Below are 72,089 nucleotides of genomic sequence, written 5' to 3' on the forward strand. Positions count from 1 at the left end.
AGGCTCTCTGCACCTCATGTATGGAGACCAGGGGTGCTGCTAAGCTTCGGAGTATACTCAGGTCAGCGCCCTCAGCAAAGAATGATGGGGCCCAAGAAGTGGGTCATGCCAAGGTTGTGTAAGCCTGTTCTGGAGACAGGTGTTGACGTAGCCATGGGTTCAATGATAGGATGAAGTTAGTTGTTTCAAAATGTTATGGGGGCTGTGGGGATGGGCTGTGAGCTGAGAATTATTTAAGATAGTGATGGGAGTTCCTTATACCATTCTCTCTATTTGGGTGTGTGTATATGTATCTATCTGTATGTTTATATCATGTGTGTGTGCAGTATGTGTGTATATTATATGCAATTGTATATTTCCATAACAAAAGCTCCCAAGCTTGCTAGGGGTGATGTAGAGTCTGTGTTCACGTGGCATCTGGTGCCAGCACGTGGGGAGGGTGGACAAGCTGAGACAGGATTTCGCAGGAGCGGCAGCAGTGGCGTCCTTAGCAGGCTTGGTCTGCAGTGGAATGTTGGTGGTGTCTGGCTGTCGAGCTTCCCTTTATCCCTGTTGTTTTTTTCATTTATTTGTATTGTTCTTTGGCCTTCCTAATAGCCTTCCAATAAATTCTTTTTCTGTTAAATTTAGTCAGAACCAGTTTCTGTGAAACAAGAATTCTGACTTACACAAAAAAAGGGTGAAGCTGATGTATAGAGAATAGGTGATCTGACAGACTGTGGGAGAAGAGAGAGGAATTAGGAGAAACAGATATATAAAAATGTATGTCATTTATATATCTAACAACTAAAATTTACAGAGTATATATATATATATATATATATATATATATATATATGTAGATAGATAGATTTATCTATATGCACATACATATGTATATAATATTTGAGAGAAAGAGAATCTCATGGTTTCTGTTTTTCTTGTTCTTAACTTCTATCCCTCTCAAGACCACAGTTTAATTCTAATCCAGGGATATTATGAGATAGCCCCATTTTTTTAATATAAGAAACTCTCATTTCTACTTCAATAAATGCAAGTGATCTTCTGTCACCTACAACCCACAGAAGCTCAGCATAGTTTAGATGGTGATGTGCTCACCTAACCACCTTGTTGCTATACTTGCTTTTGCTCACTGCTGTGCAGAGGTTCCACAAATGTCTGTTTCATGGGCACACGATTGTCATTTGGCTCCAGACAAGGAATGAATGTGCTGTTCATGGCAGCAGAGGCACTCTGGTCTTCTTGGCCTTTCCAATAATCATTGTAAGTGGACACACTTATTGAGACTTTATTCTGTCAATTGTGCCTGTCTTTCATAAGTTTTGCCAGTAAGCCTCAGTGTCTTTGAACACCCCTGACTGTAGGGTCCTCAATCCTGGGGTTTGTGAGGCACAAGGAATGAATGAATCCAGCGGGGTCCCTTGAGAGACAGCCTGCCGGCCTCTCCTGGTGGGTCCTATACCGACAGACAAAGGCCATTGCAACTTCATTGAGGAAGGTGGCATATAATGTGAAAGAGTGTACAGGGAGGATAGCCTGCGTTTTCCGAGAACAGGCTTTGAGTCAAATAGCCTTAGACTATCACCCTATTTCTACCCTGTGCTCCTGTGCTTCCTTAGGCATGTTTTTTGACCTCTCTATCCTCGGTTTTCTCGTCTGTAAAATGGACTGTTTTATGGATTAAATGAAAAAAAAATGTATACATATGTAAATTCACAGAGAAGATGGCCTATGGGGAGCCGTGTAGAAATGGTATTTTTATTATTACTCAACATTGTGGTTAATATTATCATAGGAAAGTTCTTCCGCTATAAAGAGCATGAAGCACAAGATGCTCCATTTGGCCCCTTCTAGGCCCTGTGTTTTTCATGATGCCACTTATTCATGAGCTTCGTGATCTCATGCGTGGGTGACCCCTTCTGGGCCAGCACATTCATTATGTTGCCTTGGTAGCTCCCAGGGGCCAGGTCTTGTGGGGAGGGTTTTTCTGTTGGAGTTGTTGGGTCCTGGCTACCTGGACTCCATCACCTTCTACCTGTGTGACACTCGGGACCTAATAACCCTGTGACAGGCAAGAAATTCGGGCTGTTCCTTAGGGTTGTTGATGATGATTAGATGGAATGATACATATAAAATGCCTGGAACATGTCAAGAAATGTTTGACCTCATTCCATTTTCTTACTCTTTTTTACTAGCTCCCAGAACAACCCACTTCTACCCATTTCTGTTTCAGAGAGGTGAGGTAATTCTGCGAAGGCCATAGTGTTAGGCGAATAAGGTGAGGAAAAGACATTGCAGGTGTTGTGAAGAGCATGAGTAAAAACTGGGGAGTAAGAACCCGCTGTGAAGCTGCAGGTAACCAGGCATGCCTGGAGAGCCAGAAGTGGGCGAGGGAAGGGTGAGGGATGAGTTTAGGAAGGACTTTGGATGTTGTGCTGAAAGACAGTGGGTCCCTGAGGGACTTTTAAGTTGGAGTGACCTCGTTTAATTTGCATTGTCATAGCATTCCAGAAGAGAGGTTGGAGGAGGAGCCAGTAGAGACAGAGAGACTCCAGAGGAGGAGGATCTTCTCTGAGGGATCATGGCAGCCAGTGCAGAGGGTTTGAAGCAGGAGTGAAAGGATCTGGGTCCTTAAGAAGGCACAGCCCACTGGGGAAGAAGACGCCTGCATGGGAGGGAAAATGATGTAGTACAGTGCCCAGCATGGATGCCAAGAGCATGCAGCCTGGAACTGCCAGTCACACACTTATATGGTGCCAGGTCCCATATTCACAGAGCAGTGCATTCAGATCAGATGGGATCAGAGCAATAGATTCTGCCAGTTCTGCTTTGGTCAGTAAAACTCAGGATTTAGCTTCCTAAAGTCCTGCTTTGTTAGGATTGATCTCTCTTTTCAAGGGGTATATGTGTGTATTGGAATAAGGGACCAACATCCTAGTTACAAAATCAGGAGAGAAGCCTTATTTTTGTCTGTGAAATTCTAACTGCCTCCAGCCCTCAAATGAGAGTGCAGCATTTTTTGTCATCAGGCAGATGTGATTCCAAATTCACACTCTGCTACGTCACTGTATGACCTTGAGAAGAAAACCTCATTTCTGGGTCCTCGGTTTTCTTATATAGACAGTGGGAGTTATTATGCTGTCTTCTTCCTAGAGTTGCTGTAAAGAAGAGATCGTGCATGTGTGTTTGTTATCTCAGAACATAGCGTGAAGTGCTAAATGGACATTAAGCATTGTTTCTTGCCTTGTCATTTGTGGCCTTGTGCCCAGGTCAGATAGTGTGGGTTCCCATTCTGACATCAAGTTGTGAGAGCCATTTTGTTTCTATACAGATTTCAGTGACTACAAGAGAGTCTGAATACATGACCAAACAGACTTGAATTGTCCTCAGTGGTCCAGAGCCTCCGATTTCCAGGAATGGTTGAAGGATCCCCCTGGGGGCATAGCTCACGTGGAACTCACTCAGAAGCTTTCTGGGACTTGGTGATCCTTCTCACTGTGATAATGGCACAGCTGAATTTCCCAGAAGGGATCATTAATCGCAGAAGCCACTGATCCCACAAAGGACAGAGCTGAGCTCTTTGCCAGGCATCTAGGACAAAAAGGATTCTTGCTTATGACTCTTGGTTTCAGTCCACCAAGGAGAGAAGGAGAAGCAGACTCCCCCTTTCCATGGAGTAGGTCATGGTTAGATATAGACCATGGATTAGCTTTCAACTTCCCTTACCTCTAAACTCAGCCCTTCCTTCCTTCTACCCTGTCTATCCCCAAATCAGAACAAATGCTGACCTGCTGGGATATATGATGGGCCTGAGGAGGAGGAATGCGAAAAAGTAGAGCAAGGATATATCCCATATCTTCTTGCATATTCACTGTATATCCACTCCAGGGTTTTGATCCTGTGATGAATAAGAAAAAGAAATAATAAATGGAACTTCATGAGTCTAAGCTTTTCTTCACAGCATCCTTCCTTTCAAATAAAATCCAGAAGCCATATGCAACCATGCCAAAGTATCTGTGTCACTCAAATGTAGAGCCCGTCTCCTGCAGTGAAACATGCAGATCAAATGTGAATGCTTTTCTGTTGCTGTCTAAAGCTGCTTTCCACCAGGATGGCACTGCAGAACTCATTGCTTTGAGGAAAGGACAAACATGGAAAAATTAGTCCTCAATTTCAGTTCAAAAAAGGGAAACTTAAGATCTCTTGCACGCAGAATAGAACCAGGACCTATAGACTCTGCAGAAGAATTGATGATCTTGAGTATATCATTGACATTGGCCCCAGTTTTTTTGTCTATAAAATGGGGAGGTGAAGTTAGATCAAGTGTCCCAGTAGGTATAGTCTTGGCTCTTGGCATTCTGGGTTGGATAATTCTCATTGTGGAAGCTGTTCTGTGCATCGCAGAATGTCTAGAAGCATCCCTGGCCTCGACTCAGTAGACGTCAATAGGATTTCCCTTACGGTGACCAATGGTGTCTCTAGACGTTGCCAGATATCCTTTGGACATAAAACCACCCTGGTTGAGAACCACTGAATTAGATCTGTTAGATAATAAGCAATTTAAAATTTTCCAAGCTGGAGTGAGAGTCGGGGCTCTGCTATCTCCTGGTACCTAGCCCCGTGGGTGGCATTGTGGCAAGCATTCAGTACAAGCTGAACGAGTGAGATGAAATAGACAGTTCCTTCCAGTTCTAGATCAGTTCTTTGGCAGCAAGAGAATCACTAGATGGTGATGATCTTATCACCCATGTGACTGCCTCTATTTGGGTACTGTTTAACATTCCTGGATAGAAGTAGACTAAAAATACCACCTGGTGATATGAAACAAATAGGTCTGTCTGGCAGTTTAGCAACAAATAGTGACAATAATTATCAAGGAGGGTCCACTCAATTTCGACAGCGATCTTAGATTGTGTACCCTGAAAATTAACTCTGAATTTTATGAATATGACAAAAAATTTAGTTGAGAAAAATGAGTCCAGATCTTGGAATATCATGATCTGAACCAACGTCAGACAATTATCCTGGTGAGCCACCCAGGTGCCCTCAGCCTGTTTTTTAAAATGGGATTTTACTGGAATACTGCCATACTCATTCATTAACAGATGGTTTAGGGCTTCTTTGATAACACTAATGGCAAAGTGGAATCCTTGGGACAGAGAATCTTTAGCAAGTAAAGTCCAAAGTATTGACCATGTGGTCCCCTTTTAAAGAAGCTTACTGGCCCCTGTTGTAGAGCACAAGTTTTCTCAGGGATGCCCTGTTGCACAGTAGGAAATATGCTTATATTTAATGAGCGTGTGTTAGGTTGTGCCATATTAAATTGTCATCATTGTAGGACAAAATGGTCAGGTATTGGCACTTATGTATATGATCCACATAATGTAACTTTCCAAGCATAGATACATGGAGTGCAGTCTGTGCCCTTAAGGACACGCACATAGGTACACACATGCACACATGCTACTGCTGTCAGTGAATGTAGGAATCGTTATACTAGAGGCACAAACTCAGTATTTCAGGAGCACAGAGTAGCGTGTGCACGGTTCTTACCAGTAAGGGTGAGGGAAAGGGATTAGAAGCTTGAGAGGCGTCCAGAGAAGTGGCTGTGTTTCTGGCTGCTGTGCATTGGAGCTGCACTTCATGGCACCTGTAGGATTTGTTTCAGGTCAAAAGAAGCATTTTCTACAGGGGTGGGGGTGGGATTGACATTGAGCTATAAGAAACATGCTGCATTCTTTCGTTCAAGCACAATTGCCGTTCATCCTGGAAAACAGTTGCTTAGAATTAGAGGACATTAAAGATCGAGTGAGCATGACTCCCTAATTTTTAGATGAAGGTTGGCGGCAAAGGGATAAGTTCAAGATCCCCCTGTTGTTGACCAGTTGTTTTATTGGCAGGACTAGAGCCTATGTCTTCTACGCCCCAACTCAAGTTGATGTCCATCAGGCCACTCGGAAGTCAGAGAAATCAACTACTAGAGACAGTGGTAGCAGACAGGCCTGGGCTTGCATTCTGGCTCTTGTACTTACTGTCTCTGTTACTCATCACAAGGTTTGTGAGCCAGAATTGCCTCCAACACAGACGCCCTCAGAGTAGAGGTTTAGAAAGCTCAGAGTCTGAAACCAGACTCTCTGAGTTTCATCCCCGCACCACTATGTGCTAGCTCTGTCACCCTGGGCACATTACTTACCTTATCTGGACCAGTAATATAGAGATAGTACTACTACTTACCTCACTGAGCTATAGGACTGAGTGATTTTAGGATTAAATGCAGGCATAAGGCACACAGAAAAATACCTGGGACATGCTGAGTTCTATATGCTAACCTTATTAGAAGAAAAACAGTGGATTGGGACATCTCAGTGGCTCAGTTGGTTAATAAGTGTGTGCCTATGGTGCAACTCATGATCCATGAGTCCTGGGATGCAGCCCTGCCATGGGCTCCTTGCTCAGCAGGGGGCCAGCTTCTCCCTCTACTAGTGTTCTCTTTGCTTATGCTCTCCCATTCTCTCTCTGACAAATAAGTAAATAAATAATAAAATCTTTCAAAAAAGAAAGAAAAAACAGTGTATCCTAGGAGTGTTCTAAGAACCAAGGAGAGTAATTTAGGGGAAGCCTTTTTCCATACATGTAGAACAATAAAAGTAGAAATGTATTTTTCTTCTCTTTGTGAATTGAAAGACTAGAATCCTGGAGATTGATGGTGATGATTTTCATTTCTTACAGCCTTACTATTTGCCAGGGACGTGACTTCTGTTAGTTAAGCGTCACAAGATCCAGAGATGGTTCTTAGTTTTGGCTGACAATTGTGACTGCATAGCAGAGTGTAGGAGGACAGTGTGCTGCAGACTCTGGGGCCAGGCTGCCTAGGTCTGAATCCTTGCTCAGCCTCTTACTGCCCGTGTAAACCCAGCTGTGTTGCATACACCCTGTGCCTTGGGTTTCTAGTCTATAAATGAGAATGATGATTATAGTGGTTTTGAGGATTAAAGGAGATAATTTTGTGAAGTGCTTAGGACAGTGTCTGATGTATAGTATTTGTTTAAGGAAGAATGAAAGCGAGAAGCAGACTCCTTGCTGAGCAGGGAGATGGATACAGGGCCCAGTCTCAGGATTCTGAGATCATGATGTGAGTTAAAGGCAGATGCTTAACTGACTGAGCCACCCACGTACGCCTGTCATCACCATTTTCACTATTACTGTAGATAGAGTTCTGTGGGCATTCAATATATGCTGGGGATTAACTCTGATGATATTATTGGTATCACCAGTAGAGCACAGGGCCTGTACACAGTAAGCACTCAGCACACAGGGAATCAATGAATGCATACTCTAGAGCCAGTCTGCTCAGATTCCCATTCCGGCTCTATCACATTAGAGCTTTGTGATCAGGCAACTTATTTAATCTCCTTATGCTTGATCTGTCTCTGTAAACGAGGGTCTCAGATTCCTAAATTAATGGGGTTGCTGTGAGCAGGAGGTAAGCCAGCCCATTCGCGTGCACGCAGACACACACACACACACATACACACACACACACACACACACACACACACACACGTGAGGCCACACTGCCTTCTGCTGACCACACCGTGTAAATGCATATGTAAGTCCCCTGGGCCTCCTTCCACCCTAGGTCCAAGGCATCCCTGTACCTGCCTTAATGCGCACAGACACAAGGATGGACCTCTGTGTCCTCCTTACCTCCCTTCATGTCGGGTCCGGGCTGCTCCGCACAGCTGATTCAGCCACCTCATGATGTTCGCTCAGGTTGTTCTCCCCCTCCATGGGCCCGATGCGGTTCCTGCAGGATCGATGGCTCTTGCTTCGTTTCTGAGCAGCTGCCCAGGCCAGGAAACCCAGGCCCTCAGGGCTCGGGTTTTGAAGGCTCCCATCTACCTGTGGCCTGCAGGAAAACTGTCGCAGGGAGCCAGATACCTGGGACCTGGCTCTGTCATGGGCCCCAGACATGAAGAATGCGCACTCCATGATGAGGAATACAACACTCGCACCCTCCCCAGAGTTTCTCACCTCACTGCCTCCGCTCAGAGAGGTGGGTGAATATTTAATCCTCCACAAGCTCTAGGTCTTGACTCTAGCAGCTTCCCTTGGCCTGAAACATAATGGAACTCTCAACCTTTAACTTAAATATTGATGCAAATTCTGCATACTCTTCCCCATTACTTTAGCATGTTTCCATCTGAACCCTGCTTTTAGCCCATCCATGTCTGAGCCTTTCGGGGACTCCTACGGTGTCAATCTGCACTATTGGTCAGAGGGAGGGTCTTGCCACACTTGCCAGCCAGTCCTGCAAAGTGGTTGCAGGACCACGTGAGGGTTCACGTGGTTTAGAGCAGAATGCTGACACCAAGACCGCTGCTCTCATCCAGGAAAGAGGATGCATGACACGCCATTAGAATTTTCATAGGAATTGCACTGAATCTATAGATTGTTTTGGGTAGTATGGGCATTTCAATCATGGTAATTCTTCCAACGCATGAGCATGAAGTATGTTTCCATTTGTTTGCATCTTCTTCGATTTCTTTCAGCAGTTTCTGGTACTTTTCAGTATACAGGTCTTTGCCTCCTTGATTAATTAGACTCTAGGTATTTTATTTTTTTGATCCATTTATAAATGGGATTGCTTTCTTACTTTCTCTTTCCTATAGTTAATTTGCCTTTACCGCTAACTGGTCTTAAGTTTTACCTTTATCTCTCTTGCCATCAGTAACCATTATTCTGACTTCTAAAACCATAAATCAATTTTGCCTTCTCACTTATACAAATGAAGTCATACAGTCTGTGCATCTTTGTATCTCACTTCTCTTCAAATAATGCCTGTGAGATTTATACATGTCATTGTCTGTATCTGTACCAATAGTTCATTCTTCATCATTTTGTAGAATCCCATTCTTTGAACATACCTAAAATGTACTTCACTCTATTTTGGTGAGAGAATGGAATTGTTTCCAATCTGGGATAACATGAATAAAGTTGCTATACATATTATAGTACATGTCTGTTGCTGAATACTTGCAGAGATTTTATGATTGGTATATATTCAGGAGTAGAGATGCAGAATCGTAATGGTGTACATAGTTTTGGTTTGTATAAGTTATTACCACACAGTTTTTTAATGCCTAACATATACTCCTACCACAATGGTAGCTGAATAAAATTGAATAAAAGTTCCAATTGCATAATTATCCTGAGCAAAGTAAGTCAGAGAACGACAAATATCATATGATTTCACTCATGAGAAATCATTGATGAGCACTGGATTTTGTACTGTGTGCTGAATCACTTGAAACTAATATTATACTTTATGTTAACTAACCAGAATTTAAAATAAAATTTAATTAATTAAAAAGTTCTATTCGCTCCATACCCTCAACAACACTTGTAATTATGAATCTTTCAAACTTTAGTTATCCCTATAAGCATGCAGTATTATTTCATCAGAGTTTTCGTATAATTTTAAGGGCCATGTCGTAGTTCCTTCTGTCAAGATGATAAAGTTTTTTAGTTTACTAATCTTTAATTGTTGGAGGCTTATTTTTGTTTTCTTTTTAATTCTTTACAAAACACCTGGATGATCATCCTTTAATATAAAATTTTTGTGTGCCAATATCAGAAATGAAAAGAGAGTTATCAATACAGAGGAAACTGGGTGGCTCAGTGGGTTGAAGACTCTGCCTTCGGCTCGGGTCATGAATCCAGGGTCCTGGGATTGAGCCCTGCATTGGACTCTCTGCTCAGCGGGGAGCCTGCTTTCTCCTCTCTCTCTCACCCTGCCTCTCTGCCTACTTGTGATCTCTGCCTGTCAAATAAATAAATAAAATTAAAAAAAAAAAGAGTTATCACTACATATCTTACACTTAAAAAAGTTAGGGGCACCTGGGTGGCTCAGTTGATTAAGTGTTTGCCTCAGCAGTTTTGGCTTAGGTCATGGTCTCAGGGTCATGGAATCGGGCCCCAAGTTGGGCTCTGTGCTCAGGAAGGAACCTGCTTGAGATTCTCTCTCTCCCTCTATGCCTGTACCAATCTCTCACAATCTCTCTCTAACATACATAAATCAAACTTCTTTAAAAAAAAAAAAGATAACAAGACAATACTATGAGCAGTTTTATGTCAACAGATTCAACAATGTAGAAGAAAATGGAAAGATGCCTTGAAAAATATACCTTAGTGGCACCCACGTGCCCCAGTGGGTTAATCCTCTGCCTTCGGCTTTGGTCATGATTTCAGGGTCCTGGGATTGAGTCCAGATTGGGATCCCTGCTTCCCCCTCCTCCTCTGCCTGCCTGTCGACTTGTGATCTCTCTCTCTCTCTGTATCAAATAAGTAAAATCTTTAAGAAATATATATAACACCACAAAATAAAACAAAAATATGAATGATTCTATATCTATTATAATAATTGAAATAATTATTAACAACTTTACCAGAAAGAAAGTCATAGATCCAAGTAGTTTTACTGGCAAATCCTATCAAACATTTATGGAAGAAATAACACCAAAATTACAAAAACCCTTTCAGACAGTAAAGGAGCAAGTAATACTGGGTGTTATGAGGTTTTAAGCCTTTGCCAATGTGAAAAGTGAAATCACTTTAATCTTATTTGTCCTTTCATTACTAATAAGATTGGATATTTTTTTAAAGATTTTTGTTTGTTTTTTTCAGAGAGAGACAGTGAGAGTGGGAACACAAGCAGGGGCAGTGGGAAAGGGAGAAGCAGGCTTCTCACTGAGCAGGGAGCCTGATGTGGGGTGTGATCTGAGCCATGACCTGAGCCAAAGGGAGATGCTTAACAACTGAACCACCCAGGCGCCCAAAAATGTTTCTTTTTTTAAAAGAAAATGTATTTATTTGAGAGAGAGAGAGATACCACAAGTAGGCAGAGGGCCTGGCAGAGAGAGAGCAGGGGAAGCAGGCTCCCTGTTGAGCAAAGAGCCTGATGTGGGTCTCGATCCCAGGACTCTGAGATCATGACCCAAGCTGAAGGCAGAGGCTTAACCCACTGAGCCATCCAGTTGCCCCAGATTGAAGTTTTCTGTATATTTGCTGTTTTTTTCCCATTTTAAAATCTTTGAGAGAGGGAGAGAGAACATGAGTTTGGAGGGGAAGGCAGAGGAAGAGAAAGAGTCAGAGAAGAGAGAATCTCAAGCAGGCTCCCCACTACATGGGGAGCCTCGCACTGACATGGCACTCAGTCTGACAACTTAAAGTTCATGAACTGAGCCAAAATACATCAAGGGTTGGACCCCTAACTGAGTGAGACTGAGCAGAGTGTGGTGTGCTCATTATGAAAGTAAAAGTCCTCAGTTCACAGTCCCTCTACCTCCACACTATGGTCTAAAATACCTGCTTGTCATTAGAGCACTTTTGACCTAAGGTATCATTCAAAGACTGCAACTGTGGGAGAGACGGATCATGAATCCAGTCACTCCTCATTTACTAGATTTTCAGTAGTGCACTAAGGCACAAGGAGACAAGGTAGTTCGGTTTTGATTGAGAAAGGAGACAGGTCGTGAAAAACCAGAATATAAAAACCATAATTCTCCGTCCTGAAGGAGGCCCCATGCAGCTTGATAAGTGGAGTTAAAGAAGCAAAACGAGCCCTCTGGCAAAATATTTCATTACAGACCAGGGCCTGTACAATATTTGTCTGGGGGATAATCTGTTCAGGGAACCAGAAATGTAATAAGACAAAGAAAAGTGCAGGATTATAATTCTTGGAGAGACGGAGAGTGTGTGGCTGGAAGTAATTTGGAATATTGTCTAAGAAACCCATAAAGGACACAGGAGTCAAAGGAGGACGTTGCTAACCACCTACCTGAGCAAAGTAGATCAGACCAACTGCAGGGCTTTGCTTCTGACTGAGAGGGGCATGCGAGTTTAGGGCCAGAGGTGCTTTGCTTGGCACTCTAGGGATGAGGCTGCACACTGTCACCTCTTTCTTTTTAATCCTTCCCCACTCAGCAAGCAGCTTTTTCTCCAAACAGATGTTGAACAAGTGTCTAAAGGATGTTGGTTAAATTTTCGTTATGAAGAATATTGGGCTGCCCAATATTGGGCTGCTGAAGGGCTGCCCATCTCAGTCTCACCCTGGCTGCAAGAAGGTGGAGAGAAGAGAAGTGGAGAGATGCCGCACTTTTCCTGGTACTCACTTGAATCCTCAAACTCTCCAGCTTGCTCCCTCCTCCCTTCCTGACAAAACAAAGAGAAAAAGAAGAAAAGGGTAAAACTCGGAGGATGTATTTGGTTATAAAACACCAGAACTCCTTTCCCCTGCCTATAATGTAAGAGTGATAGAGCTCCGACATCTCCTATCCCTCATTCCAAAATTGGAGAAGCTCTGAAAAATAAAACTGCTTCTCATATTTCATTTGATGCAAAACCTGACCTATCAGGAAGTGAAACTCTGTGTAGTCTTTATCCTAATCAGTAGACATATTCATATATTTCAATGCAGAAATATTTACTGGTATGATTTCAAGATGCAGCTCCATGGTTTTATGTACCATATCACCTTTATAAAAGCTGAGAAACAATGAAATCTATAACATGTTAGCCCTATAGTTTTCAGGTAAGAAATAATATTGAAAGATATTTCAGAAGCGATAAGTGAGAGAATGTTCACAAAGCACCCAGAACGTGCCTGACACCCAAGAAACAAGAATTCAGTTTCCTTCTGCCCATGTTTGGCTTATTTGGAGAAGGAGCTCTTCTTCAGAAATTAGCTTCAGGCTGGCTAACGGGGATCAGATATTACCAATGAGGTACAGAGTGAAAATATTTGCAACTTCTACAACAGAGAGCTAATATATGTCTAACATATCCAGAACTCTTAAAGAAGAAAAAGACCAAACTTGGTAGGAAAATAGGAAAAATAAACGAATAGATAGTTTATAGGAAATGATAAGCAAATATTCCTTAAACATTTAAAAAAAAAAAAAGCCCACAGAGTGTTACAAGAGGGAAGGGATGGTGTGAAAGTGTAATTGGGTGATCAGTCCTGAGGAGGGCAGGTGTGGTGATAAACACTGGGTGTTACATGCAACTAATGAATCTTTGAACACTACGTCAGAAACTAATGATGTAGTATATGTTGGTTAATGGGACATAATAACAATAATGATGATAATAATAATAATAATAATAAATAAGCCACCCTTGGAAGACTTCTTGTTTTCTGCTCCCTTCAACCCAGGTCCCTGTTCCCTCTTCTGGGTGCTCTCTCCTTCCGTTCCAAACTCCTGTCCGAGAACCACGAGGTGAACAATGTAGAAAGCAAAGCAGGACCAAACTGCAACAACAAGCAATTACACAACCAGGGTAGGAGGCTCCAGCCCTCTCTCAGCAACTCAATGCAGTCTACAGAGCATCCACGAAATACAGGTCTTGATGGCAAACCATCTGAATCCCACAGCTGTCTCCATACATCTGTCCACATCCACATCCACATCCACTGAGGAGGACACATTGATTTTAGGCACAGAGACCATTACAAAAATGCTCCCGATTTACTCTGGCCATAAGGGAAATTTCAATCTGTTTTAGAGGCATGAAATCACACAGAGCATGTTGTGGTAACGTAATGTGCTAGAAATCACTGATAAAAAACTATCCAGAAATTCCCATATGTTTAGACAGAGAGAAGTACCTATAACAATGAAATAGGAGTAAAGAAATAGAAAAAAAGAGCTACATTGGAACTGAATGATATGAGCATGATACAATTGTAATCAAGTATGTCTTTGGCTGAGAATATCCTGGAAATGTGGTGCGAACACTATATGGTCTCAAAATCATGCCTAATAGACTATGTGATGAAGGAGAACACAAACCCACCCTGACATAGGACTCCATTCATTTGCTACCAATATCCCACATCCCTCCTCCAAACCTGCACAGTCTCCCAGATGGACTGGCAACATGTGGTGGCCCCAAGTGGCTCCAGCACGGATGTCAAGCTGTCCTCTGACTCAGGAAGTTGGATGAAGTCCTGTAGACATGCTCTGACCAATAAGACGTGTGAGGCAGTGAGACGTGCCATCTCGAACAGAACACCTGGGACTGAGTCTGGCTCCTGCTCTGTCCATCTCATATAGCACCTGGCAATTATCTATGGTGGGTGCTCTTTTATCCTGGCCCCATGAAGAGCGTGTGGACATGTGGCAGGTGCTAGAAACATACTTCCCTAATAGAAGCTGCTAAGGCACAGGGTTACAGGTTACTCACAGTAACATCTGGCCCTTCCTAACTGGCACGCATCCTCCAGTCTTCTCTCTGTGAGGCAGCACAGCCTTAAAGGCAAACCATGAACTCTGTTGTCTGAGACACAGGGTTTGACTCCCACCTCTGCCCATGTCTTTACTCCAACCTCAGGCAATTTACTGTGAGTCTCTGAGCCTCCATTTCTACTCTAGAAGGTGGTTGGTTATACCATCTCAGGTTTGGGGGGATTAAGGAAATAATAATACATGTAAAGTTTGAGTCAGCAACTGGCACAGACAGCAAATGCTCAATAAATTTTTGCTGTATACCCTTATGTCTCAATTATAAACATCCTGAAAGCTCAGAAATGTATTGTGACAAAAGAAGGACTTGTTCAATTTTTGGCTTGTGCATCCTTTTGATCCGTGTTTTTCAACAAACAGTGTAATATTTACATTCATTGACAGTATTTTTCCTCTTAACAAGGTACTGTGCTCTTTTTAAGTTACAAATTATAGCTTGCTTCAGGTTTTTAAATTATTTAATGTTAAGTATTGCCAATAATTTAATTGTTTTTCTATCGTGGGGCATTTTCATGGGCTGCACATGGCATCAAAAACAAATGAAGTAGATTAAAGTATACCATGTATTACAGGCTAGAATAAACACTTTGTTCACTTTTGTTTGTCATGTATCTATATATGTCTACATATATGTATATATGTATACAATTTAAGATGTACTCCCAGAGACTCTAAGATGGTGGAGAAATAGGAGACCTTCATTTCATCAGGTCACAGGAATTCAGTTAGGCAGTTATCAAATCATTCTGAACGCCTGTGAACTCACCCAGAGATGTAAGAAAAGAGTAGCTGCAACTCTAGAAATATAAAAGCGACCTCTTTCTCCAAGATAGGACATGTGGAGAAGTGAATTCGCGGTGATATATGGGAAGAAAAACTGCAGGGAGGTGCCAGAAAATGATATAGTAGAGGACTGCAAAGTAAGGACTTTTAGAAGTTTGCTCTGATGAGGGTCATTCCTGCCTGAATGGTACCCAGGTGGTGAAGCAGGGCAGAATCCTAGGTGGGACAGTGACATCTCGAGATGCCCAAGGTCACAGAAATAAGAGGGTTGCCGAGTGTGGCAGAGTTCCCAAGCATTGAAGCGGGGACTCTTGCTGGAATCATCAAGCCCCAGTGTGCACTCTCAGCTCCAGGCTGCCAGAAGCCATGGGACCCAGCAACAGCACACAGTGCCAGCAGGGACCCAGCAACAGCACACAGGCAAGATCCCCTCTCCTCCCAGAAGGAGCCCCTTGGGTGTGCCCTCAGGAGTCTCTAGGGTTTGGAGACTCAAACAGGGTTCCGCCCTGAGATACAAATGCTTAGTCATAGGCTGGGTTAGCACACAGAGCAGACAGAGACCAGGGAGCCAGGAACGATTCACTGCTTTTCCCTGAGGGTGCACTGAGGAATGGGGCCTCAGACTCTTGGATCCCGGCCTGGACTTTGCGAGGCTGCCTTTTTCATTCTCCTCCTCTAAGGAGGTACAGAGAACCTTCAGGGAACAAAAGCTGGAGCAAACTGGAGTAGATTACTGAGCTTGACACCTAAGCAAGTGTAGTGCAATTCTGCCCTGGGGCAAAAATGCCACAGAATCAAGGCAACAGGCTCCTTCCCCAGAGGATCAGCAAGAACACACAGCCAAGTTTACTGATCACTGAGAATGCCCAAACCCCAGTGCTAGGGGAATATAGCATATAGAATTCATGGGGGTTTTTCCCCACGATTTTGTCCTTGGCTTTAAAAATAAAAATATTTTTCATTGTGTTGTTAGTCACCATCAAATATATCATTAGTTTTTGAGGCAGTCTTCCATTATTCATTGTTTATGTACAACAGCCAGTGCTCTGTGCAATACATGCCCTCCTTAATACCTACCACCAGATTCACGCACCCCCCCCCACGCCCTTCCCTCTAAATCCCTCAGTTTGTTTCTCAGTCTTTCATGGTTCATCTACCCTTCTGATTTCCCCCAATTCACTTTTCTTTTCCTCTGCTGATGTATTCCATGTTATTCCTTATGTTCCACAAATAAGTGAAACCATATGATAATTGACTTTCTCTGCTTGACTTAGTTCATTCAGCATAATCTCCTCCAGTCCCATCCACACTGATGCAAAAGTTGAGTATTCATCCTTTCTGATGGCTGAGTAATATTCCATTGTATATTATGGACCACATCTTTATTATCCATTCACAGTTTTGTCTTTCAGTTTTAATTTTTTGGTCTCTTTCTTCTTGTCAACCAATTTATTTTATCCACACTTCTTTAATCTTAACTTTCACTTTTGTATTTAACTTTCTATCCTTCTGTTATATTTAATTTTTTTAAAGATTTTATTTATTTATTCGAGAGAGAGAGATCACAAGTAGGAAGAGAGGCAGGCAGGGAGAGAGAGAGAGGAGGAAGCAGGCTCCCTGCTGAGCACAGAGCCCAATGCAGGACTCGATCCCAGGACCCTGAGATCATGACCTGAGCTGAAGGCAGCGGCTTAACCCTCTGAGCCACCCAGGCACCCCTTAATTTTGTTTTTGTAAATAATTTAAGTTTCTCTTTCTTTATAAGTTTAGGGTGCAGTTTATTCTAACAGACCAAAATACACCTAGAATCTAGGGTATTATTCTCTTTGCTTTAACTGCCTAATCATACTCTCTTTTCTTCCTCTCCCTTTCTCTTCCACTTCTTGTTTTTGTATGTTAAGTTTTTTAGTTGTTTTTTGTTTTGTTTTGTTTTGTTTTCTTCAAGTCTTTTTAAATTTACATCTTCATGGATACATTCTATCCTTTCCATATATTTAGTTTTATTTTTGTGTATATATGTGTGTACATATATATAAATATATATATATATATGTATACATATATATGTTACAAGATTATATATATGGAAATCTGTAATTTGTAAAATATAGAAGTGCCAGCAGGGACCATATTATTTCATAATATGTATTATATAATACTGCATATTGTATGTATTATTTATTTATATATATTTTATATGTATATTTATGAAAGATTTTCCTTCTATACAATTTTGAGGTGGAGTTTTTTCTAACAAACCAAAGGATACACTCAGGATATGTAGTGTATTGCTCTGTTTTACCTACATGTCCCATGATATTCTCTCTGTTCTGTTCACCTGACTGAGTAACTTCCCTTTTTCTTTTTCTTTTTTTTTTTGTTTTTGGAGTTTTAGGTTTCATTTATAGGTGGGTATTATAGAGGGCACAGATTGCATGGAGCACTGGGTGTGGTGAAAAAATAATGATACTGTTATGCTGAAAATAAATAAATGAAAAAATTTGAAAAGTAAAAAGGCCTCATGTGATACAGGAATCCATCAGAATCCTAGAGGAGAACATAGGCAGTAATCTATTCGATATCAGCCACAGGAACTTCTTTCAACATATGTCTCCAAAGGCAAAGAAAACAAATGTGAAGATGAACTTTTGGGACTTCATCAAAATCAAAAGCTCCTGCACAGCAGAGAATATGGAGCTTGAAATCATATATGGAAAGTGTTGGGGGATAAATAAAAGTCACACAAACACACAAAAAAATATAATGGCACTAACTTCCTATCTTTTCATAGTTACTCTGAATGTAAATGAAATAAATGGACAATCAAAAGGCACAGGGTATAGGATTGGATGAAAAGGCCAAGACCCATCCATAATGTTATCTAAAGAGAATCAGTTTAGACCTAAAGATACCCCCAGACAGAAAGTGAGGGTTTTGGGAAAATATTTATCATGCTAATGGACATCAAAAGAAAACTGGCATAGCAAACCTTATCAGACAAATTAGATTTTATGGGCACCTGGGTGGCTCAGTGGGTTAAAACCTTTGCCTTCGGCTCAGGTCATGATCCCAAGGTCCTGCGCTCGAGCCCCACATCGGGCTCTCTGCTCAGCAGTGAGCCTGCTTACCCCTCTCTCTCTCCTGCCTCTCTGTCTTCTTCTGATCTCTGTCAAATAATTAAATAAAATATTTTTAAAAAATTAGATTTTAAACCAAAGACTGTTATAAGAGATGAAGAAGGCTACTATATCATATTAAAGGCTCTATCAAACAAGAAGATCTAATAATGATAAATATTTGTGTTGCTAACACAGGAGCAGCCAATTATATGAGCAAATTATAACAAAATTAAAGAAACACAGCAACAGTAATACAATAGTAGTCGGGGACTTGAACACCCCACTTACAGGAATGGACCTATCATTTAAGCAGAAAATCAACCAGGAAACAAGTGTTTTGAATGACACAGGGCACCAAGTGGACTTCACATATATATTCAGAACATTCCATCCTCAAGCAAAAAAAAAAAAAAAAAAAGACATTTTTCTTGAGTACATATAGAACATTCTCCACAATAGATTACATACTCGGTCACAATCACATTTCAACCAGTACCAAAGAATGGTATTATTCCTCACGTATCCTTAGACCCCAGTGCTGTGTGAATTTTTAACTTAATCATGAAAGGGTCTCACATACATGGAAAGAACTACATACATGGAGGCTAAAGAGCATCCTACTAAAGAATGAATGGGTCAACCAGGAAATTAAACAAGAACTGAAAAAAATCATGTAAACAAATGAAAATTAAAAAAAAAACAAACCAGCTCTACAAAAAATATTGAAAGTGGTCCTCTAATCAAAGAGAGAGCCTAAATGTTGTAGATCAGAAAAAAAAACAGAGACAACATACAGTAACATTCATCTTACAGGCAATACAAGGGCACTAAATTCATATCTCTCAAAAGTTACCCTGAATGTAAATGGGTTAAATGCCCCCAATCAAAAGACACAGGGTATCATAATGGATAAAAAAAACAATACCCAACCATATGCTGCCTACAAGAAACTCATTTTAGACCCTAAGACACCTCCAGATTTAAAGTGAGGGTGTGGAAAACAATTTACCATGCTAATGAAAATCAGAAGAAAGCTGGGGTGGCAATCCTCCTAACAGATCAATTAGATTTTAAGCCAAAGACTATAATAAAAGAGATGAGGAAGGACACTATATCATACTCAAAGGGTCTCTCCAACAAGAATATCTAACAATTTTAAATGTCTATGCCCCTAACATGGGAGCAGCCAACTATATAAACCAATTAATAACAAAATCAAAGAAACACATCAACAATAATACAAGAAGAGTAGGAGACTTTAACCCTCTCCTCACTGAAATGGACAGATCATGCAAGCAAAAGAGGAACAAGGAAATAAAGGCCTTAAATGACACACTGGACCATCACAGATGTATTCAGGACATTCTATCCCAAAGCAACAATACATATTCTTCTCTAATGCACATGGAACATTCTCCAAAATAGATCACATCCTGGGTCACAAATCAAGTCTCAACCGGTGTCAAAAGATTGGGATCATCCCCTGCATATTTTCAGAAGACAATGCTCTAAAGCTAGAACTCAATCACAAGAGGAAAGTTGGAAGGAACTCAAATGACAGAGAAAGGAAGCTAAAGAGCATCCTAATAAAGAATGGGTGGGTCAACCAGAAAAATAAAGAAGAATTGAAAAAAAATTCATGCAAACAAATGATAATTAAAACACAATGGTTCAAAATCTGTGGGACACAGCAAAGGCAGTGCTGAGAGGAAAATATATAGCGATACAAGCCTTTCTCAAGAAACAAGAAAGGTCTCAAATACACAACCTAACCCTACACCTAAAGGAGCTGGAGAAAGAACACCAAAGAAAACCTAAACTCAGCAGGAGAAGAGAAATCATGAAGATCAGAGCAGAAATCAATGAAATAGAAACAAACAAACAGGGGCGCCTGGGTGGGTCAGTGGGTTGGGCCTCTGCCTTCGGCTCAGGTCATGATCCCTGGGTCTCGGGATCGAGCCCCGCATCGGGCTCTCTGCTCAGCGAGAAGCCTGCTTCCTCCTCCCTCTCTTTGCCTGCTTCTCTGCCTACTGCCTACTTGTGATTTCTCTCTCTGTCAAATAACTACTTAAAATCTTTAAAAACAAACAAACAGACAAAGCAATAGAACAAATCAATGAAACTAGGAGCTGGTTCTCTGAAATAATTAATAAGATTGATAAACCCCTGGCCACACCTATCAAAGGAAAAGAAAAAGGACCCAAATTAATAAAATCACAAACGAAAGAGGAGAGATCAAACCAACACCAAAGAAATACAAACAATTATAAGAACATATTATGAGCAACTCTTCACCAACAAATTTGACAATCTGGAAGAAGTGGGTGCACTATTAGAGACAATATTATCTACCACAAGTGAGCCAGGAAGAAATAGAAAACCTTAACAGACCCATAACCAGTAGGGAGATTGAAATAGTCATCAAAAATCTCCAAACAAATAAAAGCCCAGGGCCAGATTGCTTCCCAGGGGAATTCTATCAAACATTTAAAGAAGAATTAATTCCTATTGTCCCGAAACTGTTCCAAAAAAACTGAAATGGTAGGAAAACTTCCAAACTCGTTTTATGAGGCCTGCATCCCCTTGATCCCCAAACCAGACAAGGATCCCATCCAAATAGAGAATTACAGATCAATATCCTTGATGAACACAGACGCAAGAATTCTCACCAAGATACTAGCTGATAGGATCGAAGAGTACATTAAAACGATTATTCTCCACCACCAAGTGGGATTTATTCCAGGGCTGCAAGGTTGGTTCAACATCCGCAAATCAATTAATGTGATATAATACATTAAGAAAAGAACAAGAACCACATGATACTCTCAATAGATGCTAAAAAAGCATTTGACAAAGTACAGCATTCCTTCCTGATCAGAACACTTCAAAGTGTAGGGATAGAGGGCACATATCTCAATATTATCAAAGGATCTATGGAAAACCCACTGCAAATATCATTCTAAATGGAGAAAAATTCAGAGGTTTTCCGCTAAGATCAGGAACACGGCCGGGATGTCCATTATCACCACTGCTATTCAACATAGTACTAGAAGTCCACGCCTCAGCAATCAGACAACAAAAAGATATCAAAAACATCCAAATCAGCAAAAAAAAAAAAAAAAAAGTCAAACTCTCACTCTTTGCAGATGATATGATACTGTATGTGGAAACCCCAAATAACTTCACTCCAAATCTGCTAGAACTTGTACAGGAATTCAGTAAAGTGTCAGGATATAAAACCGATGCACAGAAATCAGTTGCATTGCTTTACACAACAACAAGACAAAAGGACGAAAATTAAGGAGTGAACCCCATTTACAACTGCACCCAAAACCATGAGATAATTAGGAATACAACTAAGCAAAGAGGCAAAGAAACTATACTAAGAAAACTCTAAAGTACTCATGAAAGAAATTGAGGAAGACACAAAGAAATGGAAAAAGGTTCCATGCACCTGGATTGGAAAAACAATATTATGAAAATGTCTTTGCTACCTAAAGAAATTCACAAATTTAATGCAATCCCTATCAAAATCCCATGCATTTTTTTTCAAAGAAATGGAACAAATAATCCTAAAATTTATATGGAACCATAAAAAACCTCGAATAGCCAAAGCAATATTGAATAAGAAAGCCAAAGTTGGTGGCATCACAATTCTGGAATTCAAGCTCTGCTACAAAGCTGTCATCATCAAGACAGAATGGTACTGGCACAAAAACTGACACATAGATCAATGGACCAGAAGAGAGAACCCAAAAATACACCCTCAACTCTATGGTCAACTAATCTTCAACAAAGCAGGAAAGAATGTCCAATGTCCAAATGACAGTCTCTTCAACAAATGGTGTTGGGAAAATTGGACAGCCACCTGCATTAAAATGAAACTGGATCATTTCCTTACACTACGCAGGAAAATAGACTAAAAATGGACGAAGGACGTCAATATGAGAAAGGAATCCATCAAAATCCTTGAGGAAAATACAGGCAACAACATCTTCAACCTCAACCACAGCAACTTCTTCCTAGAAACATCGTCAAAAGGGAGGAAATCAAAGGCAAAAACAAAATATTGGAAATTCATCAAGACCAAAAGCTTCTGCACAGCAAAGGAAACAGTTAACAAAACCAAAAGACAACTGACAGAATGGGAGAAGATATTTGCAAACAACATATCAGATAAAGCACTAGTATCCAAAATCTATAAAGAGCTTCAGAAACTCAACACCCAAAGAACAAATAATCCAATCAAGAAATGGCAGAGGACATGAACAGACATTTCTGCAAAGACATCCAGAAAGCCTACAGACACATGAAAAATTGCTCCACATCACTTGGGATCAGGGAAATACAAATCAAAACCACAATGAGATACCACCACCATAATGAGACACCACCTCACACTAGTCAGAATGGCTAAGATTAACAAGTCAGGAAATGACAGATGCTGGCGAGGATGCATAGAAAAAGGAACACTCTTACACTTTTGGTGGGAATGCAATCTGGTGCAACCACTCTGGAAAACAGCATGGTGGTTTCTCAAAAAGCTGAAAATAGAGCTACCCTATGACCCATAAATTGCACTACTGGCTATTTACCCTAATGATACAAACGTAGTGATCTGAAGGGCCACGTGTACCCGAATGTTTATAGCAGCAATGTCCACAATAGCCAAACTACGGAAAGGACCTAGTTGTCCATCAAAAATGAGTGGATAAAGAAGATGTGGTATATATATACAGTGGAATACTATGAAGCCATCAAAAGAAATATCTTGCCATTTGCGAAGAGGTGCATGGAACTAGAGGGAATTATCCTTATCAAAAGAAGTCGATCGGAGAAAGACAACTGTCATATGGTCTCCCTGATATGAGGAAGTGGAGATGCAACATGGGGGGTTGTGGGGTAGGAAAAGAATAAATGAAACAAGATGTCACAAAATAAACTGAGGGATTCTGGGGGGAAGGTTGTAGGGAGAGAATGGTGGGGTTATGGACACTGGGGAAGGGTGTGAGCTATGGTGAGTGCTGTGAAGTGGGTAAGCCTGGCTAATAACAGACCTGTACCACTGGGGCTAAAAATACATCATAGGTTTATAAGAAAATTAAAAAATTAAAAAAAAATCCAAAGGGAACTTTTCAGGAGCCAATAGTATGTAGTGTCTGAACTTACCTGTACTTCTCCATTTCTTCTTCAGTTACTTTCAGATATTTATTGGCAGCTAACAGCTCATTCTTAGTTGCATTCATTTCATACAGTTTCTCTTCTAGCTTCCTAAGATGGGAGAGATATATACATTGTCCAGTAGCCAAGGTCCTGAATTTTTGCCATTTATTCTTCCAGCACACTTGAAGGCCTATGTTGGAATGTCCCCACTAAAAGCACAGACTGACAACACAACAGGGAAATGAATGAAGGCCCCATTTAGGCTTGAAGAAACATCGAACTCTTGCTGCTGGCCAAGCTCCCTCAATCGGGTCTGTCTTTTTACTTGTCTACTTTAATTCATTCACCATGTCACCAAATAATATTACACTCTGTGCCCTCTTGGAATATGTCTTTGGTTTGAGATGATAAAGGCTCATTTCAATTCAAAGTAAAAAGCCAAGCCTGAGGAGCTACACTCATTAGGATGAATAGGGGCCCATCGTTAGTCTCTGTGGGGAGCCCTGATCCTCAGACCAAGGCTGTGCCCCCACATTCAGCCCTAAGGAACTTCCAGAATATGGCTTCACTGGTATGGAAATTCACTCCCACACATCTCTAGGCTTTAGAAGTACAACCCCTGGCCCCTCGTGTAAGATCATGGTATAGGAAAAGGCCAATCTTTGTGCCGAAAATATGTCTTCAAATAATCCATGTGAACTGTCACATACTCAGGGTGTTATCTCAGTGGAACATAGTTCAGATGTAAATCTGTCAACTCCAGTGACTCTACCTTTATTTTTAAAAAAAGATTTTATTTATTTATTTGAGAGAGAGAGATCTCAAGTATGCAGAGAGGTAGGCAGAGGGTGGGGGGGGATCAGGCTGCCCACTGAGCAGAGAGCCCAATGCAGGGCTCCATCCCAGGACCCTGGGACCATGAACTCAGCCGAAAGCAGAGGCTTTAACCTACTGAACCACCCAGGCGCCCCAAGTCAACCTTCTTGACCAAGACCAACTTCATGGATGGTGTAGGCAGCATACGGTCATGCTTAGAAAGGTTGGTCTGCTGGGCTGCCCTCGGCTCTTTTGTTCATGGTGTTCTTTCACAAGGTTTCAACAAGACACTTGTCAAGAATCTCATGCAGAAAGACTTAGGGACAGACAAAAGCTCTAGAAAGAGAAGGACAGGAGCATCTGCTTCTGGTCTCTCAACCATCCTTCAGCAAATGTCTTCTGGAGAGTCAGTCAGTGCGTGGCTCAGGGATATGGTGTTGAAAAGAGAAAGGTGGTCAGGACACTGGACCTGCTCCAAGAAGGTCCTGAAGTATGTAAATTAAAAGTAAGACTCCTTTCTTTGCCTGAATTGTGTTCTAACAGCAGAAATAAAAGTAATGAAATATTATTATTATTAAAATTAATATTATTTCAAAGATTGATTTGAGAGAAGGAAAGAGTGAGGGGAGTGGGTCTTTACCAATGAACAGAACCCAAGTGCCTGTGAGAGAGAGTGGCCCCCACCCCCGATGTGGGAAGGAATAACACAAAGCTGAGTCTCCAGGGTAGACAGGGAACAGTTTTGCTTTTCCACATGAATGAGGGACTCCAACGTCCTTATCTCTCCTGAGAAATAAAAGGACACACTGGACAAGAGACCAAACTTGTGAGTGAATGCACCCAATTTCTAAAGAGCACATGAAGAAACATGATAATCATATGGAGAAGAAGGAAGCCTAGGAGAAACCCAGCCTGGCAGTGGGAGCCAGATTCCGGAGGACACATCAGTGAATTCTAGAACAGGCAAGTGAATACAAAGTAAATGAACAAGCAACCTTTTGGGGACAGGTTGAAATGCAACAAGCAAAGCTCTCATCCAGCCAGCAAAGATGAGACTTAGTGAAACTGCAGGCTTTGGTTGGGATCCAAGAGACATACACCTAGAAAATCGTGTGGAGGGGCACCAGGATGGCTCAGTAATTATCTGCTTAAAAGTATTTGGTACAGGTCATGATCCCAGGGTCCTGCAATAGAGCCCCACACTGGACTCCCTGATTGGTGGGAAGCCTGCTTCTCCCTCTCACACTCCCCCTGCTTGTGTTCTCTCTCTCGCCGTCTCTTTCTGTCAAATAGATAAATAAAATCTCTTAAAAAAAGAAAGAAAGGAAGGAAGGAAGGAAGGAAGGAAGGAAGGAAGGAAGGAAGGAAGGAAGGAAGTTGAAAGAAAGAAAGAAAGAAAGAAAGAAAGAAAGAAAGAAAGAAAGATAGAAAGAAAAAAGAAAATCAGGTGGTCAGGAAATACCCTGGCCTTCTAAGGTATTGGGCTGCAGTGAATGATCTCAGTTGTACACTAGATAAAGGGACCCAGTATTGCTGGAGCCCCAGCACACTTTCTACGAAGAAACTTTCCCTGTTTCTGCAGGAAGAGAATTCCATTTTTCTCTCCATGTTCTGGACCCAAGTCTCATACTGAACAAGAAATGGACCTAATGCAGGAGTGGTCAGAGCACGTGAGGAGAGTTAAAATGAAAGGACAATGTAGACTGATCCAGAGGGGATCCACGTATCAAAGTGATTAATGCTGGTACCTTCCCCCTTCTTCCCCAATGAATCACACAATAACACATGGCAAGTCATTAGAACAGAAAGGAAAATTCAGGTTACACAAATCAAGACAGGAATGGCAGCCCAATTCTACAGAATGCATTTGGCAAAAGTACACAAAGATCCAATTCCAGAAGATCCAAATACTTGACGCCATGAAAATTCATACAACAATATCTATGACAACACAGCAATAGCTTTCTCTTCTGCAGTCAGTTTTCGGTTTTCAGAGAACTCCACCACCATATCCAATTTCTTCTTTAGCAGGTTCAATTCTGCTTCTTAAGCTGTTTTCTGAGAACTCAGGGCATTACACTGGTCTTCCAGGAATGTTTTCCTTTCTGTAAAGGATGAGTTTAATTTTCTATGTTTGTGGCATGACCTGAGAACTTGGTTTCAATGGGGAAAGGAGAAGGGCAAGGCCGTGAAGGTAGAAAGGCATTCTCTCCCTGCCCAATGCAAACTCATTGCCACCATATGGAGATTTCATCCCCCAAAACAAGGTACCTTTCAGTTCTTGGTTTTTTGATGTCAAGGCTCTCAACTCTTGATCCGCCAGTGCATCTTGGGCCTTTAAGACAAATTTGAGAAAAGACATATGAGGGCACCTAACAGGACAGGATCATGGAGGGCAACAAAGAAAGCCCTTGAGGCATAAATGGAATAAAGGGCAAGTAAAGAACCTAGTTCATGTCAAAAAATGCACAAATGCCTTTCTTAGAGGAACTGATATAAAATAATATTCTACTATACAAATTGGGCTTGCTATCATCCTTCACTTCTCACGTATTGTGTGGGATTTTCTACGTAACTTGGAGGGCAGCACTGAATGATGTGATGATTACCCAGCTGTGAAATAAACCATACTTCCTAGGCCTTGAAATTGCAAATCTCATCGGGGTGGTCCTAAGTGAAATCACAGCTCAAAGTTCAGTAGGAGTTACTGTTCCCAGACGCCCACGCTCTACTGCGCAAACAGCACAGGAGTACACTGCACTCACCTCACCCAATGAAACAAAAGCCTCCCAAGCCACATTATAGTACAACTAACACCTAAGTTTTACCACATCCACATTCTTGATATTCTTTTCTCTCGGAGCTTGTAAGAGAGCCTGTTTACAATGAAGGGAGTCCTTCAAATTTTCATTAATCTCTTCCACCTTTTTGATGTTCTTCTTCAAGAAAACATACTGAATGAGTAACAATGATTCATTCCTTGGGGCACCTGGGTTGCCCCTTGGTGGCCCAGTCTGTGGAGTGTCTTACTCCTGCTTTTGTTTGCCTCAAGTCCTGATCTCAGGGTCATGGGATTGATTCCCGTGTCAGGCGAAACACTCGGCACGGTGTCAGCTTGGCATTCTCTCTCTGTCTCCTTCAGACCCCCTCCCCTCACTCTTTCCTTCTCTCAAATTAATCTTTTAAATAATAATAATTTTAAGAATAATACTAATAACATTTTATTACTTTTATTTCTGCTGTTAGAACACAATTCAGGCAAAGAACGGAGTTTAATTTTAATTTACGTACTCCAGCAAGGGAACGCTTATGTTCTCTCTTCGATTCTGCTTGCTTCTTTGCTTCCCTGGCCTATAAAAGATATGAAAAAGAATCAGAAGTCCAAAATAGCATGTTAAAGAAACCTATATTTGTGACTCCTTTCACAAAGAAAGAGGCAGTATTCTACATTTGTGAAGCTTCTCTTACTCAAGGACCATTTCTGGGTTCCATGATATAGATCGATAGAATGAACTACCAGAGGTAAATAACCAATATGAAATCACAAAAAAAAATATTTGAAAGTGCACACTTCTCCTCCCAACTCGCTATGTTTTTTTCAAGATCCCTGTTTTCATTTTTAAGGTTATTAATCTTCATCTTGACTTGGTCTAAAGTAACTGAAAGGAGAAAAAAGAATTTTAAGATAATTAGCAAAAACAGCGACATTGAATAATCCCAATATATTAGCACCAGAGTACATTCTCTGACACTTGGGTGTCACTAACTTGCTAGCATTCCCATTGTGCCTGAAGGAAGCATGTTGTAGCAGCATTTGAAACCTAAGACATTCTATATCAGTGAGATTCCTACTTAAAATATTTTTCAAACATAAAATATAAACAATTGAATGCTTTCCCATTTTTCCCACCTGTAAGCACCATTCTTGGAAAATTCAAACCTTGCATATGCTAATGTCATCACCAGAGATGTGACAAAAAAATCAAGCATCCTAGCAACTAACATCTCTCTCCTCCAGTGATTCAGATACAAAAGCAGGTCCCTGCAAACAACCCATAATGAGCAAAATTATACTTTGTTCCTGCTCAGTGGAACGTCCACTTCCAGGTCCTACTTGGAATTCCACACAAGGAAAGCTCAAGATGTCAGTTGAGTGACAACTCACAGGCCTTCGGAAACTTTCTGCTGCTCCCAGATCGCCTTTCATGGACCCCAGGCTGGGGGCTCTGTAGGACCAGTTCTCTGCTATAAACACATTTGGGTACAATCTCCACGTTACAGAGAGTCTTTGGAGGCCCTGGATAATGCACAAGCCTGAGAAGACAAGCTTTTTTCATCACAACAGGAGAATGTTACCCTCCACCCTTAAAGGAAAACAACACTCATGAGGAGACTGATGGCAGCTGCATAACACTTGTAAGGTCTAGAACACAGACTCCTCTAAGAGCCACTTAATTTTCTCATCTTGGGGCACCTGGATGGCTCAGTTGGTTAAGGGTCTGCCTTCTGCTGGGATCAGGATCCTGGGTCCTGGGATCACATCCCACATCCAACTCTCTGCTCAGCAAGGACTTGCTTCTCCCTCTCTGTCTGCCTCCCACTCTGCCAGCTTGTGCTCTCTCTATATATATATCAAGTGAATAAACATAATCTCTTAAAAAATTAATTCTCTCAGCTGGCCTCAAAGTGCAAACTTCTCTTCTCCTGACCCACTGTGAGCGCTCTCCTGCTCTGAGACCTCTCTTCTCACCAGAACCACTTCCACACTCACAACAACGAACAACGACATTCAATGGTTTCCTAAGTGCCAGGTGGCCACCCAGGCCGTCAACAGCCAGCACCATGGAATCACCACAATGCATGATCCCCACACACTATCCATTATCCCCGCTGGCACAGGCTTTATTCCATTCATTCTCCCCTGGCAGGCAATGACCCCTCCACTTCAGACTTAAAACCACAGTTTACTTCTCTCCTGTAATACGCTCTGCATGGCAATATCTGCCTTCTTCCCTACGTGTAGCTTGTTTGCTAGACTCAGAGAGTTTTCTCCTCTTGACATTTCACCAAGAGCCAGCCCATGGTGAAGTACTCACTTCAGACCTCACGCTGTCATCATCACTTTCCTCCTAAACATGTCTCTGCAAAATTACAACTTGTATTCTCCCTAGTCTCACAAAGAGTTCCTTCTCCTGGTCTCTTAGAGATGGCAACTCCATCCACACTGTCACTTAGACTCCACATGGGGAAGAGAAGCATTTTCAAGACTTAAGTCAGTGAGACTTCAGAAGTCACCATATTTATCCCTCATCAAATTAAACACACATCAAATACGGGTACTGAGAATTTTTGGCAAAGAAAACTGAAGCCCCAAATCTTACCTTCGTATTGTCGAGGCTTTATCTAAGAGAGGAAGAAACAAAGATAAGCTGGATGAAAAAACATATTATGAGTAATAATCTATTTTAAAGATAGTACCACAATTATAATCCAAAGATATGACAACAATCACTTTGCTTAGCAGCATGAATTCACAGGATTAAAAAGGAAGATAAAATTAGAATTTCTGATGAAGTCATCATGGTTCACAGTCAATTTACGATAAAGAGCACAAGTGTGTTTAACTTATTTTTGCCCCCAAATTCTATTCACATAGTAGTCAATGAATGTTCAACCTCTTCATTCTTGACAAGGGATCATGCAGACATTGAAAATATATCCTTTAATTTATTATCTCCCTAGCTTTTTTTTTTTATGTTAGTCACCACACCTTCTGTTATTATTTTTTGTTTTCTTGTTTTTTTAATATATTTTTAAATTATTTTCAGCATAAAAGTATTCTTTGTTTTTGTACCACACCCAGTGCTCCATGCAATCCATGCCCTCTCTAATACCTACCACCTGATTTCCCCAACTTCCCAACCCCAAGACTTAAAACCCCTCAGATTGTTTTTCAGAGTCCAAATCTCTCATAGTTCACCTACCCTTCCAATTTCCCCCAACTCCCTTCTCCGAACTCCCCATGTCCACCATGCTCCACCAATAAGTGAAACCATATGATAACTGACTCTGTTTGTTGCCTTATTTCACTCAGCATAATCTCCTCCAGTCCCATCCATGTTGCTAAAAAAGCTGGGTATTCGTCCGTTCTGATGGAGGCATAATACTCCATAGTGTATATGGACTACATCTTTCTTATCCATTCGTCCGTTGAAGGGCATCTTGGTTCTTCCCACTGTTTGGCAACCGTGGCCATTGCTGCTATAAACATTGGGGTACAGATGGCCCTTCTTATCACTACATCTGTATCTTTGGGGTAAATATCCAGTAGTGCAATGGCAGGTCATAGAAAAGCTCTATTTTTAATTTCTTAAGGAATGTCCACACTGTTCTCTAATGAGGCTGCACCAACTTGCATTCCCACCAACAATGGAAGAGGGGTCCCCTTTCTCCACATCCCCTCCAACACATATTGTTTCCCGTTGGTTAATTTTGGCCATATCTCAATGTGGTTTTAATTTGAATCTCCCTGAGGGCTAGTGATGATGAACATTTTTTCATGTGTCTGTTAGCCATTTGCACGACTTCACTGGAGAAGTGTATGTTCATACCTTCTGCCCATTTTTTGATATGGTTATCTATTTTGTGTGTGTTGAATTTGAGGTGTTCTTTGTAGATCCTGGATATCAACATTTTGTCTGTACTGTCATTTGCTAATATCTTCTCCCATTCCGCATGTTGTCTCTGTGTTTTATTGACTTGTTCCTTTGCTCTGCAGCATCTTTTGATTTTGCTGAAGTCCCAAGTTTATTTTGGCTTTTGTTTCCTTTGCCTTTGGGGACATATCTTGAAAGGAGTTGCTGTGGCTGATATCGAAGAGATTACTGCCTATGTTCTCTTCTAGGATTCGGATGGATTCCTGTCTCAGGTTGAGGTCATTTATCCATTTTGAGTTTATAGATGTGTATGGTATAAGAGAATGGTCGAGTTTCATTCTTCTACATATAGCTGCCCAGTTTTCCCAGCACCATTTATTGAAGAGACTGTCTTTTTTCCAACGTATATTTTGTCTTGCTTTGTCAAAGATTATTTGCCCATAGAGTTGAGGGTCAATATCGCCGCTCTCTACTCTGTTTCACTGGTCTATGTGTCTGTTTGTAAGCCAGTACCATGCTGTCTTGGTGATCACAGCTTTGTAGTAAAGCTTGAAATCAGGTAACGTGATGCCCCGCATTTTATTTTTGTTTTTCAACATTTCCTTAGCGATTCAGGGTCTCTTCTGAATCCATATAATTTTTTTGATTATTTGCTCCAGGTATTTGAAGAATACTGGTGAAATTTTGATTGGAATGGCATTAAAAGTATAGATTGCTCTAGGCAGTATAGACATTTTAACAATGTTTATTCTTCTGATCCAAGAGCATGGAATGGTCTTCCATCTTTGTGTGTCTTCTTCAATTTCTTTCTTGAGTGTTCTGTAGTTCTCGAGTACAGATCCTTTACCTCTTTGGTTAGGTTTATTCCCAGGTATCTTATGGTTCTTGGTGATATTGTAGATAGAATCAGTTCTCTAATTTCCCTTTCTGCATTTTCATTGTTAGTGTATAAGAAATCCACTGATTTCTGTACATTGACTTTATATCCTGCCACATTACTGAATGGCTGTATGAGTTCTAGTAGTTTGGGGGTGGGGTCTTTTGGGTTTTCCATATAAAGAATCATATCATCCGCAGAGAGAGAGAGTTTTACTTCTTCATTGCCAATTTGGATACCTTTTATTTCTCTTTGTTGTCTGATTACTGTTGCTAGGACTTCTAATACTATGTTGAACAAGAGTGGTGAGAGTGGGCACCCTTGTCGTGTTCCTGATCTCAACGGGAAGGCTGCAAGCTTTTTCCCATTGAGGATGATATTTGCTGTGGGTCTTTCATAGATAGATTTGATGAAGTTCAAGAATGTTCCCTCTATCCCTATACTTTGAAGCGTTTTAATGCATCGGATGCTGGATTTTGTCAAATGCTTTTTCTGCATCGATTGAGAGGACCATGTGGTTCTTCTCTTTTCTCATACTAATTTGTTCTATCACATTGATTGATTTGCAAATGTTGAATCATCCTTGTAGCTAAGGGATGAATCCCACCTCGTCATAGTGGATAATCTTTTTAATAAGCTGTTGGATCCTGTTTGCTGAGATCTTGTTGAGAATCTTAGCATCCATATTCATCAGTGATATTGATCTGAAATCTCCTTTTTGGTAGCGTCCTTGCCTGGTTTGGGAATCAGGGGAATGCTGGCTTCATGGAAAGAATCTGGAAGTTTTCCTTCTGCTTCAATTGTTTGAAACAGTTTCAGGAGAATAGGTGTTATTTCTTCTTGGAAAGTTTGGTAGAATTCCCCTGGGAATCCGTCAGGACCTGGACTCTTGTTTTTGGGAGATTTTTGATCACTGCTACAATCTCATTACTAGACATTGGTCTATTCCGGTTGTTGAATTCTTCCTGGTTCAATTTTGGGAGTTTATAGTTTTCCAGGAATGCATCCATTTCATCTAGGTTGCTAAGCTTATTGGCATATAAACTGTTGATAATAACTTCTGATGATTGTTTCTACTGCCTTGGTGTTTATTTTGATCTCTCCCTTTTCATTCATAATTTTATGAATTTCGGCTTTCTCTCTTTTCTTTTGGGTTAGTGTGACCAATGGTTTATCGATCTTATTGATTCTTCCAAAGACCAGCTTCTAGTTTCATTGATACATTCTACTGTATCTCTGGTTTCTACCTCATTGATCTCAGCTCTAATCTTGATGACTTCCGTTCTTATGTGTGGAGTTGGTTTGATTTGTTGTTGATTCTTCAGTTCTTTAAGGTGTAGAGACAGCTGCTGTGTTCTGGAATTTTCAATTTTTTTTGAAGGAGACTTGGGTGGCTATGTATTTCCCCCTTAGGGCCACCTTTGCTGTATCCCATAGGTTTTGGACCGAAGTGTCTTCATTCTCATTCGTTTCCATGAATTGTTTCAGTTCTTCTTTGATCTCCTCGTTGATCCAAGCATTCTTAAGCAGGGTGGTCTTTAGCCGTCAGTTATTTGAGTTCCTTCAGAACTTTTCCTTGTGATTGGGCGCCAGTTTCAAAGCATTGTGACCTGAGAATATGCAGGGAATCATCTAAGTCTTTCGGTATCAGTTGAGTCCTGATTTGTGACCCAGTATGTGGTTTATTCTTGAGAAGGTTCCACGTGCACTTGAGGAGAATGAGTATTCTGTTGTTTTAGGGTGGAATGTTCTGTATTTATCTATGAGGTCCATCAGGTCCAATGTGTAATTCAATGCTCTTGTTTCTTTATTGATTTTCTGTTTCGATGATCTGTCTATTTCTGAGAGAGGCAGGCTAAGATTTCCTACTATTAATGTATTCATATCAATATGACTCTTTATCTTGATTAACAGTTTTCTTGTATAATTGACTGCTCCCCTATTGGGGGCATAGATATTTACAATTGTTAGATCATCTTGGTGGTTAGTTCCTTTAAGGATTATGTAGTGTCCTTATGTATCTCTGACTACAGTCTTTAGTTTAAAATCTCATTTATCTGATATGAGAATTGCTACCCATCCTTCTTTTGAGGCCCATTGGCATGAAAGATGCTTCTCCATCCCTTCACTTTCAGACTGGGTGCATCTTTAGGTTCAAAATGGGTCTCTGGTAGACAACATATGGATGGGTCCTATCGTTTTATCTAATCTGCAACCCTTTGCCATTTTATGGGAGCATTTAGGCCATTTTCATTGAGAGTGATATTGATAGATATGTTTTTATTGACATCGTGCTACATTTTAAGGCTTTCTTCCTGTAGATTGTCTCTATATTTCTGTTCAATACTATTCTTAGGAATTTTCCTCTTTTATAGAACTCCCCCCGTAAGATTTCCTGCAGCGTTGGCTTGGTGGTTGCATAATCTTTTAAGCCTTGCCAGTTTTGAAATCTCTTTATCTCTCCATCCATTTTGAATGTCAGTCTTGAGGATAAAGTATTCTTGGCTGCATATTATTCTCATTTAGTGCCCTGAATATCTTGCCAGCCCTTTATGGCTTGCCAGGTCTCTGTGGACAGGTCTAATACCATTCTCATAGGCTTTCCTCTGTAAGTAAGGAGCCTCTTAGTGCTAGCGGCTTTCAAGAGATTATACCTACAATTATGATTCCTCAATTTGACTATCAGGTGTCTTGATGTTTTTCTGGAATCTATAATCTTGGGTGGAGAACATTTGGCCTCTAGTACATGAATGCTGGTTCCATTCACTAGATTGGGAAATTTTCATGAAGGACTTGTTCCACTATATCTTCTAGACTTCTTTCTTTCTCCTCCCCTTCAGGGATTCCAATAATTCTGATGTTGGAATATTTCATGGCATCATTTCTTTCCCTGATTCTGTTTTTGTGGTTTCTAATCTGTTTGTTCCAGGCTTCCTCCTGATCTTTCTTTCTATCTGTTTTCCAGATCACTAATTCTATCTTCTATCTCAGTTACCCTAGGTTTGAGAGAATTTATATTAGATTGGAACTCACTGCGAGCATTGTGAACATCAGGCCTGGTAACTTTTGACTCTGCCCTAACATTGTGAACATCCTGTCTGGTCGCTTTCAGCATGGCCCTAATCAATTCCGTTTGTTCATCCATGGCTTTCTCCACCCTAGCTATTGCCTGGATAAATGTTAGCCTGAATTCTCTTTTTGACATATTGTCTATGTTGATAGCCCTTAGCTCTGTTGTGGAAGGTCTATCCTCTGTATTTTTCTTCTGTTGGGATTCCTCCTCCTAGTAATTTTGGTGAGAGATGACTGAACAGATGTAGCTGGATGTATCGACCGTGGTGCATTCAGGGTGCCCTCTGGAACACTTCAGAGCAATCAGGATTCCCCACCAAAATGAGAGAAAAAAGACAAGAAAAAGAAAAAAATAAGAGATAGAGAGAGACAGGAAAGAAAGGGAAGATGAAAGAGAAGGTTCAGCCCAAATGCGCCCCAAGGTAAGATTTATGAGGTATAAACACAAAAGACAAAAAAAAGAATGATAAAAGTATATAACAAGAGTAAAATATGTAAATATATGCAAATACAGAAATAACCTTGTTGAAAAGAACCCCAATGTAAGATTTATATACTATCAGGACAAACACAAAAACACAGAAACACTGGTGGAAGAAAAAGATGGGAGAGTGGTTATAAATTCTCTGTGTGGGAAAGGAAGGTTGTTTTGATCCTTGTTGGATGTAATTGATATCTTTGTTAAAGGACTCAACTTTCCTAGGATAAATGGGGATTAAAAATTGGTTTACCTATAGGGGTAGTATTGATTGGGGAATGGGGATTACTTTGAAGTTGAACTCTATATGAATATTAGAAAATAAAAATAAAAAAGGAATAAACTAAACTAAACTAAAATTTTTAAAAATTCAAAAAATAGAAGTGCAAAAGAAAAACACAGGTGTATGCAACAAAAATTTAGGTTGGAAATTTATTATGGAATTTGATGTGCTGGACAGCTCTCTGTGATGGTAAATGGGTTAAACAATTATCTATATACAAAAAATGAGGCAGAATAGTGGGAACAAATTAAAAATAAAAGTTGTCCTATGAAGTATTGGTGGTGGTTCTCTTGTAGCCATTTTTTTTTTTTTTCCTGGTTGGTTTTCTTGAGGAGATGCCTGCCACGTTGGTTTTCAGTCAGTAATGTTCCCTGAGTTAAGTCCTCCAGTCCCCGTCTAGGGGGTGGGCTCTGAGGAAACCTGTTTTTTCAGGCTTTTGTTCTCTGGAGGATTTTATGTTTGTTCACCTTCCCCCCACCTCTCGCCTTGACCACTTTTGATGGTTTTTGTCGGTTTAGAGGAAAGCAAACTGTACCCTGACCTCCCTCTCAGAGAGAAGCCTCAGTCTGTTCTTCTGTGGGTGTTGCAGAGCCCATATAAATTTCCCCTTGGCTGCTGGCATGTAGGTTCTGAGTCACAGTCCTTGGGGACAAACGATCTTCTGCTTGTACCCAAAAGCATGGCAGCGGCGTCTGTCTGGGATCTCCAGACCGCCAGAGAGGTTCTAAGCAGCGATCGGACACTGAGATTTTCCCGCTGGCCCAGGCTGGGAGTGCCTAGTCTTTCTGGGTCTAAGAGCACCCGCCTTGCATGCACCTCTTTCAGGGGAGGCGCGTGCACGTCTCAGGCTCTGAGAACAAGTGCAGGTCTGAAAGCACCAGGCTGAGCCTTTGCGAACCTCTCTTGTGGGAGATTTTGGGGTGCGTTTGTTAGGCTCTGAAACAATGGCACGTATCAAAGAGCACTGGCTGGGCCTTTGTACCTCTCTCAGGGGAGGATGAGCGACGTGCACATTAGAGGCTCTGTAGCAGGGCTCACACATTCTGCCATCCTGTGTGGCTCCCATCCCCTCACAGGAGCCAGAACCCACGCAATCTCGGGTTTGCTGGCAGCTCTGAGACCAAGATCTGGTTTCTTTGTCACACTCTCTCTGGCTCAGAGGCATGGGAGGCTGTCCTGGGACTGGGGACTTAAGCCCCTGTCCCTAGCTGCCCTGATTCCCACAATTTACCCCCCACATTCCTTTGCTCTTTTGGAGTGCTTTCAACCAGTCTCCAAGTTAATGCTGGTCCCCAGACACTGGGCATGCTCTCTCATATTAGGATATTACTTTCCAAGTGCTCAGCTCTGGTGGCTCCCTCCCCCTTTTGTTTATCTTGCAATATCAGTCCTCCTTTCCCACTCCGCTTTACCTGTCCATTGGTGTCTTCTGCCCTTGTAGAGATCCAGATGTGTAAAATTCTGATCTCATGCTGATTTCATGGATGATCAGAGTTCGTTGGGAGGTAATCAGCTCACTTTAGAGCCTGAAAAGGTGTCCCTTCCTACTTCCCCACGCCATCTTGTCCCTTCTGTCATTAGTTTTTGATGTAGTGTTCCAGGATACACTGTTTGTGTATAACACCCAGTGCTCCATGAAATAGGTAACCTCCTTATTACCCATCACCAGGCTCCTCATACCCCTCTCCTCTAAAACCCTCAGTTTGCTTCCCAGAGTCCATAGTCTCTCATGGTTCATCTCCCCCTCTGACTCTTCCCCCCCCCCCCGATTAATTTTTACCTTCCTTCTCCAAATATTTCCTATGCTTTTCCTTATGTTCCACAAATAAGTGAAACCAAAGGATAATTGACTTTCTCCACTGGACTTATTTCACTTAGTATATTTCCCTCACATTTTTGCAACCTAGTATCTGCACTGAAGTACAGAATTTGGGACTATTTTAAAATACAGAAAGAAAGAAAATGGAAGGAAGGAGGAAAGAAGGCAGGCAGGCAGGCAGGCACGGGAGCAAAGGCTGTGTCAAGGATATGCCACCTCTTTCCTTCTCTACAAAGCTATCTTGAAACTTTACAAAGAGTTGGATGTTTGCTGAAATCACACACAGTTATGGCATATCAGGTGCTATGAAGTTTCCCAGACTGTTTAAATGCAGTGTCATCAAAAAGAAGTAAAAGCTATCAGATGAGATAAAGAGTGGCCCATTATGAGATGAAGCATAAGCCATGACAGAAATGACAGCTGATGGTTCCAAAAAGGGAAGTGAGGCAATTCAGATTTGAGTCACCCTCATGTTATTATAGCTCAACAACATCTAGGCAAGACCTCATTTTGACACCATTAACATGTTTCCTGTTTTAAAAGTTTTACAGGATGATGAGAGGCTGGGGCCAACCTGCAAATCTTGCCAGGATATTGGAATATCACCATGCTATCAGTAAACCAGTCATAGTATGTTGTTGGGGAGAGTGCATCAGGGGAGGGAAATCAGAAAGCCATGGTTATTCCTTTGATTTCACATGTTGATAAGGAACCTCTGAGCTCCTGTGGCCTATGTCACCAGCCCCATGGGCAGGGGAAGTGGAAAGGTCGATGGCTACACCAAATATATAATATTTTGCTTTTCTCTTTGAAGGGAAGTTTTCTCCATTGTGAGGGAGAGGGGGAATAGTCCCATGGAGAAAGAAACTCAAAAGAGTTCTTTCTTCTTACAAAGGTCTGCCCTCAAATGAAACTATGTCTCCAGAGTCTAAATGGGGGTTTCCCAAAGACTCAGCCACAGAGGTGAGGGAAATCCTCAACTCCAGTGCCATCTCCTCCCTGTCTCACTGGCAAGGACCTCAGTCTAACCTCAAGCCAGAGAAGCAGAAAACTTCACCCTAACTCCTGCTTACCTCCCTTCCTTCAGCAAGACACGGTATCTAGCTTTCAACACAACCCTACAAGGCATGCTGCAGGTAAAAACCATGACAGCAAGCACGAGAATCACACTTCCTGTGGCAGAAGTGATGGGGAGAGCAGGCTGGACTTTCAAGTCCCTTTGATGTAAGATACTGGGTCTAAGGGAAAAGTGCACAAGAGGAAGAAGAGATGGTAAATGTGGGCAGAGATAGGAAACTCTAAGATTGTAACATGTTGTCTAAAAAGACAACAACACCATTATAAAAATCAAGAGTGCTTGCGCTGGCTTCATGAAGAGACTCAAAATAAACCAGAGGAAAGAATCATTGACAGGAAAGAAACTTCCAAAAGAGAAACACAAAGACAAAAATTACACAGACAACACAGAAAACTCAAGACTGATAGGTCATTACAAAATGTGTAACACACACATAACAGGAATACCTATTCCTATAGGAGAGTGGACGGAGTGCCATTTGAAGGAATAATGACAGAGGATTGTCCAAAATTAATGGAGTTACCTAATCAAGATCCAGGAAAATCAAAACATTGAAAGAAGGATAAATACCAAAACACACACAGAAACAATGAACCAAAATCACCAAAGTTTCCTAATCTAGAATATTCAGCTACAGATCATTAAAGACAAAGAAATTGTTCTGGAAATCAGGAGTAGGGATTGGGAGTGGGTGGGGAAGGGGAGAGGTGAGCAGTAAAACCTTACACCAGAGAAAAGGATAAGAATGACATCACACTTCTTTTCAGAAACCATGCCATCAAGAAGGATGAAGTGTTTATACTGTTTAAAGGAACATCGAGCTAGAAACCTGTGGCCAGTGAAATGGTCCTTCAACACACTCCACACAGTAAGGAAACCCATCAGGAATAATGGCGGACATTATTTCAATGATGAACGGGTCAATTCTCCAAAAAGACACAACAATTTCTAATGCGCATTCATCAACAACAGAGTGTCAGAGCACATGAATCAGAAACTGAAAATACTGCTGGTGGGAACAGATGAATCCATTCCTACAGCTGGATAATTCAAAATCCTCTTATCCCTCATTGACAGACCCAGAGATGCAGAAGTTCCATGAGAACACAGGTGAACGGACCAGCATCACCCATCCACCCCATCCACAAACATCGGCAGAATACTTCATTCAACAATGAGGTATAGAAATTATGCTCAAGCTGACATGAAACAGTCACTAAGAGAGCCAAAATTCGGGGCCATACAACACATGTGAACCACCAAAGGAATCGAAATCACCAGGAATATACTCTCAGACCCCAGTTGACTCAAACTAGAGATCGAGAACAGAAAGATAGGTGGAGAAATGACCAGAGAGAGAGAGAGATTCCACAACCCACTTCTAAAGAAGATATGGGTGGAAGGGCAGGTGGGTGGAGGGATGAGTGAAGGAGGTGAAGGGAAAGAAGAGTGCACTTCTACTGCTGAGCACTGAGAAATGTACAGAATTGCGGAGTCATGTTGTACACCTGAAACTCACATTACACTGTTTGCCAATTATGCTTGAACATAAAAAAAGAACATATGGATCAAGAAGGCACTTCAATAGAAATTTAAAACTACATCAATCTAGGTGATAATCAAAATTGACATATTACAGGGAAATTTGTAGTACTGAATGGACATAAAAATGTCCAGGGACTATAACATTTTTTTGCTTATTTATGAATGAAAGTACAGAAGGTACATTAATATACTTACAGCGAGGATGGTTCTCCAGAGGTATATGAGAAAGGCACAAGTTCCCAAGAAGGCAGTTAAAATGAGAAGCTTCCACAGAACTTCAATCCCATGAGGGCCAAGACAGAAATGATCTGGCAAGGAAAGGACAAGCTGAAATACCATTTGAGACAATGAGGAATCTCAAAGACTTTTACTGTGTATCTGCCACAAAAAATCAACTTTACAAACCCTCAATCATCCTCCAGGAGGTGAGCATACCTCTCAACTAGCTCCTCCTGGAGGAGAAGGAGCACAGAGGCATTTCCAAGGAGCTGGGGCAAACTTTTGGCAGTGATGAGTGTGTTTACCAACTTACCATGATGATGGCTTCCTTGTTGCTTCCCTATGTCTAATATCAACAAAAAGTATTCTTTGAAAAGATGTTGTGATCATATATACATTATGACACACTAAAGCTGCAGGCAAAATCTAATAGACAAACCTTAAGAGATTTTATTTTATCTACAAGCACGTTGCAACTGTTTTTTCTATAGCTAACAGAACTTGAGAATTTATAAGCCAACATAAAATAAACAAGGTAAGTCAATATAAACTTAGAATAGGTAAGGAGTCAGTGACTTCTATTGTACATCCATGAAGGACCTGGAAAAACTCCTTTGGACCATTTCCAAAACTACACCCAAAATTTATGGACGAATGAGAGAAAGCATGAATAGAATTTGTACTAGAGGTACAAATGAGCACATTATATGGACACATGTTTATAGATCAGGACATAAGTGAGAGAGACAGGAGGCTGCTCGTTAATACGACATGTGATTATTGCCCAATAAAAATAAATCAGAGTTACTGATTAGTTTCTGAAAACATTGATGTTTTCTTTCAATGCTCACTCTGATTCTGAATCACAAACCCAGATGTCAGATTTCTGAAGTACATAATCAGGTGATCATGTACGTTCTAAGCATATCTGTGAGGGTTAGTATCTCCAAAAAGCCAATGGAAGCAATTCATGTTCCTATTTCTTGGTACTGTAAATAAATCATGCAAGAGCAACTTAAAATTTAACTTTCTAAAGAGAGAAAATATTAACGAATGTATTTATTTATTTTAAAGAGAGAGGGGAAGGGCAGAGGGAGACTGAGTAGCTGAGTGGCAGCTGAGCAGGGAGCCCAACCAGGGTCAATCCCAGCACTCTGGGATCATGACCCAAGCCTAAGACAGACACTTAACTGCCTAAACCTCCCAGGTGCCTGTGAATTATAAGAATACAAAATTCCTGGATACGAACACCAAGACTAGGAACTCATCATTCTACAAAAACTACATTTAGAAGTATTTCAGGAGAAAAGACACTAACAATGCAATTCATACTAATTCACACCAAGCTTGAATTTTGTTCAAATAAACCTCTCTAGAATGTAGCTCCTGAAATCTAAAACATTTTCCTCTTCAGCCCTCACAGCTGAGGTCAGGAAAATGTGTGCTGGTGGGAAACGTACACTGCCTTTAATAGCCACTGTCTGGAAGAGAGCAGTAGCTGTCAGCACAATGGTTGGTTATGGGGATCAAATGCACAAAAGACAGAGGCTGTCTTGTCAGGAATGTAAAACACGCCCAGCTGTGGGCACACAGTACTTCTGGCAGCAGTCTGGATGCTGATACCAGTAGCTGAGTCTTAACTAGAGGACAGCCAGTGGGGCCAAAAACTCTAGGTTCTCCGACAGTGGCCATGAGCAGGTGGAGGTGGGAAATGCAACACCAGTTCATTTAGGCAAGAGTTCAGAGATGAGGAAGGGTGAGAAAGGTGAACTGATCCATGAGATGCAGCCCAGGTAGAGGGGAATGATTCCAATCCAGACGACCAAGAAATTCCCTCTTCTGAAGACTCAAATGAAACAGAATGGGGTCTACTTTGACTAGAGGTCTTCATGTGGGATGGGTCTGCCTCAATACAAGCATCCTTCTTGACTACTGACACTTCCGGTTCCCTCTTTCATAATCTGGTGCAAGCGGATCTAAAGTAGTCTACTTAATTCCAGGGGTGTTCCGTAACTGTTGGCTGACTCTCTCTCTTTCTCCTGGGGGTACAGGGTTTACTTTTTCATGACAGAGTGAAATATTCATGCTGGGAACCACGTATTTCTTTATATTTGGAAAATCCTAAGGACATCCAGAACTTTCTTATTTTGGGAAAATCAACACACTGCATGTACTTGGTCAAAGAAAGGACAACAACTCATTCACTTCCTGATCACATCACTCCTAGTGATTTTCTTGTGACATATATCCCAGCAGGTTGCGGTCTATTAGTGTCTTCTGGGATTCCCAGGTCTCCATGGACCTGGTGGGACACACGGTCCCTGGGGACAGCCTCCAAGACCAGAAGGAAAGAGCTGATTCAGGAGTTGTGAAAAGTCAACCAACCACGAAGCAGAGCAAAAAGGACATTTCACTTCTTAACACTCTAGTCCCAACACCAATGCTTAAGATACCCAGGGCTGTCAAACTTGACAAATATAAACAATGTGCTGACAGAAAAACAAACTAAACAGAAGCTGGACCCTGAATTTACCAGGCTTGCAGTAGGATCTTCACCAGGATTCCTTGGGACAATTTAACACCCCTAGCTCCTACTAAATTAGAGTTCCTGATATTTTTGAAGACAATTTTAAAGAGTTATAATGTACATATCACATAAGCCCCCTATTTAGGACAAAGAGCTCAATGGCTTTTCCTATCTTCACAAATCCTTCCTCCTGACACTATAAACCTGGTGCCTTCAGGTTTGCATCCTACCAAAGCTGTACTTCTTGGACCAAGCAACACAGACAGGACCCAAAACATGAGAGAAATGGCTGTGGCCTCAACCCCTTCCGGTTGACCCTGAAACCTGCTCTGTGGTGCCCAGTCATCAGGAAGAACTCTCGTTCTTCTAAATTTACCATCAAGAACCCCATGAAAAAGCTGTGATTAAATAACCCAGTCGGAAGGAAGACACCACTAGCAGCTTATGGGCACCCAAGTAGCTCAGTCAGATAAGTGACCAAGTCTTGGTTTGGATCAAGTCATGATCTCATGGTCCTGAGGTTGAGGCCCACTTTGGGCTCTGTGCTCACTGCACAGCTGGTTTGGGATTTTCTCTTTCCCACCCTCTTTGCCCCCTACACATGAGCCCTTTTTCTCTATTCCTAAAGTAAATCATATCAGAAGAAGAAGAAAAAGAAGAAGCAGAAGAAGAAGAAGAAGAAGAAGAAGAAGAAGAAGGAGGAGGAGGAGGAGGAGGAGGAGGAGGAGGAGAAGTAGAAGGAGTAGAAGGAGAAGAAGGAGAAGAAGGAAGACACGAGTGAAGTGTCACATTTACTCACATTTGGGTTTGAGGAACTGGGACACTGGAGCAAGACAAGCCAGAAGAGTAGCCTTTGCACCATCATGTCCTGGTCCTTTTAAGGGGCACTGTGGGCCCAGGGAGGAAGTGGAGATGGTTGCGGGGCAGAGGAGAATGGGGTGGGGTTGTTCGGAAGGGGTGGGGAGGGGCAGGGTGGTAATTAGGGAGGGGAATAGGGAAGAAATAGAGGGTAGGATGGGGAAGGTGTTGGTCAGGAGAAGGGGTCAGGAACAGTGTCAGGCGATGTCAGGGTCAGATTAAGTATTCAAGGGGAAGTAGCACGGTTCAGAAAAGTTAGGAGGTCAGCAGGTTAGTAAGGAAAAGGTCAGCAGGACACATTAGCAGGTAAAGTGATCTCTCAGGAGCAGTTGGTGTGGAGAATCCATCCTCCACCAAGCCTTCCCGGGTTTGAACGTTTCCTTAGCAACCTAGAAACATTCTAATCTCTCCACCAATCCCCTGCCATTGCCCCTAGTAGCTCAACATGGATGCCACAGGTGACCTCATTGGTACAATGCCCCTTCCCACCTGATACCCCAACACGTGCCATCCCAACGACATATCCTCTCTGGATCTTTAGCCATTCTTCTTGTTTACTTCCTCCAACCCAGGTCCCTGTTCCCTCTTCTGGGCGCTCTCTCCTTCCCTTCCAAACTCCCGTCTGAGAGCCACTGGCTGAAAAATGTAGAAAGCGAAGGAGAACCAAACTGCAACAACAAGCAAGTACACAACCAGAGTAGGAGGTTCGAGCCCTCTTTCAGCAACTCAACGCAGACAGAACATCCACAAGATGTAAATCTTAATGGCAAACCATCTGAATCCCATAGCTGTCCCATACATCTGTCCACATCCACATCCACTGATTTTAGGCACATAGGAGACCATTACAAAAATGCGCCCAATTTACTTTAACCATAAGGGAAATTTCAATTTTGTTTCAGATCTATTAATTCAGGCAACTACAGAGCATCTTGTGGTAATATAATGTGCTAGAAATCACTGATAAAAAGTGAACTAGAAATTCCCATATGTTTAGAAATGGAGAAGTACCTCTATCATCGGAACAGGAGTAAAGAAATAGAAAAAAGGGGGGCTCCTGGTGGCTCAGGTCAGGATCAGGTCCTATGATCAAGCCCCACATCGGGCTCTGTGCTCAGCAGGGAGCCTGCTTGCCCCTAACTATCTGCCTGCCTCTCTGCCAACTTGTGATCTCTCTCTCTCTCTGTGAAATAAGTAAATAAAATCTTAAATAAAAAAGAAATAGAAAAGGAAAAGAGCAACACTGGAACTCAATGATACGAGGATAATACAATTGAAATCAAATATGTCTTCTGGGCTGGAATATCCTCCGGTATTAGTCTGAGACGACTTAATGATCTCAAAATCATCCCCAATTGGCTGAGACATTGGAACACCTCCGACAGAGTAGATCTGTCACTTCTCTTTGTGACCCTCCTACGCACTAGCTTCCGCTTTACATGAGGAATCTATACAGGGAAACAGTCCAATCAGACTCTCATGTCATCTTCTGGGACCTCCAGGAATGAGAGCATTTTAAGAGAAGACTTTCACCAGCTTCTCCCCTGGCGGATCCAGGACAACACCCAGAGAGCTTGCAGCTCCATCTGTGCTGGGTGGGGACAGCCAAGCAGGTGGGCAGGGCCAGGGACCCAGGATACTAGACAAACCCCTTGTTATCCTCTCTCCTGGGGCCTGTCCTGAGCTGAACGTCCTAAACTGTGTCTCCCTAGGACTCTCAAATGTTTCCTCAACTCCTTCTGGCCCAAGACAGATGATTGTCAGTGCTCTACAAACCACCACTTTATTATTGTGTAAACTTCTTGTAAACAGGAACCACTCTAATACTGCTTAAATAGAACATAAGCTTGTTTTTTCTAATTAACGTATAATGTAGTTTTTGTTTCAGGGGTAGTCTGTGATTCATCAGTCGCATGCAGTTCAAGCACTCACCAAAGCAAATACCTCTCCAATGCCCATTCCCCAGCCACCCCATCCTTCGCACCCACTTCCACTCCTGCCACCCTCAGTTACAACAACATCTTAAACATACACATACAGAAACCATAAAAAACAAGCCAACAACAAAACAAGGATAACAAAACAAAGTATTCAATTCTGCTTAGATACTGCTGTCCACCTCAAGAACCCCAGAGTTGGGCTGCTCTGGTTTTAGAAGGAGACCAGATATGGAAGGGGTGGAGTCAGACTATCCCAAAAGGGAACAGGAGAGAGGCCCAACCTGTAAGGGGGGCCAGGGACTTCCATGGAAGATGGCCAGAGTCACCTTGATTAGAACTGGAATCGGGAGCAGGGAAAGAAGCAGGGAACAGAGTTTTGGGCCTCAAATAGGTGAGATGAGACATGGAGTTGAGGAGGTTTCCCCAAAGCCAGTGTCAGTCTCCCATCTATGAAAACCTTTGTGTCTCCGTGAGACAAGCCAGGAGCCTAGAGTTTGAAATCCAGCTGTCCTGCTTACCTGCTGTTTGGCCTGGTGCTCATTTCCTTCACCGAACCGGGAGTGTCCATGCCCATATCCATAACTGTGTGAAGGACAAGAAGAAGTCACATGTTGAGAACACGCAGACATTGACGTCATCACCTCCATGGGCTCAGTGTCTTTGGAGATCCAGTGCCTCATGTCTCACCCCTGTTAATGGCAGCCCAGGTGACAACCACAGGTCCCTCCTGTTTCAGGCCTGTGCTATGCCCTTCCCTTTGCCCACATCAGCATTCTGGCACCAGATGGCAGGAGTACCCCATGAACTGTGGGGAGAGCTCTGGGCCCCTGGCAAGACTGAGAGATTCCTGGACTGTTGGAAAGGTGATCAAGTGAGGGATTATACAGGACTGGGCAACTGAGCTCCGGGGCACCCTGAAAGGAATGGGGGATTGGGCACCTGTGGAAAGGGCTGGAGGCATCTTACAAGATTCCTGGGTCCCCACAGGGCAGATCCCTCCTACACTCCTGCTGGTGCTGGCAGGGATCTGGAAGCACCAGCAGCACCAGCAGCACCAGCAGCAGAAGTAGCAGCAGATTAATGGGATGCTGGATGTACCTGGGAAGAATGGTCTGGCAGGTAAGGGGAATCACCAGGCTGGTAGGCCCTTAGCCTCCTCCTCCTTCCCCAGCCAGCTCTCAATCTCTGACCCAAACTTCACCTTCCAGCAGGGCATGGGAAAGCCAAGCAGAGGTGGACACCCGCGGCCAAGGAAGGGTCCCTCCCCAGAGCTCTGTGTCCTTCTTTCTGAACAGACAGAAGGAGTCACCCGGGACCCCTGGAACAGGGAGGGAGAATCTGGCCCCAGAGCCCTCTCTGATGGGGCCTGGGGAGAATCCTGGAGGGACAGAATGTAGCACTGGTTCGTAGTCTAAAAAGTCTATATTTATTAAGGAAATGGAAAAAACAAGTTGCCAGTTGAGCTTCTGGAAGAGAACAGGACCAGTTTCCATTCTTCCAATTTCTACTCTTTGCCTGGATAATTACTTCACCTCTCCAAACCTCTGTGTCCTTCTCTGTGATGTGGGGACAGCATGGATTCATTCCTCAGGGCATGGATGCAAAGATTCATCGAGATCCGTCATACAAAGCTAGTTTAAACTGATACTTATACCTATCACTATCATCATTTTTTCTTAAAGATTGAACTTGTTTTTCTCAACATTATGCTAAATAAACTTTTATATTTACTTTCTTCAAAAGATTTTATTATTTGAGAGACAGTGAGCACAAGTCGTGGGCAGATGCAGAGGGAGAGGGAGAGGCAGCCTCCTCTCTGAGCAGGGCTCAGTATCAGGACCCTGAGATCAGGATGCCAGTTAAGGGCAGATGCTTAACTGACTGAGCCACCCAGTCACGGAGGGCCCCTGAGAAGGAGCGCCCAGGGCTGCAGCAGTGGGAACAGCCCCAATCCCGATCCCTAGCAGGAGAGATACATCCCCAGCGCCAGGATATCCTCCAGCCCCGGGAACTCCATCTTAGCAATGCCTGCCTCCCCCCACCCCGGGTGACCCCAGAGTCCAGCCAGTGCCAGTCCCTGCCTGCCCCCATCCCTTCCTCCCATTCCACTCCCTCTGCTCCATGCAGGTACCTAGTCAGGCTCTTCTTGTGGCCCTTGGTCAAGGATGGGCTGTACGCCCGCCCACCCCCCAAAAGCCGAAACCAGCACTGCTTGGAGGAGTAACGCCATAGGTGGAGTCCTCGTGGTCCGCCCCTCTCCCTTCACAGCCCAGGACCTCAGCCCTACCTAGGCCACTGGGCCTTGAGCATCCTTCAGTGCCGCCACTGCCAATGAGCCGCCCCTTGAGCCTCCACAGCTGCCAATCTCCTGAGACCAGCTCCCACATGCACTGCCTCTACTGACTGCATGTCATGGAGAGTGTGCTCCTTGGGGGCGTGCGGGCCTCTTGGTGACCTAGTGGCCCAGCGAGGTGGAGCGTGTGATTCCGGCAAGTGGCGATGGGCTCCAGGCCCTGCAAGTCTGCTTTAAGGGGCTGTAGTGGGGACCCAGTCCCGAAGCCGTTCCCAGGGAGGCAGTTCCCCACACTGAGGCTTGCAACTGCCAGTGCTGCTTGCTATGCCTCCAGGCTTGGAGTGCCCTGGGAGCCAGCGGGCCTCTTTCTTTTGGCCCCAGTTCCCCTGCTCCCTTCTGCTCTTCTGCCACCAGGAGCTTTGGAGCAGCCTCTCCTAAAGTCCTGGCCTCTTGCCCATACCCCAGGCCGAAGCCCCTTCCCAGGCTCCTGAGGCAGGAGAGAAGTGTGCTGACAAAATAAAGACAGCAATGCATACCCTGGAAAGCTAAATCCACACGTGACAACACAGAGACCAAAGGTTTAATTACACGTGCTCCATCAGACCCTGTCCAGACACCAGTGCCCTGTGTGGGGGGCAGTCATTCACAATCTCTCTCCTGCCTGGGACTACTGATTTTAATGATGGCATGGCATGTTATTTTGAGGAATTGTGTAATTTTCTGAATGAGTCAAGTGACAAACAGTACAGTCAGCAGTGTTATACTACATATTCTCAGCCCATTTTCAGGGCTCAGAGGGTTAAGTATCCTCCTCCCGACTCTGGCTCACTTCCTAATCTCAGGGTCCTGGGATGGAGCCTTCAGTCTGGCTCCTGGATCAGTGCAGACTGTACCTGACATTCTTACTCTCTCCCTCTACCCTCCCCATGCCCCCGATGGAGACTCTCAAATAAATAAATATCCTTAAAAGGATAAATAAACCTTTAAAACAAACAAAACAAAAACAAAAACAAAAACAAGAACAAAAACCATGGGGGCAAAGACGCCACCCACAAAAAGGCCCTCCTGAAAGAGCCAAAGAGAAAGAAACTGAGAGCCAAAGGACTGCAGCACAGGACTCCAACCAGGGCGGCCTCCGCCATTAAAAGATGGCACCTGGCTAGTTGCCAGGTTAGGATTGCCTCATGAGACTAAGCGGAATTCCCAAAGAGGAAGTAAACAGCATTGGTTGCTAGCAAAGTTGTTCATTTAGGTGTGCAGCCTGATTCGCTCCCTTCTGTACCCTGCTCGCTGATTGGTCAGGTAAGCGTATATAAGTGTGTAGACTTGCGGAAATAAAGAGAGAGAAGATACATCTGAACTGGGGCTTCTTGTCGTCCTTGCAGGTCGAGGGCGATAAATGGCGCCGGCACCCGGGAACTAAATAAAGGAATCTTGCAAGGTAATTCCCAGGAAAGCGGGGAGTAAAGTTCCGCAGGTAAGCGGGGACATTAGCCACGTTCAAAAGTGGGAATTCCGCGGTAAAGCAGGGAGTAAAGGCCACGTTCAAAAGTGTGAATTCCACGGTAAAGCGGGAAGTAAAGGTCGACTGAAGTATATGCGTGTAAAAAGTTGATGTGTTAGTTACTGACTTTAATGTCCGCATCTGTTGTCTGTGTGTTCATAATGGGATCTGAAGTATCTAAAGTGCGGTTGGAAGAGTCTTTAAAAGACCTGATGAAAGCCAATGGAAATTCACTAAAAGCAAAAACTGCTCGGGCCTTTTTGAATACAGTGGAAAAGGAGGCTCCATGGTTCCTAGATGAAGGCTTGCTAAACATACCTCAATGGGACCACTTAGGGGAGGATTTGAAGAAACAGGACAATAAAACGCCTTTGCCACCTGGGTCCCTGGCAATATGGACCTTAGTCCGGGGATGACTGGTGGGGCCTAAACCCAAATATGAATCAGCTCTACAAGAGGGAGCATTGGCATTGGAGGAAGTGAAAGAGGATTGGTCTTCTCGTGCCTCAGAGGGGGGTAGTTCTAGTGAAGAGGAAGAAGAAATGTCAGGGGAGGAGTTAGGCCGAAAAATGCATTGCAACTTTGAACAGTTGAAACTATCGACTCCAGCGACGCCTAGTGCCCCTCCGCCGTATAATCCTATGGCGTGCCAAGGAGCTTGTAGCTGCTGCACCACATGTGGTAGTGGCAGGGTTTCAAGCTGGAGAGATTATGACCTGGCCTCTGCCTTTCCAGTTTTAGAGGACCAAAACAACCAGCGGTATCATCAGCCTCTTGATTGTAAACTAGTTAAGCAATTAAAGGAAGCAGTCATGCAGTATGACCCTCAGGCAGCATTTACGGTATCTTTGCTGGAGACCATAGCAGGAATGAACTTAGTCCCTGAAGACTGGGGTAACCTAGCCTGCGCAACCTTGTCGGGAGAGCAATATCTAGTATGGAAAACAGCCTGGCAAGAATACTCAGAGGACACTGCCCGCCGTAATGCAGCGGCTGGAAATCCTCAGTGGGACCTAGAAATGTTAATGGGAATAGGACCGTACATGGGAAAGCAGGCCCAAATACAATACAACCCTGTGGTGTATCTGTAAATAGCCGCGGTGGCCACTAAAGCATGGAAGACAATTCAAGGCAGTGGGGATTTGCAGGGTCAGCTGTCTAAGGTAATACAAGGACCAAATGAAGCATATGTTGATATGGTAGCGAGGCTGATGCAAACAGCTGGTCGAATATTTGGGGAGGTAGAGGCAGCCATGCCATTGATAAAACAGCTGGCTTATGAGCAAGCTAATAAATGGTATAAAGAAGCCATCAGACCTTGGAAAAACAAAGACTTGAGTACATATATTAAAGTATGCAGGGATATCAACGACAGTGTTATTCAAGGGCAGGTTATGGCTGCAGCTATCACTCAAGGTTTACAAGGATATCAGGGAGCTCAACAATATAAACATAGGGGTACTCTTGGAGTTTGCTATTACTGCAAGGAGCCAGGACACCTTAAGCGTGAGTGCCCTGAGAGAAAGGTGTCCTATCAAGAGCCTAAAAAACTAGGTATCTGCCCAAGATGTGGGAAGGGTGCCCACTGGGCATATGAATGTCGCTCAATAAGGGATATACAAGGAAACTCTCTGCCTCCAAGAGGGTCAAAAAATGGGAAGGGGGGCCGCACAACCTAGGGCCCTCTAACGTATGGGGTGCTCCAACAGGTGGCTCGCTCGCATTATCCGCCGATGAGCCAAGGCGAGCCACAACAGGGAGTGCAGGATTGGACATCCGTGCTACCACCAGACTCTTACTGACTCCAGAGATGGGGACCCAGGTAGTCGAATCAGATTTTAACGGTTCATTACCTGAGGACATCGTGGGCCTCTTGCTAAGACGGAGCTCCATGGCGTTATCAGGACTCCTTGTTCACCCCGGAGTTATAGATGCTGATTATAAAGGAACGGTGAAAATCCTGGTATCCTCCCCAAGTGGAATTACAGCTATTAGTCCAGGTGATAAGATAGCTCAAATCCTGGTATTGCCTAGTTGTCACAAGTTTTTGGAAGCCATGAGGTTACACGGGGACAGAAGGGGTTCGGTTCATCTGGAGCTCCTCTAGCATGCGTCAGGCTAGGCATGGAAAATAGATCCTTTTACTCTTTTTGGATAAGAGACAAGAAATTCATGGGCTTATTGAACACTGGAGCAGATCGCAGTATCATCAATGAAGCTGATTGGTCTAAAGATTGGCCTGTGCAAAAGGCTGATCAAACACTTCGAGGATTAGGGATTGCTCATAGCCCCATGTGCAGTGCAGCTACACTGCCATGGAAGGATGATGAAGGCCACCATGGACTTGTGCAGCCATGTGTCCTTAAGATTCCCATTTCATTGTGGGGGCGGGATGTTTTGGCCCAAATGAACCTGAAGTTGACTATAGAATTATTCTATATTAAGGAAGCTCAAGCCTTAATGACTAAGTCTGATTATCCTGGAACGGGAGGCCTAGGAAAACAGCTGCAGGGCACCCCTGAACCTATTCCCTTGACTAATTACTTCTCTCAAAGAATAGGTGGGCCAGGGCTGGGTTTTTCTTAGGGGCCACTGAACCTCTAAAAATTCAATGGAAAAACAGTAAACCCATGTGGGTTCCTCAGTGGCCCCTGCCTAAAGAAAAATGTGAAGCTGCCCACACGTTAGTAAAAGAGCAACTTGCCGCCGGGCATATTCGTCCCTCCACATCAGCATGGAATACGCCTATTTTTGTGATTAAGAAGAAGTCGGGGAAATGGCGATTGTTACATGACTTACGAGCCGTTAATGAAAAGATGGTGGCCATGGGAGCAGTACAGCTGGGGGCTGCCTTTAGTCTCAGCCCTGCCCTCTGGTTGGCCCTCTGTGGTAATCGATATTAAAGACTGTTTCTTTTCCATCCCATTGCACCCCGAGGACACCCAATGTTTCGCTTTCACAGTACCTACCATTAATCATTCTTGTCTGGATCAACACTATGAGTGGGTGGTATTGCCTCAGGGCATGGCCAACAGCCCTACAATGTGCCAATTATATGTGGACCAAGCCCTGAAGGAGGTTAGAACACAATTTCCCCCGCTCATTGTGTATCATTATATGGATGATATTTTGCTGTGCCATAAAAAAGAACAATATATTGAGAAGGCCCTTTCCTTTCCTTTCAAACATTTTGAGAAATTTGGATTAGACATAGCACCAGAAGAGGTCCAAATGACGCCCATTAAAGAGTATTTGGGAACTAGGTTAGAGAATACTAAAGTCAGAGCTTTAAAGATAACCCTGCGGACGGATCACCTAAACACGTTAAATGATTTTCAAAAATTGTTAAGAGATATCAATTGGATGAGGCCCTATCTAAAACTCACTGATCAGGAATTGTCACCCTTATTTGAGACACTTAAAGGAGACCCTAACCTCACCTCTCTTCGTCAGTGGACTGAGGGGGCAAAAGAAGCCATCAGTCTGATCCAGAAAAGGCTAGAAGCTGCTCAGATAGACAGAAATGACTACTCCAAACCTTTGCTATTTTGTATCCTTGCCGAAAAACGAGCTCCCACTGCAGTTTTTTGGCAATCTGGCCCCATATCATGGGTTAGTTTCACCCACTCTCCAGGGAAGGTCTTGCCCTCGTACCCAAGTGCTATTGCACAAATTATACTTAAAGGGATTAAACATAGTATAGCAGCATTTGGTAAACAAACAGATACTATAATATCACCATATACGCAGGAACAAATAAAGTGCCTAGCAGCCTGTGATGATGACTGAGCCATTTTGATAACTATAACGTGCACTCAATTTGATAGCCACTACCCATCACATCCATGGCTACGGTTCAGTTTATCCAATCCAATCATATACCCTAGGATCACTCACCATAAACCCCTCAGTAACGTAAGGCTTATATTCACTGATGGATCTAAGCAAGGAGTAGGACCTATAGTTACCACAGAAGAGAGTTGGACCTTCCTATTTCAAAGCTCCTCTCCCCAAGAAACCGAGCTGCTCACAGTGATAAAAGCATTTCAAATGTTTCATCAAGAACCTTTCAACCTTTTATCAGATAGAAGATATGTGGTGCAAGCTGTCTCTATCATTGAAAATGTGGGTTCTATTAATGCCAGGTCTACTATCTCTGAGGCATTACAAGAAATCCAAACATTAGTTTGGGACAGGAAGGCTCCATTTTATATTGGCCACATATGAGCTCATACAACCTTATCAGGCCCCCTGACAAAAAGTAATCGGTTAGCAGACTCCTTAACCAGAGGAGAATTTGTCTTTGCCATTGAGGACCCAGTGCAACAGGCGAGACATTATCATAAGCTGTTCCATGAGAATGCTTTAACTCTTTGCCTCAAATTTAACATAACAAAAGCACAGGCATGGGACATAGTAGTCTCCTGCAGAAATTGCGTGAACTTACTACCTGCACCCGGCCTTGGGGGTTAATACTAAGGGTTTGTTACCTAATCATATATGGCAAATGGATGTCACACATGTTTCAGAATTTGGAAAGTTAAGATATGTTCATGTCTCTATAGATACCTGCTCTGGAATAATTTTCACCTCAGTGCATACGGGGGGAAAAATCCAGAGATGTTATCGCCCATTGCCTACAGGCTTTCGTGGCATGGGGAAAGCCACGCCAGTTCAAGACAGATAATGGCCCAGCCTACACCTCACAACCCCTTAAAGCCCTCCTACAACAACTTGACATTCACTTGATACATGGAATACCCTATAACCCACAAGGACAGAGTGTTGCGGAGCGCGGACATCTTACAATAAAAGATGCGCTTTATAAACAAAAAGGGGGAATAGGGGACACCTTCAGGTCCCCTAAAGATAAGCTCAACGCCATTCTCTTTATTTTGAATTTTTCAATGTTGGACCAAACGGGTAAATCAGCTGCAGACAGACATGGAAGTGCTGCTGCTGCTCCCACTAAGCCTTTAGTACTTTGGAAGGACATCTTCACAGGAAAGTGCAATGGACCAGATCCAGTGTTAGTATGGAGTAGGGGGTCTGTATGTGTTTTTCCACAGGAAAAGGAGGCTCCAATTTGGATCCCAGAGCAGCTGGTGCGTGCAGCCTTGCCTCCGAACACCAGTCATGATGCTGAAGATGCTGATGATAACTCTGGGGATGCTACACCTCCTGTGGCTGACTCAAGCCAGAAAGCTGTGGGCAGTGGTTAAAGCATGGCCATATCCTTTACCAGTGACTATCTCTTCTCTCATATTCCCTCCTCTCCCTTTGATGCATGGCAGGTCTGTAACTTGCTAGGAGCATGTACTGATATCTCAGCAGTGTCCATGTTAAATGGCAAATTCCTCAACTGTTTTATAAACAAAATGACTCTAGTACCTTTGAGGCAACAGTTAATGTGTCTTGTCCCAATAATATTACTTATCAGCCCACTCCCATATGCGTCTTGCCACCATTCCTTTTCCTCGTAACAAATGCTAGCGAGCTGAATGATACGTTAATTGCACTAAGAATTGCTATCTTTCCCAGTGCTGTAATGTAATGGCCTTCAAGCTGACTGTGATTATACATATCCCTACCCATGTTTCTATCCCAGTTTCCATTACAGAGGACAAGTTACCGGTGGTGCTATCCAGAAAGAAGAGAGATTTTGGTATCACAGCCGCCGTTGTGACAGCACTGGCTATATCTACAGCAGCTGCCACGGCAGCAGCAGTCTCACTTGCTACAACTATACCCACTGCAGAAGTTGTGAACACCCCTGCAGAAGGAACGGCGGCTGTCCTTCAAACAGTCTCAGATCAATGCACATCTGCAAGCAGGAATACCGATAGTCAACCAGAGAGTGGATTTGGTTCAAGAACAAGTGGACATATTGGGGGCCCTATTGGGACTGGGATGTATAGCACCCTTCCCGGCAATTTGTGTAACTCCCATAGCCTATACTAATATGACTGACTTACAGAATGTCTCCTGACAGCTCTCCCAATACGTGCGGGGGGATTAGTCTGCAGAATTCCAAAACTACACTCAGCACCTACTACTCGGCATAACAAGGATAAAGAACACCAGAGATGAGCTGGCAACCCTCCCAGAGATAATCAAAACATTGCAAGATGTGTTAACCTTTATGAAACAAGCGGCTAGCGTAATTTGTCTGATGATAATCCTCGTAGTGGGCTTGATTCAGCTAGTAAGAAAACTGCAAATTTGGAGGCGACAGCAACATAGGCAATAGCAAGCCATGGTGCAGGACTTGTTTAGCCATCGAGGCTGGAACATCCCACCAAGTGTGGCTAAGTATGCTGGATCGGTAGTCAACGACGGGTAAGATTGGTGGGGAAAATATACCAACCTAAGACAGGATGCAGATCATTGATATCTGCCGTCTGATGATGGGTAAGGATATTCCCCGCCACTGACAACCTAAGACAGGCACAATCTCTGCCATAATAGAAAAAAGGGGAGATGTCGGAGGCAGGCCCCTGGCCAGGGCAGCCTCCGCCATTAAAAGATGGCGCCTGGCTAGTTGCCAGGTTAGGATTGCCTCATGAGACTAAGCAGAATGCCCAAAGAGGAAGTAAACAGCATTGGTTGCTAGCAAAGTTGTTCATTTAGGTGTGCAGCCTGATTCACTCCCTCCTGTATCCTGCTCGCTGACTGGTCAGGTAAGCGTATATAAGTGTGTAGACTTGCGGAAATAAAGAGAGAGAAGATACATCTGAACTGGGGCTTCTTGTCGTCCTTGCGGGTTGAGGGCGATATTTAGGGATCCACTATTACCTGAAGTTCTACTGAACTGAGTTAGTGCTGACAACTTCCTCAAGTAGCTGCCATTTACCAAAAGAGCTTTTACTAATCTTGGAATTTCTTCAGCATTGACAGAAGCACAGGAGAAACCTATGCCACATGAGGAATGCACTCCAACCTCCCATCCCAGTAACTGACAGGATACACTGACAAGTTAGCTGGCCTGGTCTCAGGATGTGGCAGGCAACTAAGGAAAGGTTGACTAGCCTGTCCACGAAGGTTCCACATTTAATTCTCCCCAACCCCAGGAGCTAAATGGCAGAGTCTTCAGAAATAACCTACAGAAGTAACTACCCCTTGCCCCCAAAAGAAAGGAGCGTGCACGCTGCCCAAAAAGGCAAAGGTGTAACTTAACACTGTCTAGAACGAGTTTCTCATCACTGTGTAGTTTCACATTCTGCTCTGATTTCTCAAAACACTTGTCACTGGCCACAATTATTTCACTTTTCTGTTTACTTGCTGAATTTCTCTTCTTCCCCACAGTATTCCAAACGCAATGAGAACAAGGACATTGTCTGTTTTTTCACCACTAGACATCAGAGCCCATTTCGTGGTATGCTCCAGAAAAACCTGTCAAATAAGAACAATTACCCAGGTAATTTACTGGAAGGTTACCAAGTAGACAGAAGATCAAGTCAGTATCAATAAATCACTAAATCCAATGTAATAGCAAATAGAAACAAAATTATCACCGTTTTGGGATAAGGGAGATCTTAGAAGCCAAAAGGTTGTGTAAATTAGATGGCTCAGAAGACATGTAGTTTTTCCATGTATTTCATGGAGAAGGTTTATTAAAAACAAACACTACAGTAAAACCCATGTGCCCTAAGGAGCAAAACCACTGTGGTGGATGACCCCAAACCACAAGGAAGAAGCCTTGCTCTACTCCAGGTTAGCTACACCCCAGCCCTGTTTTCTGGGAGTTGTTCTTTTTTTTTTTTTTTCAATCTGAAACTCATTACCACAGGGAGATGCACTTTTGAGGCAAGATTCGAACTTTCATGTCTCGCTAAGGATGAATGTTTACCCCGAAAACTTCTAAAGTACTTCATGACTATCCAAGGGCTATTGAGTTGTTAGGCTACCTGAATTTGAGGAGAGAAACGTCCAAACTTACAACTTCAAAAAATGAGGGAGTTCCAGAAGAAAGGAAATGTTTTACAAACAAAACAGTGTACCAACTTCTCATTCAATATCCTGAGTACCAACTTTTTTTCCTTTTAAGACATAATTTTATGACACATCTAAAGTAAATTCCTAATTTCTCCCTGCAAAAGCTCTACAAACTTCTCAAGGAGATTGTGTGCAAATAAACTCGAGTTGACCCTAGTATCCCAATAAAATTGGGCACTGAAAAATATAAAAGTTCTAAATCCATGGGAATTACCCAACACCAAATTTTACCAACTTTCTAGTGAGTGTCACATAAGCAGTAGCTGAGGGTTCAAATGTGGCACTATGATCAAAGAGGCACTAATCATCTCCTGCTGCAGCAGTAGCTTGGCCATCTCTACTTCCAAAAAAGACATGATTGGATTCAGAGAAGTAGCAAGACTGAAGCAAAGTACATCAAATCTAAAACCAAGTCTAAGAAGTTACTCTGCTCAACACTCAAGAACGTCCACTTCACAAAAGGGTAAAGTATAGTTGTTCATTTGCAGGGGTAGCTCATCCTAAAAGCCGATGGCATCATCCTTCATGACACTGGCAAACCCTACTTTATCCATCTCCTCTTATCACAGAGGAAAGGGACAGAGTTTCCTCCCCACACACAGCCACCTTCAATTTACACCACTTTATTTCCTATGTTGAAAGGCTTAGGGTAGAGTTCTCTCAGCATGGTGAGGAGGCAACCTTCCTGGCCAGGAGCAGGTGACCCCTCCAGGCTCTTAAGTTGTATCACAGAACAAACAGGAGACAACCACAGGATAGGATGGAAATCTTCCCAAACTGGTTTGTGGTGATGCTTGCACAAGTCTTTAAAACAACTGAAATTCAATGAATTGTGCACTTAGCAGGAGTGACTTCGACAAGATGGAAATTATACCTCCATGAATCTACACAATAATCACCAGCCAGGGGCAGACTGCGATGACACAGTTAGAAAAAGGAGTGTATCCTAGACCCAAAGAGACCCTCCATATGACTGACACACCCAATATACATCTCTGTTGCTCCCTGAACCTCCGAGGATCCTGTTCAGTATTTCCTCCTGCTTCCCTTCACATGTTCCTCTGGCACATCTGACCTCCTTCCCATTCTGCTCCAGAGCAGACCTTATGAATCCCTTCCACGAATCCACCTGGAGTATTCAACACATAAAGTACACCTGGCAATAACAATGAAAAGTTGGCAGGGGATCTTGTAGAAATTGATTCCTTTTTTCAGAAGAAATGGGAAGGAAAAGGAGGCATTCGAATTGACTCCCCTAAACAGACTGCTCTCATCTCCCACACAGCACCTTATTTACAACTGTCTCCGAGGCTGTAAAACTTGATTCTGCTCATCCTAGTGCCTTTCTAATCAACTCCTTCCCCACCCCTCACCAATATCTTGACCAGTACCTTTCCCCTCATAGGAATTTCATAAATGCTCTTTGGGGAAGTTATTATTCTCCTCACCCAGTTAAGTGACACCTGTTCTATCCTCAAAGGGTAAATACAGTTTTGTGTCCTACTGGGCCTACCACTCATCAAACTCTGACTTCCTTCCTAGACTTGGTCGATTATGGCAATAAAGACCAAAATGATGAACAAACTCCAAAATGACCATGGGTTAGACCACCGGAGAGGCTGATGTCATAATACGAATATGAAATACCAGCTCAGAGCTCTAAAACCTAACTTCTACACGAGCCGACAGGTTAACGAATCACTTTTAAGATTTTTTTAAAGATTATTTATTTATTAATTTGACACAGAGAAAGATCACAAGTAGGCAGAGGGGCAGGCAGAGAGAGAGGAAGGGAAGCAGGCCCCCTGCTGAGCAGAGAGCCCTATGTGGGACTCGATCCCAGGACCCTGAGATTGTGACCTGAGCCGAAGGCAGTGGCATAACCCCCTGAGCCACCCAGGCGCACCCATTTTAAGATATTTACAGGTTGTTCTAAAATCCCAAATTCTTACCTCCTCCTCAGCATCCAAACCCAACAAGTTTTCTACTGTCATCAATACCAATATGCAAGACAGAAAGTATGAAATCTTTGCAGTACCAAAAAAGAATTACAAGAAAAAGACCCAGGAAGATCACAGAGCAGTAACTAGGATGGCAAGGAAATTAACCAACTGTTTCTATACCTCATGACACCTGGATGAAGACCCGTTGAAAGTCCCCTTCCCCCAGGAATCCCATTTCTAGCCTAAGAAAGCCCAAATGGGGTCTGCTTTCCAATTAAAGATGGCTTCAAGAATGTTTCTCCAACACTTAAACACTGACAATAACCACGTGGTGAAAAAATAATGAATACTGTTATGCTGAAAATAAAGAAATTAATTTAAAAAAAGATGAAACAAAAAGGCCACAGAAAGTTGGTGCCATTTTTCAGAGTTTAAATCCTCTGATCTTGGAAATCTGAGTTCAAATCCCACTCAAGCAGAGACCTCAAAAAATTACATGAAAACCCTTAAAGAGAAGAGAGAAGTACCCTTTCCTAAAACAGTCTGACTTCAGCAATCTCCTAGATTCATTAAAAATCGTAATGTCACTCTCAACATCTGTAACTCTGGAACAAACTTCGAACATTTCTATGGCTTTTAAAATCAAAACCTCTCATGTGCTTCCAAAATTTGGTAAATCAGATTTTTTTAAAGAAACATGTAGAAACTGAAATGCATTTCATAGGAAGATAATTATTCCCTGCAATAAATACATCAGGATAAACTTGAATTTGGTTTTGGTCTTCACTGGAAAATTTCTCAAGTTCTTAGGAGTTTCCTAGCCATTTACTTGAACATCATCTAAGGGAACACTCAAAGCAGTACCACAATAAAGAGTTTTGGCCTCTGCAGGATTCTACATGAAAAAAAAAAGAAAGAAAACAGGTCACATAAATTAATCACAATCACACTGCTTTAAATAACATTTCTAAACTTTCATGCCATTTGATGGAACTCCCTGTTTCGGAGAGCGAAACAAAATCTATTCAGCTCCCATTAAGTGCTTTTTCTTTTCTTTTCTTTTTTAAAAAGATTTTATTTATCTGACAGACAGAGATCACAAGTAGGCAGAGAGGAAGGCAGAGAGAGAGGAGGAAGCTGGCTCCCTGCTAAGCAGAGCCCAATGCAGGGATGGATCCCAGGACCACAGGACCATGACCCCAGCTGTGCAAGGTAGCATGGTCAAGGCCCAGCTGCTGTGGGGTGCCATTGGGGGCGCCCTGTCCACTCCCCAATCCCTGTTTCGGTCCCTGGAAAGAGTGGGTGGGTGGTGGGCCAAGCCATGGTTCCAGCCCAGGAATCCTAGGAAATTGCTATGACTCACCAGCACCTGTGTTTTGCTGTTTCTCCCCACTTTTCTCCTGCTCCAGGTCCCCACTCCTAACCCCTCCTAAAGCCAAAAGGATCAGCAAAACTGCCACAGACAAAGGCTTTTGGGATTGGAGCGTCTCCACTTTCAGAAGCTGCGCTGAAGCCTTAAAATGCAGTATCTGCGATGTGAGGGAAGCTACCTCCACCAGATACTTGAAGATCTGGGTTAGCTTTGGCAGAAGGACTTTTGTTGCTTAAGGTGTGGGAGAGGGTGGAGCGCTATCCTTGAGGCCCTTATTCCAACTTGTTAATGATGGCTTTTTTGCATTTGGGGGTGGTTGATGTGTGGATATGGTTGTGCCTATTTTGTGTGTATTTCCCCACCACAGCCTCTCCCTGTCCCTGGCCCACAGCAAGGCCCCAGCCCTCCCTCCCTTCCACCCCCTGAGCTCTGAGCAGGTACCAGGTCAGTGATATGCTGTACCCCCACCCACCCACCCTGCCCCAAGCGGGAAGTGGAACTGCTGGGAGGAAAAACGCAGTCCCCCTCCCTTCCCCAAGCCCTTCAATGGCCCAACCTCAGCTGGACCTCAGCCCCTAGGCCTCAAGCTTCCAGGCCAACTCCGCTTGCACCACTGCAGCTGCCAGTCACCCTGCCAGTCTCCCTCCAACTTGCACCACCTTCTCCAAGTGACTGATGAGGGGCAGGGCCAGGCGCTGCACTGAGGCATGCAGTGGCGTGGCATGGCACGGCCTGGTGTGCTGTGGCATGTGCCAAGCTGTCGGTGCGCCTGCCTGGGTGGGTGTGCTAGCACGGGGCGCGGGGGACTTCTGGTGACCTGGGGGCCTGGCGAGGTGGAGACTGGGAGCCCCACAAGCAGTGATGGACTCTGGACCCCTCGTGTGCCCCTTACGGGGCTCATTTTCAGTGCCTGAGTTTTGTGATCATGGGTCTTTTAAGTATGAGTTTGCCTGAGTATGTATGACTTTTGTGATTATGTCAAATTTATTCCTAAATCATTTAAAGTTTGATGTTTTTTGTAACTGGGATTGTTCTTAATCTCTTAATCTCATTTTTGCGCTGCTCAATTTTGGTGAATAAGACTACAACTTTTCTTGAGTACTGACCCTGCATCGTGGAACTATGCTGGACATACTGAGGTCTAATGGCAATTTTGCAGATTAATTTTGTTCTACAGAAGAATTCTACAGAAGAATTTTGTTCTATACTATCTTCTGAAAAAAAAAAGACATTTTCACTTCTTCCACTCTTATTCATACTGCTATTATTCCGTTTTCTTGCTAAATACCCAAGACAGAATTTCCAAGAAAATGTTGAATAAAAGTGGCAATGACAGGCTTTTTTTCTTATTCCTGACCTTAGGGCGGAACCATCTAGCCTTTTACCATTGAATATGTAAGTGTGGATTTTCACATACATCTTTTTATTACGTTAAGAAAATTCTCTTTTATTCAGTTGACAGATTATTATCACCAAATGGTGTTGACATTTAACCACTTTTTTCTTCTATATTTATGGAGGTAATCATGTGGTTTACCCTTTATTAATTTAATATGGTATATTAATTACAGTGATGAAATGTAATTTTATTTATTTATTTATTTAAAAGAGAGAGAGAGAGAGAGACAATGAGTGAGGGAACACAAGCAGGGGAAGTTGGAGAGGGAGAAACAGGCCCTCTGCTGAGCTGCGAGCCTTATGCAGGGCTTGATCCCAAGACCCTGGGATCATGACCTGAGCTGAAGGCAGATGCCCAATGAATGGGCAACCAAGGTGCCCCTAAATATCACATTTTGAGCAAACTTTGCATCCCTGAGATAAATCCTCTTTGGCCATAGCATTTTATGAGTTGCTGAATTCAGTTTACTAGCATTAGTATTGAAGACTTTTGTGTCTACACTTCTAAGAGATATTGGTCTATAATTTCATTTTCTTGTGTTATCTTTACCTGGTTTTGGGATCTGGCTAATACGGACTGTCACAGAATGAATGCGAAGTGTTCTCTCCACTTCTACTTTTTGAATGATTTTTGAATCTTCCTTAAATGTTTTCACAGAATTCACCAATGTGCCATATGGTCCCAGATTTTTCTTTATGGAAAGTTTTTGGATTACCTGTTCGATTATTTTACTTGTTTAAGTTCCATTCAGATTGTCTACTTTGGGGTTCAGATTAAGGAATTTGAGGGGCGCCTGGGTGGCTCAGTGGGTTAGGCCGCTGCCTTCGGCTCAGGTCATGATCTCAGGGTCCTGGGATCGAGTCCCGCATTGGGTTCTCTGCTCAGCAGGGAGCCTGCTTCCTTCTCTCTCCCTCTCTGCCTGCCTCTCAGTGTACTCATAATTTCTCTCTGTCAGGTAAATAAATAAACTCTTTAAAAAAAAAAAAAGATTAAGGAATTTGAGTCTATCTAGGAACCTGCCAAATTTTTTTAGTTTTCTAATTTATTAGCATGCAATTGTTCCTCGTATTGCAATTTAATTCTTTTTATTTCTATAAGGCTAATAGGAATGCTTCTCTTTCATTCCCGATTTTTTCATAATTTGGTATTTTTATCTTATTTTTGGTAAGAATAGCCAAAAAATTGTCAATTGCTCATCTCTTTAAAGAATTAGCTTTTGGGGCACCTGGGTAGCTCAGTGGGTTATAGCCTCTGCCTTTAGCTCAGTTCATGATCTCAGGGTCCTGGGATCAAGCCCCTGATCAGACTCTCTGCTCAGCAGGGAGCCTGCTTCCCTTCCTCTCTCTCTGCCTGCCTCCTGCCTACTTGTGATCTGTCTCTGTCAAACAAATAATAAATCTTTTTTTTTTTTTTTAAAGAATTAGCTTGGGCGCCTGGGTGGCTCAGTGGGTTAAAGCCTCTGCCTTCAGCTCAGGTCATGATCCCAGGGTCCTGGGATCAAGCCCCGCATCGGGCTCTCCACTTCTCGGGGAGCCTGCTTCCTCCTCTCTCTCTGCCTTCCTCTCTCTCTGCCTACTTGTGATCTCTGTCTGTCAAATAAAAAAAAAAAGAATTAGCTTTTGTATATATTGATTTTCTCTGTTGTGTCTTATTTCATTTATATCTGATCTCATCTTTCAAAATTTCTTTCCTTTTGCTTGCCTTTTAACTCATTCTTCCTTTATCATGTTTTTATTTTTATTTCTTTATTTGAGAGACTGAAAGAGTGAGTGAGAAGGGAAGAGTAGAGGGACAAAAGCAGTGCTCACTGAGTACAGAGCCCAACATGGGGCTCGACCCCACAGCCCTGAGATCATGACCTGAGCTAAAACCAAGAATTGGTCACCTAACCAACTGAGCCACCTATAAGCCCCTAATTTGTTTTTCATTTTGTCATTTCTTAAGATGATAGCTTATGAAAGTAACACTTTCTTCCTTTTTAAATATATGTTTAAAATCCTAAGTTTCCCTCAAAAAAAAAAAAAACTTAACTGTATCCCATAAGACTTTGTATTTTTTTATTTTCACTTTCAAGAGATGATCAAGTGACCGATTTTTGGCTTTCATTCATCTCAAGGTATTTTCTAACTTCTACCATGATTTCTTTTTTGACTCATGTCTTATTTAGGAGTGTGTTATTTATTTTCCACATACTTGTGAATTTTCTATTTCCATTTATAAACCACTTTTATTTTATTGCATGGTGTTAGAGACCATACATTGAGTGACTTTAGTTCTTCAACATGTATACTACATTTATAGGTCTTTTGGTTTTTCAGACTGGATAATCTCAATTGATCTCTATTTATATTCCCTGATTATTTCATCTATTACTACCACTGAGCTCATCTGGAGAATATTTTATTTCAGTTATAATGCAACTTTCATTTCATTCTAATTTTATTTTTATTATATTCTTGATTTGGTGTGGCACCATTCTTGTACTTCCTGTGTATTCTTTTTTTTTAAGAGTTTATTTATTTATTTGACAGACAGAGATTATAAGTAGGCAGAGAGGCAGGCAGAAAGAGAGAGAGGAGGAAGCAGGTTCCCTGCTGAGCAGAGAGCCCAGTGCTGGGCTAGATCCCAGGACTCTGGGATCATAACCTGAGACAAAGGCAGAGGCTTTAACCCACCAAGCCACCCAGGCACCACAGTGTATTCTTTAAACATGGTTTTTCTTCAGTTCTTTAACATATGGATATAGAAGAATGACAGTTTTTGTCCACATCTTTATCCATTCAACCTATATCTGGAGTTCTTGGGAAATGGTTTTAATTGATTGTATTTTGTTTTTTGTTTTCCTAGTGTATAGATACCTATAATTCCCTTTTGCTGGAGTATTGTGCAATTTCTTGAGAAAATTAAGGTTTAAATTATATAATGTGGTAACTATAGAAAGTAGATCCTCCCCCTGGGTTTTCAAAGGTAGCCTAAACATCAAGGCCAGATCTGCTGAGACTACATTTCACTCTGTTTCCCCCCTCCATACACATTTTTGCACACTTCATCTGACTGTATTTTAATTATTAAACTGGGTAGTGGAAAGCATATGTCTATTTACTTATTTACTGCTGTTTAATTTTGATGTTATTTTCTAATTATACCATGATTCTCTTTTAGCTGCTACTCCATGGAGTGTGCATCAAGAATGCAACAAAATTCTATTGGCTTTCTTAGCACAAATGTTGTTTTTCATTTCACAGATGAAATGTGAAATTTTCACAAATGTAGGCTTTCATTTGACTTAAGCTCCTCAATACACTCAAATCAAGAAACATTATTAAATACATAGAAAAATGGGGATGCAAATTGTGTCATGCTTTCTGCCTATGCATAATAGGCATGTTATGTAAAACGGATATCGAGACAAAATATTTAGCTTGGTTTTTAATCGTTGCACCTAAACACTGTCAGACTGCAGACAAATCAATCATTATGTTCTTATTTGTAAACTGGGAATAACTTCGGCTCTAGTTAATACTTTAATATTTACGCATTTTTACAACTGTTACATATTTCTACATAAATGTTATAAAATGCATTTTATTGCGATAAAATGTGTATATTTTATCATGTACCTACCTAGTTACTATATAATAGATAGGGTTATAAATTACTTTCCCAAGGTTACACTCTCTTAAATTCTATATCTGAAAATCAACCTTTTCTTTTTTTGTTTTTTTTTCCATATGAAACTATGCAAATTTATTACACAGATGTTCTTAGCTCTATTCACAATGCCACAAACTGGAAAACTACATATATAAACAAGTATATGCATACATAAGCACATATGTATATATATACATGTATTCACAATGGAATAATTTTTTTAATTTATTTCTTATTTATTTTCAGCATAACAATATTATTTTTGCACCACACCCAGTGCTCCATGCAGTACATGCGCTCTCTAAAACCAACCACCTGGTTCCCCCAACCTCCCACCCTCCCTGTCCCTTCAAACCCCTCAGATTGTTTTTCAAAGTCTATAGGCTCTCATGGTTCAACTCCCTTCCAATTTCTCCCAACTCCCTTCTCCTCTCTATTTCTCCATGTCCTGCATGCTATTTGTTATGCTCCACAAATAAGTGAAACCATATGATAATTGACTCTCTCTGCTTGACTTATTTCACTCAGCATAATCTCTTCCAGTCCCTTCCATGTTGCTACAAAAGTTGGGTATTCGTCCTTTCTGATGGAGGCACAATACTCCATAGTGTATATGGACCACATCTTCCTTATCCATTCGCCCGTTGAAGGGCATCTTGGTTCTTTTCACAGTTTGGCGACCGTGGTCATTGCTGCTATAAACATTGGGGTACAGATGGCCCTTCTTTTCACTCCATCTGTATCTTTAAAGTAAATACCCAGGAGTGCAATGGCCGGGTCATAGGGAAGTTCTATTTTTAATGTCTTGAGGAATCTCCACACTGTTCGCCAAAGAGGCTGCACCAACTTGCATTCCCACCAACAGTGGAAGAGGGTTCCCCTTTCTCCACATCTCCTCCAACACATGTTGTTTCCTGTTTTGCTAATTTAGGCCATTCTAACTGGTGTAAGGTGATATCTCAATGTGGTTTTCATTTGAATCTCCCTGAGGGCTAGTGATGAACAATTTTTCATGTGTCTGATGGCCATTTATATGTCTTCATTGGACATGTGTCTGCTTTGCACCCAACAGGAAATACACACAACCAAAACCACACATCAACCACCCGAAAATGTAAAAAAGCCATCCTCAACAAGTTGGAAAGAGGACCTCAAGGATAGCCCTCCACTCCTGCCCACACCTTAAACAACAAAAGTCCTTCCACCAAAGCTAACCCAGATCTTCAAGTACCTGGTGGAGGTGCCTTCCCTCACATCGCAGATGCTGCCTATCAAGGCTTCAGCACAGCTTCTGAAGGTGCAGATGCTCTAAACCCAAAAGCCTTTCTCTGCAGCAGGTTCCCTGGTCTTTCTGGCCTTCTGAGGAGTGAGGAGTGGGGGAAATGGGAGGGAAGAGACAGGGATCCCGTTAAAAAGGAGGAGAAACAGCAAAACACAGGCACTGGTGAGCCCTCGCAATTTCCCAGGCATCCAGTGCTTCAAACTTGGTTCAGAGACCGACCACCCACCCACCCATTCCAGGGACTGAAACAGGGACCAGGAGTGCAAGGGGCGCCCCCATGCGCACCTCACAACCTTTGGGCCCAGACCATGCTGCCTCCCACAGGCAGCTGAGATGGCAGCGGCCTGAGAGAGGCCAAGGAAGGCATAGGGAGCGGCGGACTTGTGGACTGCAGCGTGGGGCTGGGGGGGGGGGTGCGGCAGGGGAGACATTCGCCAGATCTGGAGGGAGCATGTAGAGGCAGGCAGAGGCCTGTGGCGGGGAATGTGCCAGCTCCTTCCCTCTGCCCTCCCAGGCTGGTTCCCTCCCTTCCTCCCTACCTGGGTAAATCTCCCTTTGCCTGGGAGCAATGGCCATGGTGGTGGCAGCGGCGGAGGGCCACTGAGGAGGAGCTGCCAGGGCTGCTGCACTCAGAGACGCCAGCCTCCAGCGGGAGCGACGGCGCCCACTGCTGCCGCAGCCTCCTCCAACCCCAGGATCTCCATTTTAGCAGCGCGGGCCTCCCTCCGCCCCAGGAGCTCCATTTTAGCAGCGCGCGCCTCCCTCCGCTCTGGATAGCCACGGAAACTTGTCTTCGCCAGGTCCCTCTAGCCCCCAGCCCTCCCTCCCCTTCCACCCTCTCAGCTCAGAGCAGGTACCTGGTCGGGCTCTCCTTATCGCACAAGGACAAGGGTGGGCTCTACCCCCGCACGCCCCCCTCCCAAAACCCAAAGTGGCGCCACTGAAAAGAAAATGCCATCTACGAATTCCTCCCAAACCCGGCCCCCCTCCCTTCTCGGCGCCAGTCCTCAGCCCTACCTCTGCCCTTCCTCAGTTGCTGGACCTGGAGCTCTCGCTGCCGCCGCTTGCACAGCCCCCGCCGCTGCTCCGCCGCCGCCATCTGCGTTGCTGCCATCTGCGCAGCAGCCGCCGCTTGAGTCGCCAACACCGCTTGTGCAGCCGACGCAGTCTGAGCCGACGCCGCTATGTGCTCCACCGCTGCTACCGCCGCCGCCGCCGCCGCTTGAGCCTTGGATGCCCAAGGGGTCGCCGCTGGTGCAGCCCAGCTGTCTGCGCCAGTGCTGCTTGCACCGCTAATATCGTCGTCTGTGTTGCCGCCCCTTCCGCCGCCAACACTGCCCGCGCCGCCGCCCATGCCGCTTGTTCCGTGGAAGCCACCACCGTCTGCACCGCCGCTTGCGCCGCCGAAGCCGCAGTCTGCACCGTCGCTGCTACCGCCGCCGCTGAAGCCGCTGTCGTCTGCCCCGTCGCCATTGTGCGCCGAGGCCGCTTGCACCGTTGACGCCGTCATCGGAGCCGTTGCTGGTTCCGCCGCTGAAATCGTCTGCGCCGCCACCGACGCCGCTTGTGCCGCCGCTGAAGCCGCTGCCACTGCTATCCCCGCCGACGCCAACGCTTATGCCGCTGCCGCCACCGCTTAAGCTCAGGACGCATTCGGAGCCGAAGCCGCTTGTGCAGCTGAAGTCATCTACACCCACGCCTCTTGGCGACCTCGAGGCCACTGTCTGCGGCGCCACTACTTCCGCCGCCGAGGCCGCCTTAGCCTCTGACGCTGCGGCTTCCGCCGCCGCCGCTTCCGCCGCCGCCACCATCTGCGCCGCCAGCGGCGTCAGCCCCCATAGCGGCGATGGCGCAGCCCGGGCATCGGCTTCCTGAGCGGCGTCTGAGGCGGTGTAGAGTGCGTTGGCCGGAGAAGAGGTGGCGGCGTCGCCAAACAGGCGGGGACGGCGTTGGCGTCGGCGGCGCAAGCGGCCTGGGCTGTACAAGCGGCGTCGGGATCCAAGTGGCTGCGGCGGCGCAGCGCAGACGGTAGCGGCGGCGGCGGCAGAGTTGGCGGCGGAATCGGTAACAGCGGTGGTGCAGACAGCGGTTTGGCGGCGCTAGCGGTGGCGGTGCCAAGGGTGGTGGCTTGGTGGCGGCGGCATTGGCTGCGGAAGCAGTGGCGGCGCAGACGACTGCGTCGGCGGTTCAGGCGGCCTCGGGACAGACAGCGGCGTCGGTGCACAAGGCGGCGGCTTCGGCGGCGGCGGCAGAGTCGGTGGCGGCGGCGGTAGCAGCGTCGGGGCAGACGGCGGGGTCGACGGTGCAAGCGGGGCGGTGCAGAGGGCGGTGGCTCCTGTGGCACAAGCGGCATCGGCGGCGGCGCAGGCGGTGTCGGCGGCGGAAGCGGCGGAGGTGCAAGCGGCGTGGGCGCAGACAGTGTTGGCTACACAAGTGCCAATGGCTGAGGCGTCGAGGGCTCAAGAGGCGACGGCGGCGGCAGCATAAGCGCTGTTGGCGGCCGTAGCGGTGGTGGTGCGGACAGCGGGTTTGGCTGCGCATGCGGCGGCGGTGCAGATGGAGGTGGCTTCCGCGGCGGCGGCACAAAGGGCGGTGGCGGCGGCGCAGGTGGTGTTGGCGGCGGCAGCGGCGGCGGCACAGACGACAGAGTGAGCGGTGCAAGCGGCATTGGCGCAGACAGCTGGGCTGCACAAGCGGCAACCGCTTGGGCGTTTACAGCACCAGCAGCGGCAGCGGCGCGTCTGCGGCGGTAGCAGCGGTGGAGCAGACAGCGGCCTCGGTGCAGACTGCGTCGGCTGCACAAGCCGTGTTGGCGACTCAAGCGGCGGGTGCGGCGCAGATGGCAGCAACGGAGATGGCTGCGGCGGCGAAGCGGCTGCGGGGGCCACGCAAGCGGCGGCAGCGGCAGCTCCAGCGAGGGACAGCAACTGAGGAAGGGCAGAGGTAGGGTTGAGGACTGGCGCCGAGAAGGGAGGGGGCAGGTTTGGGAGGAATTCCTGGGTGGCATTTCGCCTTGCAGTGGCGCCACTTTGGTCTTTGGGGGGGGTAGCGGTACAGTCCACCCTTGTCCTTGCGAGATAAGGAGAACCCGACCAGGTACCTGCTCAGAGCTGAGAGGGTGGAAGGGGAGGGAGGGCTGGGTGTGAGAGGGGGCAGGCGATGACCAGTCTCCGTGGCTACTCAGGGCCTAGGGAGGCGCGCGCTGCTAAAATGGAGATCCTCGGGGCTGGGGGAGGCTGTGGTGTCAGCGGGCGCGGTCGCTCCCGCCAGGAGCTGGCGGCTCTGGTGCAGCAGCCCTGGCGCCGGCTCCTAAGCGGCCCTCCGCCGCTGCCACCGCCATGGCCATTCCTCCCAGGCAAAGGGAGATTTACCCAGGTGAGGAGGGAGGGAGGGAGGGGGCCAGCCTGGGAGGGGAGAGTGAAGGAGCTGGCCCACTCCCCGCCACTGGCCTCTCGCTGCCTCTGCATGCCCCGTCCAGATCCAGCCAGCATCTCCTCTGCTGCCCCCGCCCCCAGCCCCACGCTGCAGTCCACAAGTCAGCCGGCTCCCCGCGCCCACCACGGCCTCTCTTGGGCCATTGCCATCTCAGAAGCCTGTTCCAGGTAGCAGGATCTGGGCCCTGAGGTTGTGGGGTGCCATTGGGGGCGCCCGGTGCACTCCCCGGTCCCTGCTTTGGTCCCTGAAAAGGGTGGGTGGGTGGTCTCTGAGCCAAGTTTGCAGCACTGGATGCCTGGGAAATTGTGAGGGCTCACCAGTGCCTGTGTTTTGCTGTTTCTCCTCCTTTTTAACTGGATCCCTGTCTCTTCCCTCCCCTTTCCCCCACTCCTCACTCCTCAGAAGGCCAGAAAGACCAGGGAACCTGCTGCAGAGAAAGGCTTTTGGGGTTAAAGCATCTGCACCTTCAGAAGCTGAGCTGAAGCCTTGATAGGCAGCATCTGCGATGTGAGGGAAGGCAACTCCACCAGGTACCTGAAGATCCGGGTTAGCTTTGGTGGAAGGACTTTTGTTGCTTAAGGTGTGGGAGAGGGTGGAGGGCTATCCTTGAGGTCCTCTTTCCAACTTGTTGAGGATGGCTTTTTTGCATTTGCAGGTGGTTGATGTGTGGTTTTGGTTGTGTGTATTTCTCGTTCGGTGCAAAGGGGTCCTATTCACAGCATGACTTGAGGGAGGACATTTGTCCAAGTATTTGTCTCATTTCTAATGGGCTGGATTGGTTTGACACTTGTATCCATTGGGTTATTGGTATGGATGGGCTCAAAAAGAGAGGAAGCAGGGATTTTTCTGTGGATTGGAGGAGTTTAGTCGTTTTCTTTTGACCATGTGTAGAGTGGTTTTAATTTGCCTGTCCTGAATTACGTTTTCTTCTCCTGAGCGATTTGGTGGTGGACGTACAGTTATGCTGGTTGTTGTGCTTTTCCTGTTTTGAGCGGCAAATGTGTGTTCCTTTCTTGTGTTTGAAGAAAAACGTTGGGGTTGGATAAAGAAAGTGTAATTTTTTGGAAAGCTGAACTGTCAGTTTGTGTTTCTTTCTTTTCTGATGATCTCTGCAGTGGGGTAATGGGTGTCTTTCTAGACATTATTAAGGTACACATTTGTCTTTTTGGGCAGCACACAATCTCCTTTCTCTTAGGGCAAGTGGTAGTTACTTCTGTAGGTTATTACTGTAGGCTTTGCCGTTTAGCTCATTGGGTTGGGGATAATGTAAAGTTGAGACCCTTGTGTAGAGGCTAGTCTGCTTTTCCTTAGTTGCCTGCCATTTTCTGAGGCCAGGCCAGCTAACTTGTCAGTGTATGCTGTTAGTTGCTGGGATGGGAGGTTCATCCTGTGCTTCAGTCAATGCTGAAGAAATTCCAAGATGAATAAAAACAATTTTGGTAGGGACGCCTGGGTGGCTCAGTGGGTTAAGCCACTGCTTTCGGCTCAGGTCATGATCCTGGGGTCCTGGGATGGAGTGCCTCTCTCTCCACCTCTGCCTGCCTCTCTGCCTGCTTGTGTGCTTTCTCTCTCTCTTTATGACCAAAAAACCAAAACCAAAACCAAAAACAAAACTCTTTTGGTAAATGGCAGCTGGGTGAGGAAGTTGTCAACACTAACTCAGTTCGTTAGAA

This window comes from Mustela nivalis, assembly GCF_964662115.1.
Source record: "Mustela nivalis genome assembly, chromosome: 19".
Taxonomy (NCBI): domain Eukaryota; kingdom Metazoa; phylum Chordata; class Mammalia; order Carnivora; family Mustelidae; genus Mustela; species Mustela nivalis.